The sequence below is a fragment of the Ranitomeya variabilis genome, chromosome 6 (assembly GCF_051348905.1).
Source record: "Ranitomeya variabilis isolate aRanVar5 chromosome 6, aRanVar5.hap1, whole genome shotgun sequence".
In the NCBI taxonomy this organism is placed as follows: domain Eukaryota; kingdom Metazoa; phylum Chordata; class Amphibia; order Anura; family Dendrobatidae; genus Ranitomeya; species Ranitomeya variabilis.
Window position 1 is genome coordinate 541,258,437 of NC_135237.1, and position 72,089 is coordinate 541,330,525.

At 45.2% G+C, this 72,089-nt stretch overlaps 2 protein-coding genes across 5 annotated transcripts in view; one reads left to right on the plus strand and one right to left on the minus strand.

Moving 5' to 3' along the window:
* The first annotated feature begins 23,736 nt into the window (after positions 1 to 23,736).
* FBXO32 (F-box protein 32) lies at positions 23,737 to 43,940 on the plus strand. 2 transcript variants are annotated; one of them, XM_077271171.1, is made up of 9 exons: positions 23,737 to 23,953; positions 28,752 to 28,873; positions 29,030 to 29,079; positions 30,315 to 30,407; positions 34,761 to 34,854; positions 35,123 to 35,307; positions 36,329 to 36,511; positions 38,999 to 39,142; positions 40,023 to 43,940. In XM_077271171.1, the coding sequence occupies exons 1-9, from the start codon at positions 23,841 to 23,843 to the stop codon at positions 40,110 to 40,112; spliced, it is 1,074 nt and encodes a 357-aa protein (XP_077127286.1). In that variant the 5' UTR covers positions 23,737 to 23,840; the 3' UTR covers positions 40,113 to 43,940. The 2 variants fall into 2 exon arrangements, with proteins under 2 accessions (XP_077127286.1, XP_077127287.1); XM_077271172.1 differs by lacking the exon at positions 23,737 to 23,953 and adding an exon at positions 26,786 to 26,971 and having other exon boundaries at positions 40,023 to 42,436.
* Positions 43,941 to 70,511: 26,571 nt separating this feature from the next.
* NTAQ1 (N-terminal glutamine amidase 1) overlaps positions 70,512 to 72,089 on the minus strand; it is a 42,078-nt gene continuing 40,500 nt past the window's right edge. For 2 of the 3 annotated variants that reach the window (XM_077271176.1, XM_077271175.1), the window contains one exon: positions 70,512 to 70,885. In XM_077271176.1, the coding sequence (XP_077127291.1) occupies positions 70,779 to 70,885 (107 nt within the window). In that variant the 3' untranslated portion in view covers positions 70,512 to 70,778. Of the gene's footprint in view, positions 70,886 to 71,527; positions 71,628 to 72,089 lie in introns of those variants that run through there. The other variant, XM_077271177.1, reaches the window with a different exon arrangement.

Sequence of the window (72,089 nt, forward strand, 5' to 3'; positions counted from 1 at the left end):
TACCGTTACACTATACGATTTACCAACGATCATGACCAGTGATACGACCTGGCCGTGATCGTTGGTAAGTCGTTGTGTGGTCGCTGGGAAGCTGTCACACAGACCGCTCTCCAGTGACCAACGATGCCGAGGTCCCCGGGTAACCAGGGTAAACATCGGGTTACTAAGCGCAGGGCCGCGCTTAGTAACCCGATGTTTACCCTGGTTACCATCGTAATGTAAAAAAACCCAAACAGTACATACTCACATTCCGGTGTCACGTCCCTCGCCTTCAGCTTCCCGCACTGACTGTGAGTGCCGGCCGTAAAGTAAAAGCAGAGCGCAGCGGTGACGTCACCGCTCTGCTTTTACTTTCCGGCCGGCACTCAGTCAGTGTGGGAAGCTGAAGGCGAGGGACGTGACACCGGAATGTGAGTATGTACTGTTTGGGTTTTTTTACATTACGATGGTAACCAGGGTAAACATCGGGTTACTAAGCGCGGCCCTGCGCTTAGTAACCCGATGTTTACCCTGGTTACAAGCAAACACATCGCTGGATCGGTGTCACACACACCGATCCAACGATGACAGCGGGAGATCCAGCGACGAAATAAAGTTCCAAACGATCTGCTACGACGTACGATTCTCAGCGGGGTCCCTGATCGCTGCTGCGTGTCAGACACAGCGATATCGTATGGATATCGCTGGAACGTCACGGATCGTACCGTCGTAGCGATCAAAGTGCCACTGTGAGACGGTACCCTTAGGTGATTTAGGTGAGACAGCCAGCCTAAAATCAACTGTCCTGCCTCTGTTTGAAGTATTGCTTGGAGCCTAATACTTCCTCGGCGTTCTGGCCACCGGCTGCGCGCCTCAATAGGATGTTGCCTCGGTCTTACAGCACGACTCCTATTAGTGTTATCTCCTTATTGCTGCGATCTCATTTCTCACTGCTTCACAATAAACCTCGCTTCTTGTCCTTTCTTGAGATACTGCCGCGATGTAGTGCAGGCGCGGTTCCTTAACGTTCTTTTCTGTTCGCTAGGCCTCTGTCAGGATCCCACCCCTGACAGAGACCCCCTGAATCTCCCCCTGCAACACCCTCTGCCACAGGATGTTGCTTGGTTCCAACCCAGTCAGCTTCTCCCTAACTTTCTATCCAACCCCCAGTTTTGCCAGATTGTGAGGAGTGGCCTAATACATAGCGCCCTTAGCTCCCCCTGGAGGCCAGACTGTGAAGTGTATTGGTGCCTGTGATACCTGGTCAGGTGAACTCCTTAAGTGCCATCAGACGTACCATCACTCCCCTTAGTGGCAGAGCGATGTTACTGCAACGACCAGGACTCTGGGGCTCTGCACTTACCTCTGTGGCATGTATGCCATGGTCGTGTGCCCTGATGCTGTGAGGAGGCAATTTTCTTGTATTGATGGTGCAATGCAACTCTATACGGCTCATAGATGCATTATGTCATGTGCTAAATAGGTGTGAGACCACATTACTTCTGCCATGGGGTAAAGTGGCTGTCAAGTCAGTATGAGGGGATACTGCCACCAACAGCTATAGGGCACTGTGGCTAACTCTGTAATGGGTTTGTCATGGTTGGCCCTTTGACAGCCCACCGTGAGCCCCATTTCTGTTGTAAGGACACTCTGACTAGCCCTGTTATGTGGGCACTGCGGCAGGCTCTGTAATTGGGGGATTGTGACTAGCTGCTATTGGGGCATTGTGGTGGCTCTGTTATAGGGGGATTGAGATTAGCTGTTATGTAGACAAGGTGACTGACTCTGTTATGGGATCTTGCGGCTGTCTCAGTTATGGGGGTCTTGGTGGCTGGCTCTGTTATAGGGGGATTGTGACTATGTGGGCAATATGACTGACTCTGTTATGGGGCATCATGTCTGGCTCTTATCGGGGCACTGTGGCTTGCTCTGTTATAGGAGCACTGTGGCTGACTCTGCTAGGGGTTTGTGGCTGTCTGCAATGTGGGTAATGTGACTGACTCTGTTATGGGGGCATACTGGTCAACTCGTTTATGAGAGCACTGTAGCCAGATCTGTTATGGGATCACTGTGGCTGGCTCTGTTATAGGGGCACTATGGCTATTTTTGTTATACTGGCACTGTGGTTGGCCTTGTTATAGTGGCACTGCAGCTGGTTTAGTTATGAGGTCACTGTGACTGGCACTATTATGGTGGCACTGAGGCTGGCTTTGCTATTGGAGTTCTTTTGCTGGCTTTGATATGGGGGCACTGTGGCTGGCTTTGTTATGTGGTCATTGTGACTGGCTCTATTATAGTGGCACTGTGACTGGCTCTATTATAGTGGCACTGTGACTGGCTTTGTTATGGGGGCACTGTGACTGGCTTTGATATGTGGTCACTCTGGCTGGCTCTGTTATGGGGGCACTGTGACCAGCCCCTTTGTTGGTGTCTGTGTTGTGAGTCAATAAAGATATTTAGAATAAAACAGACAAGGCCGTGGTTTTGTTTTGTATGACTGGACGGTCGATCTTTTCATGCTGATTTGCTGAAAATGGATAGAACTCAGAAATAGTACAGACTAGAGGACTTGAAGATAATTTAGACATATCTTATATTTTTGTGAAATTATGGAGCAGATTTATCAAAACTGACGAAAAGAAAAACTTCCTTTGTTGCCCATAGCGACCAATCTGAGTGCAGCTTTCAGTTCACCAGAGCTGTTTCAGAAATGAAAGCTGATCTCTGATTGGTTGCTATGGGTAACAAAGAAAGCCTTCCATGTAAACAGTGTTGATCATTAATGTCAATTAATGCCCAATGTTGCTGACTACAGCCTGTCACCAGGCGTGTGTCCAGAAGACATGTGCCCCATTATTGGCCAATAGTTCTGACTAGATGTATTTGTGGAAAGCTGGTCTATGACTACGGCACAGTTTGTAACCTTGGACCCATGAATAGACTGTGCAGCTGACTGAACAGCTGAATTATTAAAGCCACAATCCTTGGAAACTCAATCCTGCAGCAAAACATTGAAAATGGAATTACCCCGACCTCGTCAATGATTGAAAGAGTCCAAAATACACAAAGAAAATCCATTTTCTCACAATAAGTCGTGTACTTGTCCTCCTATCTACGATAAATCTACTGATCTGACGATTATGTTACACCACAAAACAAAAGGGAATTTCCCTCTTAAAGGGATAATATGGATATCTTTAACATTAGGCCTTTTAGAGATCATTTCATCTTCAACTTGCTTAACTATTCACAATAACAGTAATTTTCGACCAGCGGTGCCCAAACATTTATATGCCACTGTACCTATATCGGTGGAAAAATAAAAAAAAGTTGCGGCTCTTGGAAGACGTGGAGGAAATAAATTAAAGTGCAAAAATGGAAATTGCCACCAGCCGGAAGGGGTTAAATTACAAAATCATCAGTAGCTATTGATGAATCTTTTTTAATTTATTAAAAATTCCATGCCGTCATTATTATGTTTGGCCCTGGGAAGCTTCCAAAACACTTGAATTGCTAGTTTGAAGCTATATAGAGCCGCTGGGTATATTATGGCATGTATAAGCACTGACATTCAGGGGCCTGGGAAAGCGGAATGACTCGGACACCTAATAAATTGGGGTCTCTATAAGCTACTGACCAAATACATTCGCACCATTACGTTGTATTTATTTCTGCAAGAAATGGGCCGATTTTCCACAGTGTGCTGGATCAGATTTTTTCTCAGTGTTTGGTCAATGGATCAGTTTTTTACTATCAGTGTTTCATTAGCTTTTATCCAATGCAAAACCAATGATGGCACACTGATGACACCGGTACTGTTTTTTTACGGACGTGTGAAGGGGGCCAAAGACAGAATATAAGTGGAGTTGGTTGTCCAAGATGTAGGCAGAATGGACGAGATAACATGTAGATGCTCTTCTGGGTCCCTTTCTAAGCACTGTGCTCCTCTGAACTGAAGAAGTTATGAGACAGCCATCGCTGACCTTGGAATTTTTGTGACTGTTGTGCACTGAGAACCAGAATAAAACTTGTAATGTATGGTCAAAGAAAATAAGTACTCTCTCTTTTCTGCAAAGATGATTCATGCATTGGATAGACAAAAGATTAAGAAAAACACTGTGGCCGGAGACGTCTAAGGTGCCGTAGCCTCAAATATGTTCGTCTCACATTCTAGACTGTATGACATCTCACTATGTCGGCTATGAGCCAAGGTGGAGGTCTCTTTCTTGGCTTATCATGAAGCGCAAGTCAAGAGAAAAGTACCAGATGTTCCTGTAAACCAAGTTCCCAGACCACCCATTCATCTTCGGGGTGAAGACCACATAGTAACAATACAGAAGAATATCAAAAAAGTTATCTTGTGAAAATATATCTTTCACCCAGTCCATCTTACCCATAACTGGTTGACAAATGTACAGTGTTCCTATAAGGGATGAGCAGATAAATTCAGAGGACCTAGTCCAGTGTCCACGTCAGTAGAGACAGCTCTGTTGTTCGCTTCCTACCTGTCAGCCATGTTTCTTCCCCACTCTCAGGAGCACTGCAATCTGTTCCTCAACCTATGAACCTGAGCCTTCTAGAAGTCTAGGCTAGCAGAGGATTCTGATTAATGTCCTCAGTGAGCGCTCTATGTTCAAGCCTGAATGCTGTCATTTGCTCAGACTTCTAATCTTAATATTTTTGTGTCTTTTTTTTCTGTGAGTGCAGAGATTCTGAACAGTTATAGACAATATAGTAGCTAAAACTATAGGTAAAGAGGTGTTATAAAAAATAAGATCTTAATTCAAAGTCTTTCCTTTCATACACCATTGACTTATGGGCTGAATGTCAGGTATTCTGTTAGGTGGCTGTTAGACACATAGTGTATGGGAGATAAACGTGGAGTAATGCTTTAGTACATATAGGACGAAAAGGGGTTAATCGGCCATGACAGGTTGATTATGACCAGCTATAGAGTTGGGAGAGACGGCTGCTCACCATATCTCCACCCTGAGTGTGTTTCACTTTGTAAATTGAGACCTGTTTGTCTCAGGGCTGTCCCACACGTCCAGATAATTCCGGTACCGGAATAAATCGGTACCGGAGTTATCCGTGTCCGTGTGCCTGGGAACTCACGGAGGCCATACGTGCGGCACACGTGTGCCGCCCGTATGGCGAGTGGGTACCACACGGAGCGTGTGGTACCCACTCTGCATCATGCTGAAGCCGCGATTCATATGTTCCCTGCAGCAGCGTTTGCTGCAGAGAAAATATGAATAATAGTGTTTAAAATAAAGATCTATGTGTCCACCGCCCCCCCCACCCCCTGTGCGCCCCCCCGCTGGTCAGAAAATACTTACCCGGGTCCCCCGTCGGCTGTCACTCCTTCCTGGTCTGGCCGCGGCTTCTAGTGTATGCGGTCACGTGGGCCCGATCATTTACAGTCATGAATATGTGGCTCCACCTCCCATAGGGGCGGAGCCGACTATTCATGATTGTAAATGATCGGCCCCACGTGACCGCATACAGTAAGCCGCGGCCAGACCAGGAAGGAGTGACAGCCGACTGGGGACCCGGGTAAGTATTTTCTGACCAGCGGGGGGGCGCACAGGGGGTGGGGGGGGCGGCGGACACATAGATCTTTATTTTAAACACTATTATTCATATTTTCTCTGCAGCAAACGCTGCTGCAGGGAACATATGAATCGCAGCTTCAGCACCATGTGGGGGGGACAGCGCTTACTGTAGCGCTGTCTCCTGCACGCACACGGACCCCAGACGGAGAATGTCCGTGTGAGGTCCGTGTTTTACACGGACCCATTGACTCTATTGGGTCCGTGTAATACGTGCGCTCCCACGAACACTGACATGTCTCCGTGTTTGGCACACGGAGACACGGTCCGCAAAAAATCAATGACATCTGAACAGATGCATTGATTTTTATGGGTCTACGTGTGTCAGTGTCTCCGGTACGTGAGGAAACTGTCACCTCACGTACCGGAGCCACTGACGTGTGAAACCGGCCTCACAGATTGCTGTGTGTATGGAGGTGTGCAGATCTCCTGGATTGAGTGCCTTTGCTAAAGGACAAAGAAGCTGGGCTCTTAAGTCAGGTGGGCTAACCAGCACTGTTTCAATTTGTGCCAGACAAGGGCTGTATTTGAGTTTCCTGCGATGTGGATTATGAGGACTGAAAAAAACAACCAGACTTTAAACAGAAACTGTCCCTATGATACCTCATATCGCTCCCAAGTGAGTAGCATTGCTGCAATGCTTTAAGGCTTACTAACCCATATAGGGTCCAACATTGCATCATCTCGTAGGACTTGATTTTGACAGTAAATTTTCTTCTGAATCTGACTTTGGAACATAATACTGGTCATTAGACATAAGTAAACAGTTGGTCTTAAAGGGTTATTTCCAATTGAGAAAAGTATGGCAAATCCAAGATTGGGACCCACCATAAGTTGCTGGGAATTGCTCAAACTCATATACAAATGAATGGAGAGAGCCTTTCATGCGTGGACACCTCTAGTTTTCCAGATGCAAGCGACAGGGATTACTGTGATAGATTTTGGTCCCAGTAGTGGTACCTTCAACTACTGGACATACTCTGTGGATATGTCATATATGTCCCAGATGGTACAACTCCTATAATTCACAATATGACTTGTAAAGTGGACATAAACTTGGCAGCTGGAAAATGGGCTCTAAAAAAACATTTCTTATGGTGACACCAAGCACGCCCAGCCCAAGCTGTCAAGTCCAGAAACCACCTACTGAAGCATTGTGGTAATGTGGAGAATTATATATAGACGTTTTGTTCCCAAGATGAATCTCTGATGGGTGTCAAGAGCCATGATGAAAATATTAACATGCATTAGCCGCAGTATGGAATGCCTGGAGTCAAAGGTGATGGGATGAACGAGGTGTGAAGTTCTGCCAGCCTAGGCGTCCTTGCTGTGTTCACAAGTGTGAACATGAAGTTAAGTGCTACAATATGAGACTGGCACGTGGCACGTAAGAAACACTGGTGGACGCCCTGTAATTACAAGACTGATTGAGACTAACCTATTCCAACACTCAGAAAATAATCCTTCCTAAAGGTCTTATTTTGTGATCCTAACTGGAGTCCCAACTAAGGACTATGATGTAAGTCAACCGAGTGGCAAAATAAAACATTTCTTTGTCCATTTGGGTTACGTATGAAATAATACCTCCGCCAAAGGTTGACCAGATCTTTCGGTGACCAAGGTAAACATTGCAAAATTCCAAATTCAGATGCTACAATTGTACTAGCCTGCTGGTCCCCACTGGCTAAAACAGTTGTGTCTTCCTTTGTTATGGTTTCTTTAGCTGGTCACTGCAAAATTAACCCCAAATATTACCAATGGTTTACTGACATTGTGGGCAGGCACTCAACAGCTATGAGTCCCATAAGTTTGGGGAAGAGAGTGTTAGAAGAGGAAAGTTCCCGCCTCGTGCCTGGCATAACCATCTTCTCCAAACTACCTTACACCCTTATAGTATACTAGATGGTGGCCCGATTCTAACGCATCGGGTATTCTAGAATATGCATGTCCACGTAGTATATTGCCCAGTTATGTAGTATATTGCCCAGTGACGTAGTATATTGCCCAGTGACGTAGTATATTGCCCAGCCACGTAGTATGCAGCAAAGAGCCACGTAGTATATTGCACAGCGACGTAGTATACAGCACAGAGACACATAGTATATTGCCCAGCCACGTAGTATATTGGCCAGTCACATAGTATATTGCCCAGTCACGTAGTATATTGCCCAGTTACATAGAATATTGCCCAGTGACGTAGTAGATTGCACAGTGACGTAGTATACAGCACAGAGCCACGTAGTATATTAGCCAGTCACGTAGTATATTGCCCTGCCACGTTTGTCACAGGTTAAAAAATAAAAAATAAACATGTACTCACCTTTCCGAGGGCCCCTTGTAGTCCACGGCAGCTTCTGGTCCCAGGGTTGGTCTGAGCGCAGGTCCTGTGATGACGTCACGGTCACATGACCGTGTAGCGGTCACATGACCGTGATGTCACGTCAGGTCCTTGCCGCGCAGGACTTGTGATGACGTCGCGGTCACATGACCGTGACGTCATGGCAGGTCCTTCTGCCATACCATCTTTGCCACCGCAAGCTGCAACGGAAGATGGCGGGCGGCGCGAGCGGCTCAGCGGACTACAGAGGGTGAGTATAGCAGGGTTTGTTTTTTTTAATTATTTTTAACATTACATTTTGTACTATTGATGCCGCATAGGCAGCGTCAATAGTACAAAGTTGGGGACACACAGGGTTAATAGCGGCGGTAACGGAGTGCGTTACCCGCGGCATAACACGGTCCGTTACCGCCAGCATTAACCCTGTGTGAGCGGTGTTTGCGGGCGCCGGGCAGTGAGTGCGGGGAGTAAGGAGTGGCCATTTTTTTCTGGACTGTGCGCGTCGCTGATTGGTCGCGGCAGCCATGACAGGCAGCTGCCGAGACCAATCAGCGAACGAATAACCGTGACAGAAGGACAGAAAGACGGAAGTGCCCTTAGGCAATTATATAGTAGATGTACAGCACATGTCAGGAGGATTTTGTATGGCATAGATTCAAGTGCTGAGCCTGCCCTATAACTTGATGGTACCCGCTGTTCTACACATCAGACACCCACCAGTAACTTCTGAGATTGTAGCTAGCTTTGAAATCTGCATTTTAGAAAATTAAATGCCTTGAAGAACATCAATTATTACATCTAATTTTGAGTAAAATATAAATTGTTCTTTTAATCTATAAACTTCTGACAACATGTCTCCAAATACATTTTGTATTTATTTTCTGAAAATGGGAAATGGGCAAAATAACAAAAAAAAAACCCCAGTGCTTTCAAACCTCAAATAATGCAAAGAAAACAAGTTCATAATCATTTGGAACCAACAATACTAATGTTTTAACTCAGGAAGAGTTCAGAAATCAATATTTTGTGGAATAACCATTATTTTTAATCACAGCTTTCATGCATCTTGTCAGCTTTCCACCTGTCTTTCACACTGCTCCTGGCCGCAAAAATGTAAGCAGTTCTTCTTTGTTTGATGTCCTGTGACTATCCATCTTCCTCTTGATTACATTCCAGAGGTTTTCGATGGGGGTCAGGTCTGGAGATTGGGCTGGCCATGAAAGGGATTTGATGTGGTGGTCTCTTAGTTTTTGCCAGAACTGTAGCTGTATTGCTGTACATCTGAATTATTTTTGAAGAAAAGTTAAATTTGAAGGTCATGTTTTCTGACACAGCATCCTAAACATTTTGCCTCAATATATATTTAAACATCTTATTTTGATGGCCTGCAGACACCACCAGGGGGAGCTAAATGTATACAGTTTTATTATTTATTTTACAGTAGGCAGCTCTCGAGTTCCCTCTACTGGTGACTGTAGGCATGAAAAATATTATATAAAATTAGAAAGGATTTTTTTAACTTTTAGAAAAAAAAAAACAATCGTTTAGACTTGTGGACATTCACAATAATGTAAGTTGATTGCTTTATGAAGGTCTGCAGGGACAGTAGCATATGTGATGTGCTTGGATGCACCGGCTCAGCAGCAAAGTGTCCCTGGAAACTATTTTCAGCGTTGGCATCTACTCCCACATATTTCCATTTCGTTGATTTGCATCCCGCTGTGTTACTCCTCAGCAGTGCCCCAGTGACTGTGCAGAACTTATTTTGGCTGCCCTAATGTGATTGTAAGAAGAGCGCTCTCATGTGACCCTGTGGCTGAGTACAAGGTGCATAACTTCTATTCAAGCTGCTTTTAGCTAAAACTGATTAATATGAGCCTGTAAAACTTTCCTGCCCGAACTTGGCACAATGACAGTATACCATCAGCAGCTTATCCGGTGATTAAAACTGTGTTTGTCATTCATGAATCTCCTCTGTATACATAGTTCTGTGAGCCGGGGACGGTGTCACTGGTAAGTAAATGCAACTGCACAGAGGGGAAGTAAATAATATTAATTAACAACGCTGGTTGTCCAGGATTTAAAAAAAACAAGAAAAAAAAAAACGCTTTTCTTCTCAAAATAGCGTCCCACCTATCTGCAGGTTTTGTCTGGTACTGCAGCCTCTTTTATGCTTTCGATTTCCCTCTATGTGTTTTAAGATAAAAAAGAAAATAGGGCTACAACTCAATGGAAGAAATAATTTAAAAAAAATCTCCAAAGTAAATGTATTCCCGATTTGCTGTTGTTTTTGGCTGAATATATGCCGAAAAAGCAAATATGACCAACCCCTTGTCCTAACCCTTTCTGAATGTGAGCAAAACCAGCCCCATAACTGAGAAAATACTGAGTCCGTGTAATAGTGATATCCACAGCGCCCCATTAACAGTAATATTATCTGTGTCCTCTGTTAAAAGTGATGTGCCACATAACGTAAATATCCACAGTGCCCCATAATAGTAATATCTACAGTGCCCATACTAGTAATATCCAAAGCACCCCATAATACTAATATCCACAGTGCCTCATAATATTAATATCCAGTGCCCCATAATAGTAATATCTACAGTGCCCCATAATAGTAATATCTACAGTGCCCTATAATAGTAATATAAACAGTGCCCCATAATAGTAATACGCACAGTGCCTCATAATAGTAATATCCACAGTGCCCCATAGTACTAATATCCACAGTGCCCCATAATAGTAATATCCACAGTGCCCCATAATAGTAATATCCAGTGCCTCATAATAGTAATATCCACAGTGCCCCATAATAGTAATATCCAGTGCCTCATAATAGTAATATCCACAGTGCCCCATAATAGTAATATCCACAGCGTCCCATAATAGTAATATTCACAGTGCCCCATAATAGTAATATCCAGTGCCTCATAATAGTAATACGCACAGTGCCTCATAATAGTAATATCCACAGTACCCCATAATAGTAATATCCATAGTGCCCCATAATAGTAATAACCACAGTGCCCAATAATAGTAATATCCACAGTGCCCCATAATAGTAATATCCACAGCACCCCATAATAGTAATAACCAGTGTCTCATAATAGTAATATCCACAGTGCCCCATAATAGTAATATCCACAGTGCCCCATAATAGTAATAACAACAGTGCCCCATAATAGTAATATCCACAGTGCCCCATAATAGTAATATCCACAGTGCCCCATAATAGTAATGTCCACAGTGCCCCATAATAGTAATATCCACAGTGCCCCATAATAGTAATAACCACAGTGCCCCATAATAGTATTATCCACAGTGCCCCCATAATAGTATTATCCACAGTGCCCCCATAATAGTATTATCCACAGTGCCCCCATAATAGTATTATCCACAGTGCCCCATAATAGTAATATCCACAGTGCCCCATAATAGTAATATCCACAGTGCCCCATAATAGTAATATACACAGTGCTACATAACCTAGTGCAGTTAAGGTCCTGAAGACCCTCATCTAAAGGGACCACCTCTGCTCCATTCATTCTTTACCATGTGTGCAGTGCTCAGCAGTCCCATACAAAATGAACGGAGTGGAAGTGCTCCTCCAGGATCAAAGGAACAGTGAGAGTTCCAGCGGTCGGACCTCTATCACTTAATACGTTATCCCCTATATTCTATCAATAAGAGGTAATTTAGTAACATGGTAGAACCCCATCAAGGAGGACCTGTCACTCCCTATTAATATATATATATATATATATATATATATATATATATATATATATATATATATATATTTGTATCTGGTGTAAATGCCGCTGTTCTCCTGAATCCGACAATGGTTTTATTTAGTTCCTGCTCCTCTCCATTCCTGGGATTGGACACCTTCTCCCCTGTATGCATGTCAAGTCATTTTATCCAAATGGGTGCGGTCCTCATGGAAGGAGACACCCACAGAGATAACAAGATGACGCCCTCTTGGCTAACAAGAAGAGATTTATATGCAGGGAAGAGAGGAGCATATCTCCAGAACGGAGAGGTGCAGAAAACAAACAAAAATGGAGCCAGATTCCAGAGAACGGCGGCATTTACACCAGCAGGAAAAACAAACACATATTCCTGGCATGTGATCGGCCTTCTTTAACATCAGCTTCCATGGCGTTCAATCATAGTATTACATTAATGTGAGACTCCCTGTAGTTCTAGGGCAGTAATGGGTTCATGTAAAATTCCTGCAGGAGACAGATCAGACAGAGGATGACCCCTCGGCAAGGGCCACAAGTCCAATAATGGCTCCTTTTATGACTCTGTAACAGAAGCTGCTTGCTGCCCTAGAGGTGGAAGTGGCTCCTGTATCTCATGGGGCCCCTGAGCGGCTGCACAGGCTGCACCAGTGGGAAGTCTAGTCCAATGATAGGATTAAGGCTACTTTCACACTAGCGTCGGGAAAGACCCGTCGCTGTGCGTCGGGTCGACGTACCCGACGCTAGCGTGGTCTCCGCCGCACAACGGGGGCAGCGGATGTATTTTTCCAACGCATCCGCTGCCCCATTGTGAGGTGCGGGGAAGTGCGGGGAGGTGGGGGCGGAGTTCCGGCCGCGCATGCGCGGTCGGAAAAAGCGGACCGTCGTGAGCAAAAAACGTTACATGTAACGTTTTTTTCTCCCGACGGTCCGCTACCACACGCCCAAGCGTCGCAAAACGGACGCGACGTTTGGCAATGCGTCGCAAATGCGTCGCTAATGTTAGTCTATGACGAAAAAACGTATCCAGCAAGAACTTTTGCTGGATGCGTATTTTCGGCAAAACGACGCATTTGCGACGTATTGCAGTTAACGCTAGTGTGAAAGTAGCCTAACACCTTTCGTTTTTTAAGATCTCAGTTTGCTGTCAGTGAATGAGAACACTAAACCTGTTCCTAGCTAGCCTTGCCCTCCCCTGAGAAGCAGATACACTTGTATCTAGTTCACAATGCTCAGCAGCAGCTGCTCAGGTCTCAGCAGCACCTTATACAATGTATCACTCTGAAGATCTGGTTGTTTAGCTCACAATTGTAACTAACCTCAAGGACAGCAGGACTAGCCATGTACAGGTTTATTTCCTCTAGATGTATACACAGGGGTGGACATATCATTGGTGCAACCTTTGTATTGGAACAGGGGCCAATGAGCTAAGGGGGTCATTTCTACCTCCAAAGTTGGTGGAATTGTGCATTATGATGAGCTACTGGGCTGCAGAAGGCTCATATATTGTTCTTGTACAGCGGCCTCTCCTGTCTGCCAATGTGTATAAAAAAGTGTTCTCATTCACTGACAGCAAGCAGACATCTTGAAAATTATAAGGAAAAGAAATGTAATATTTATTAGAACGTTGTAGAACGCTTCATTTATACACTGATGATACAATATACAGTACTATCCTGTGTTACTCAGCCCTTAATCCTGACCAAATCCTCAACCTCATTTTCTGAAATGTAGCCACAACCTTGCTGGACCGTCCACCGAGCGTCACTGTTCCTGCAGACCCTCATTATTGTGCCGCTCTCCAGCCCATTGGCGAACAGTCTGCTTCTATTACAGCCAAATATTTCACACTAGATGGTGGCCCGATTCTAACGCATCGGGTATTCTAGAATATGTATGCGTAGTGTATAGCACAGCCCACGCAGTACATTGCGCAGCCCACGCAGTACATTGCGCAGCCCACGCAGTACATTGCGCAGCCCACGCAGTACATTGCGCAGCCCACGCAGTACATTGCGCAGCCCACGTAGTATATTGCGCAGCCCACGTAGTATATTGCGCAGCCCACGTAGTACATTACGCAGCCCACATTGTACATTGCGCAGCCCACGTTGTATATTGCGCAGCCCACGTAGTATATTGCGCAGCCCACGTAGTATATTGCGCAGCCCACGTAGTATATTGCGCAGCCCACGTTGTATATTGCGCAGCCCACGTAGTATATTGCGCAGCCCACGTAGTATATTGTGCAGTCCACGTAGTATATTGCCCAGCCACGTAGTATATTGCCCAGCCACGTAGTATATTGCCCAGCCACGTAGTATATTGCGCAGCCCACGTTGTATAGTCACGTAGTATATTGCCCAGCCACGTAGTATATAGCACAGCCCATGTAGTATATTGCCCAGCCACGTGGTATATAGCACAGCCCATGTAGTATATTGCACAGCCCATGCAGTATATAGCAATGTGGGCATGATATCCCTGTTAAAAAAAGAAATAAAATAAAATAGTTATATACTCACCTTCCGGAGCGAAGCGGTTACCGACGCTGCTTGTGTTCTCCGGTCTCAAGAGTGCATTGTGGTCTCGCGAGATGATGACGTAGCGGTCTCGCGAGACCGCTACGTCATCATCTCGCGAGATCGCAGCATGGACCGGTTACCGGAGCTGTCATGAATCCCCAATGGCTAGGGATAGCACAGGACAAACAAAGTACAAATAAATAACGGACGAGCTCTAGGGTGATGGAACCTGGGCTGACCGCTGCCCTACGCCTGACAAACGCAACTAGAGATAGCCAGGGAGCGTGCCTACGTTGGTTCTAGACGCCACGCACCAGCCTAAGAGCTAACTAGTACTGCAGAGAAAATAAGACCTCACTTGCCTCCAGAGGAATGAACCCCAAAAGATATAGTTGCCCCCTCACATGTATTGACGGTGAAATGAGAGGAAGGCACACACATAGAGATGATATATATAGGTTTAGCAAATAGAGGCCCGCTGTAAACTAGAAAGCAGAACGATACAAAAGGGGTCTGAGCGGTCAGCAAAAAACCCTAATCAAAAATACCATCCTGAGATTACAAGAACCCATGTGCCAACTCATGGCACATGGGGAGAACCTCAGTCCACTAGAGCTACCAGCTAGCATAGAGACATAACAAGCAAGCTGGACAAAAAAACCAAACAACTGAAAATCAGCACTTAGCTTATCCTGAAAGATCTGGGAGCAGGTAGGCAGGAACCAAACAGAGCACATCTGAATACATTGATAGCCGGCAAGGGAATGACAGAAAGGCCAGGTAAAATAGGAAACACCCAGCCTCCGATGGACAGGTGGAAACCAAAGGCCGCAACCCACCAAAGTCACCCAGTACCAGCAGCAACCACCAGAGGGAGCCCACCAACAGAATCCACAACAGTACCCCCCCCTTGAGGAGGGGTCACCGAACCCTCACGAGAACCCCCAGGGCGATCAGGGTGAGCTCTATGGAAGGCGCGGACCAAATCAGTCGCATGAACATCGGAGGCGACCACCCAGGAATTATCCTCCTGACCATAACCCTTCCACTTAACCAAATACTGGAGTTTGCGTCTGGAAACACGAGAATCCAAGATCTTCTCAACAACATACTCCAATTCTCCCTCCACCAGCACCGGAGCAGGAGGCTCAACCGAAGGAACAACGGGTACCTCATACCTCCGCAACAACGACCGATGGAACACATTATGAATAGCAAACGATGCTGGGAGATCCAAACGAAAAGATACAGGGTTAAGAATCTCCGAGATCCTATAAGGACCGATGAACCGAGGCTTGAACTTAGGAGAAGAGACCTTCATAGGGACAAAACGAGAAGACAACCACACCAAATCCCCAACAAGAAGTCGGGGACCCACGCGGCGACGGCGATTAGCAAACTGCTGAGTCTTCTCCTGAGATAACTTCAAATTGTCCACCACCTGATTCCAAATCTGATGTAGCCTGTCCACCACCTCGTCCACTCCAGGACAATCTGAAGACTCCACCTGACCAGAGGAAAAACGAGGATGAAACCCCGAATTACAAAAAAAAGGAGAGACCAACGTGGCAGAACTAGCCCGATTATTAAGAGCAAATTCGGCCAGTGGCAAAAAAGCAACCCAGTCATCTTGATCAGCAGAAACAAAACACCTCAAATAAGTTTCCAAGGTCTGATTAGTTCGCTCCGTCTGGCCATTCGTCTGAGGATGGAATGCAGACGAAAAAGACAAATCAATGCCCATCTTGGCACAAAACGTCCGCCAAAATCTAGACACAAACTGGGATCCCCTGTCAGAAACGATATTCTCCGGAATCCCATGCAAACGAACCACGTTCTGAAAAAATAACGGGACCAACTCAGAGGAGGAGGGCAACTTAGGCAAGGGCACCAAATGAACCATCTTAGAAAAGCGGTCACACACAACCCAGATAACGGACATTTTCTGTGAAACCGGGAGATCAGAAATAAAATCCATGGAAATGTGCGTCCAAGGCCTCTTCGGGATGGGCAAGGATAACAACAACCCACTGGCCCGAGAACAGCAAGGCTTAGCTCGAGCACACACTTCACAAGACTGCACAAAGGTACGCACATCCCTAGACAAGGAAGGCCACCAAAAAGACCTGGCCACCAAGTCTCTAGTACCAAATATTCCAGGATGACCAGCCAACACAGAAGAATGGACCTCGGAGATGACTCTACTGGTCCAATCATCCGGGACAAACAGTCTTTCTGGTGGACAACGATCCGGTTTATCCACCTGAAACTCCTGCAATTCACGTCGCAAGTCTGGGGATACGGCGGACAATATTACCCCATCCCTAAGGATACCCGTAGGCCCAGAGTCTCCAGGAGAGTCAGGCACAAAACTCCTGGAAAGAGCATCTGCCTTTACATTCTTTGAACCTGGCAGGTATGAAACCACGAAATTGAAACGAGAAAAACATAATGACCAACGAGCCTGTCTAGGATTCAAACGCCTGGCAGACTCAAGGTAAATCAGATTTTTGTGATCAGTCAAGACCACCACACGATGTTTAGCACTCTCAAGCCAATGACGCCACTCCTCAAATGCCCACTTCATGGCCAAAAGCTCCCGATTACCCACATCATAATTGCGCTCGGCGGGCGAGAATTTTCTAGAGAAGAATGCACATGGCTTCATCACCGAGCCATTAGAACTTCTCTGCGACAAAACCGCCCCCGCTCCAATCTCGGAAGCATCAACCTCAACCTGAAAAGGAAGTGAAACATCTGGTTGACACAACACAGGAGCAGAAGAAAACCGGCGCTTAAGTTCCTGAAAGGCCTCCACAGCCGCAGGCAGGGGCGTAACTACCGCGGTCGCAGCGGTCGCCATTGCGACCGGGCCCCGCAGGTCAGGGGCCCCGGGCCGGCAGGTCTGAGCAGGGCCAGGCTGGCCATCGGGCACTTCTGGCAAATGCCAGAAGAGCCGATGCCAGTAGTGGGCCGCTGCACTGTTCCTCCCCCGGAACCCCCCCAGTGCCGCCGCCGCATTTAACTATACCGGCATCTATGACACCGGTATAGTTCAATGCAATGATGGGAGGAGAGAGCGTCACCTGACGCCCCCTCTCCCATCATTCCCCGCTCTGCCTCTGACAGTACACTGCGGGTGCGCGATGACGTCATATCATCGCGCACCTGCAGTGTCCTGGGCAGACTTCAGCCGCCAGGAGCAGCGCGGGCAAAAGGAAAGGTGAGGAGAGTTTTTTTTTTTTTTTTCTTTTTAACCGGACTGTGGGGCCATTATCGGGGGGGGGGGGATGAGATGAGATGTGGGCTGTGCTCTATATATCCCTGTGCGGGCTCTGCTGTATATACCCCTGTGGGGACTCTGCTGTATATATCCCTGTGCGGGCTCTGCTGTATATATCCCTGTGCGGGCTCTGCTGTATATACCACTGTGCGGGCTCTGCTGTATATACCACTGTGCGGGCTCTGCTGTATATAACACTGTGCGGGCTGTGCTCTATATACCACTGTGCGGGCTGTGCTGTATATACCACTGTGCGGGCTGTGCTGTATATACCACTGTGCGGGCTCTGCTGTATATAACACTGTGCGGGCTGTGCTGTATATACCACTGTGCGGGCTCTGCTGTATATAACACTGTGCGGGCTGTGCTCTATATACCACTGTGCGGGCTCTGCTGTATATAACACTGTGCGGGCTGTGCTGTATATACCACTGTGCGGTCTGTGCTGGATATACCACTGTGAGGGCTGTGCTGGATATACCACTGTGCGGGCTCTGCTGTATATAACACTGTGCGGGCTGTGCTCTATATACCACTGTGCGGGCTCTGCTGTATATAACACTGTGCGGGCTGTGCTCTATATATCCCTGTGCGGGCTCTGCTGTATATACCACTGTGCGGGCTGTGCTCTATATACCACTGTGCAGGCTCTGCTGTATATATCCCTGTGCGGGCTCTGCTGTATATACCACTGTGCGGGCTGTGCTCTATATACCACTGTGCGGGCTGTGCTCTATATACCACTGTGCGGGCTGTGCTCTATATACCACTGTGCGGGCTGTGCTCTATATACCACTGTGCGGGCTGTGCTGTATATACCACTGTGCGGGCTCTGCTGTATATACCACTGTGCGGGCTGTGCTGTATATACTACTGTGCGGGCTCTGCTGTATATATCCCTGTGCGGGCTCTGCTGTATATACCCCTGTGCGGGCTGTGCTCTATATACCACTGTGCGGGCTGTGCTCTATATACCACTGTGCGGGCTGTGCTCTATATACCACTGTGCGGGCTGTGCTCTATATACCACTGTGCGGGCTGTGCTGTATATACCACTGTGCGGGCTCTGCTGTATATACCACTGTGCGGGCTGTGCTGGATATACCACTGTGCGGGCTGTGCTGGATATACCACTGTGCGGTCTGTGCTGGATATACCACTGTGCGGTCTGTGCTGGATATACCACTGTGCGGTCTGTGCTGGATATACCACTGTGCGGGCTGTGCTGGATATACCACTGTGCGGGCTGTGCTGGATATACCACTGTGTGGGCTGTGCTGGCACCCAACACCATGTTGCAGTGCAGGAGATTCCTGCAACAGTCCGAGGCGTATCTAGGGGAAGCGGGGGAAGGTGGGGGGGTTGTGGGGGCGGGGGAAGGTGGGGGGGGGGTAGGGGGGGTAGGGGGTGGGGTAGGGGGGGGGTAGGGGGTGGGGTGGGGGGGTAGGGGGGGGTAGGGGGTGGGGTGGGGGGGGGTAGGGGGGGTAGGGGGTGGGGTAGGGGGGGGCCCCATTTGGAAGTTCGCACCGGGGCCCATAACTTTGTAGTTACGCCACTGGCCGCAGGAGACCAATCAGCAACATCAGCACCCTCTTTAGTCAAATCAGTCAAAGGTTTAACAATACTGGAAAAATTAGCAATGAACCGACGATAAAAATTAGCAAAACCCAAGAACTTCTGAAGACTCTTAACAGATGTAGGCTGTGTCCAGTCACAAATAGCCTGAACCTTGACGGGATCCATCTCAATAGTAGAAGGAGAAAAAATGTACCCCAAAAAAGAAATCTTCTGGACTCGAAGAGACACTTTGAGCCCTTCACAAACAGAGAATTGGCCCGCAGAACCTGAAACACCTTCCTGACCTGTAGAACATGAGACTCCCAGTCATCAGAAAACACCAAAATATCATCCAAATACACAATCATAAACCTATCCAGATATTCACGGAAAATATTGTGCATAAAGGACTGAAAGACTGAAGGAGCATTAGAAAGTCCAAAAGGCATTACCAAATACTCAAAATGGCCCTCAGGCGTATTAAATGCGGTTTTCCACTCATCACCCTGTTTTATCCGCACCAGATTATACGCACCGCGAAGATCTATCTTAGTGAACCACCTAGCCCCCTTAATGCGAGCAAACAAATCAGTTAATAATGGCAATGGATACTGATATTTGACTGTAATCTTATTCAAAAGGCGATAATCTATACAAGGCCTCAGGGAACCATCTTTTTTTGCCACGAAAAAAAAAACCTGCTCCCAGAGGGGACGAAGATGGACGAATATGTCCCTTTTCCAAGGACTCCTTAATATAATTCCACATAGCAGTATGCTCTGGCAGTGACAGATTAAATAAACGACCCTTAGGGAACTTACTGCCAGGAATCAATTCTATAGCACAGTCACAATCCCTATGAGGAGGGAGCGAATTGAGCTTAGGCTCCTCAAAAACATCCCTATAGTCAGACAAAAACGCAGGGATCTCAGAAGGAGTAGATGAAGCAATTGAAATTGGAGGTGCATCACCATGAACCCCCTGACATCCCCAGCTTAACACAGACATTGTTTTCCAGTCCAGGACAGGATTATGAGTTTGTAACCATGGCAGACCAAGCACTAGTACATCATGTAAATTATACAGTACAAGGAAGCGAATCACCTCCTGATGAACGGGAGTCATGCGCATGGTCACTTGTGTCCAGTACTGCGGTTTATTCATAGCCAATGGTGTAGAGTCAATTCCCTTCAGAGGAATAGGAACTTCCAGAGGCTCCAGACTAAAACCGCAGCGTTTAGCAAATGACCAATCCATAAGACTCAGGGCAGCGCCCGAATCCACATAGGCATCGACGGAAATGGAAGACAGTGAAAAAATCAGAGTCACAGACAAAATGAACTTAGGCTGCAGAGTACCAATGGCAAAAGATTTATCAACCCTTTTTGTGCGTTTAGAGCATGCTGATATAACATGAGCTGAATCACCACAATAAAAACACAATCCATTTTTCCGCCTATAATTTTGCCGTTCACTTCTGGACTGAATTCTATCACATTGCATAGTCTCAGGTGCCTGTTCAGAAGACACCGCCAACTGGTGCACGGGTTTGCGCTCCCGTAAACGCCGATCAATCTGAATGGCCATAGCCATAGACTCATTCAGACCTGTAGGCGTAGGGAACCCCACCATAATATCCTTAATGGCCTCAGAAAGACCATTTCTGAAGTTTGCAGCCAGGGCGCACTCATTCCACTGAGTAAGCACCGACCATTTCCGAAATTTTTGACAATATATTTCCGCTTCATCATGCCCCTGAGAGAGGGCTAATAAAGCCTTTTCAGCCTGAATCTCCAGGTTAGGTTCCTCATAGAGCAATCCCAATGCCAGAAAAAACGCATCCACACTGAGCAATGCAGGATCCCCTGGTGCCAATGCAAATGCCCAATTCTGAGGGTCGCCCCGCAGGAAAGATATTACAATCTTGACCTGTTGAGCAGGGTCTCCAGAGGAGCGAGATTTTAAAGAAAGAAACAATTTACAATTGTTCCTGAAATTCAGGAAGGTAGATCTATCTCCAGAAAAGAACTCTGGAATAGGAATTCTAGGTTCAGACATGGGAGTGTGAACAACAAAATCCTGTATGTTTTGAACTTTTGCCGCGAGATTACTCAGGCTGGAAGCCAAACTCTGGACATCCATGTTAAACAGCTAAGATCAGAGCCATTCAAGGGTTAAGAGGAGGTAAGAAGCAGCTAGACAGCAATTAAGGGCTAGGCAGCAAAACTCTGAAGGGAGAAAAAAAAAAAAAAAAAAAAAATTTCCCTTAAACACTTCTATTTCTCCTGCTTCAGCCCAAAATATTAACACTTTGTGGGCCGGCTATACTGTCATGAATCCCCAATGGCTAGGGATAGCACAGGACAAACAAAGTACAAATAAATAACGGACGAGCTCTAGGGTGATGGAACCTGGGCTGACCGCTGCCCTACGCCTGACAAACGCAACTAGAGATAGCCAGGGAGCGTGCCTACGTTGGTTCTAGACGCCACGCACCAGCCTAAGAGCTAACTAGTACTGCAGAGAAAATAAGACCTCACTTGCCTCCAGAGGAATGAACCCCAAAAGATATAGTTGCCCCCTCACATGTATTGACGGTGAAATGAGAGGAAGGCACACACATAGAGATGATATATATAGCTTTAGCAAATTGAGGCCCGCTGTAAACTAGAAAGCAGAAAGATACAAAAGGGGACTGAGCGGTCAGCAAAAAAACCTAATCAAAAATACCATCCTGAGATTACAAGAACCCATGTGCCAACTCATGGCACATGGGGAGAACCTCAGTCCACTAGAGCTACCAGCTAGCATAGAGACATAATAAGCAAGCTGGACAAAAAAAACAAACAACTGAAAATCAGCACTTAGCTTATCCTGAAAGATCTGGGAGCAGGTAGGCAGGAACCAAACAGAGCACATCTGAATACATTGATAGCCGGCAAGGGAAATGACAGAAAGGCCAGGTAAAATAGGAAACACCCAGCCACTGATGGACAGGTGGAAACCAAAGGCCGCAACCCACCAAAGTCACCCAGTACCAGCAGCAACCACCAGAGGGAGCCCACCAACAGAATCCACAACACGGAGCGTCGCGAGCAGGAAAGGCCTGTTGTCGATCCGGGGGCCGACGGACGGTGAGTATATAACGATTTTTTTTATTATTATTATTTTTAACATTAGATCGTTTTACTATTGATGCTGCATAGGCAGCATGAATAGTAAAAAGTTGGTCACACAGGGTTAATAGCAGCGGTAACGGAGTGCATTACACCGCGGCATAAGCGGTCCGTTACCGCTGCCATTAGCCCTGTGTGAGCGCTGACTGGAGGGGATTATGGACGGGACACTGACTGCGGGGAGGAAGGAGCAGCCATTTTTCCGCCGGACTGTGCCCGTCGCTGATTGGTCGTGGCTGTTTTGCCACGACCAATCAGCGACTTGGATTCCATGACAGACAGAGGCCGCGACCAATGAATATCCGTGAAAGACATACAGAAGGACAGACTGACAGAAGGACAGAAAGACGGAAGTGACCCTTAGGCAATTATATAGTAGATTATGACCCCTCAGTCCAGAGCTCCTGCTCACATTTTTCTGCACTTTTAGAGCATAATTGATTCGTTTGGCCTTATTTCCATGTTGAAGGTCTGGCTTTTGGACACAACTCTTCCATGAAGACCACTTGTGGCCAGACTTCTCCACACAGTAGACACGTTTAGCTGAGTCTCACTGGTTGCTGCCAGCTCTGTGCTGATGGCACTGCTGGACATCTGCTGATTTTGAAGGGAAGTAACTATGATGCGTCCTTCATCTGCTGCACTGTTTTCTTGGCTGACCACTGCGTCTACGGACCTCAATGTTGTCCATTTCTTGGAGTCCTGAAGACCGATAAATACAGGCAGACACTTATCCATCATGTAATACCATCAGGGAAGCGTCTGATTGGCTCTAAATTAATTCTGCAATGACATTAAGAACGAGGAGTCTTGAAGTGATGATCCGACCCCACAGATCCCTGATCTCACATCATCCTGGGATCTCATGAAGAGACAGAAGGATTTGCACAAGCGGCGTCCACAGAAGATCTGGGGTCAGTTCTCCATGATGTTTGGAACAATCTCCTGCAAACATGCTCCAAAAACTTTGTGCAAGTCACCGAGAAGAAGTGAAAAAGGGAAAGAGCGGCCACCAAATATTGATGGGATTTAGATTTCTCTTTTGTTCATTCACTTTGCATTTTGTTAACTGATAGAAATAAACTATTAACCCTTCTGTTCTGGAAAGCTTCTTACTTGCCTACAATGTCTACATTACATTCTTCTGACCGTTCTTATCCTATAATGACCTCCTTGTTGCAATCCGTCCTCCAAACGACCCTCCTCGCAGCAATCCGAGCGCCGACACATGTGACACCGCGATTATGTTCCTGTTTACGAGGCGAGGCAGCTGTGCAAGGGTTAATGTTTCAGTTCCATGAATTTCCAGAATTAGGGGACAATACGGGAGCGGTGGTGGTGGTGGGCTTCACCTGAGGAAGATGTGGGAAGGGGAGATGTTGGTGCGACGGGGGGCTGCAGCTGTTGCTCTCAGGACTTGAGTTTCCAATTTTGCAATAACAAAGCTGAGGTATAAACAAAGCCACATGTCAGCGATGGAGGCCGGGCCTGGGACTTCCGGCAACAAAGCCTCCACTATAAATAGCCAAGAACAAGCTGGGAACAGCAGAGAGAGAACACCGCAGACAGAGGCGCCACGAAACGGCCGATACCCAGGACAATAGCTCTGTCACAAAGGACCATGCCTTTCCTAGGACAGGACTGGAGGTCTCCTGGCCAGAACTGGGTGAAGACTGAGGACGGATGGAAAAGGTTCCTGGAGGAACACAGTAACTTCGTCGGTGACATTAACAGGTCAGTACAATCCGTCCTACGCAGAAAAATCCGTACGAGGATGTAGCAGAGCTGGATTCGTTATTGAGACCTTCAGAAATCATAGAACCATAGAATGGTAGAATCATAGAATGCTAGAATCCTAGAATGGTAGAATCATAGAATCATAGAATGGTAGAATCATAGAATGGTAGAATCATAGAATGGTAGAGTTGGAAGGGACCTCCTGGGTCATCTGGTCCAAGCATTGTTTCTGCTCTGCTACGTCCCAGCATTTGTTTCTTCATATTTAGTAATTCTACATCACACAAGGGATCGCTCTCCGCTTTGTGTTCCTAAGAGCTTGCAATCCAAAAATAAAAGGGATGTATCGACTGTAAAGGATGGATACAACCCCTAACATGCTGTCGGGACGCGCTGGGAGTTGTAGTTTTGCAACAGCTGGAGAGCCACAGGTTGGAAAAAGGAGATTACGACGTATCAATTTGGTGCAATGCAGCTACATCGTATCATTGCGGGTAGAATAGCCACAGACTACAAGTCTCAGCATGCCCGGCCCTGTGTTGGCGCAGCTTCCTGATCTATATTAAGGCAGTGTAAACAGTGACTTGGCTGGATGGCGCTTTCTTCCCAGTGATCTCTCGGCCATGCGCCGCCTAGGTTGTTTTTGTTTGCCTTCAGAAAAGCATGTGACCTGCAATGTCCTCATCTGCCCTGTAGGGGGCGGTAGAGGAATCATCAACAGAATTCCTGGCACATCACTATCAGGGTGACATTGCCCAGAAGGGTTGGCAGCCGTCGTCACCCTGTGTACCCTGCATATGCGGTGACGGCCTCCGGATCTTATAATGACATTGCGCCAATGTGAATATACGTTCAATAGGATGATGTACCCAGAGATAGGACCCTGCGTAATATATACCCTAATAATGACAATTGTACAAAAACATTAACACTTTCCCCCTGGAGACGTCGCAATATCCAAAAAAATTCATTATTATCCCTAATAAGTAAAGGGGTTGTCCAGAATTAGAAAAGAATGTCTGCTTTCCTTTTAAAAATAGCGCCCTCTCTAGTAGTAGGTTGTGTCCGGTATTGCAGTTCAGGACATTGAAGCCAATGGAGTCCACCTGCAATACCGCGTACAGCCCATAGTCAGGGGTGGCGCTGTTTTTGGAAACAAACAAAAAAGCTGCCTTGTTTTTCTTGTTCCGGACAACCCCTTTAAATGCATTTAGACTGTAAGCTCTTGAGATCAGGGAATTACTTGGGTTTACACATTCTAATATATTCAGAATAAAGGAAAATGCAGATGAACAGTCGAGTGATTGTTTATAAGAACATTTGAAGAACAAGTCCGTCTCCTGTCCTGACTGTTTGTTACAATGTATCAGCGCAGGTCTGGCGGAGGCCAGGCTGTAGAGCTCGCAGAGCATTGTCTGGACTGGATACAAATGTGACAAGACCTCACTGTACAGCTTATTGGACAGAAATGTTTCTATTCACTGGCATTAAGCAGAGATCTAGAAAATAGGAATAAAATGTATGTACTGGTAGAAAAACACAGAAATGTTCAATATGGAATAAAGGGTCTAGAAGGTGATAAAGGACGTCTTATCAATCTGTCTCCATAACACGCAATCACAGAGCAAGGATAGTTTATAGGAAATCAAAACACAAGAAGATGAACTACTAGTCCCAGAATGGAGCATTTTGTGCAGTGGTGCATATGATTTCATATATTTATAGACTTTTGTGTCTCCGATTGTTACTTCCGTCTCTTTTGTGCCTCGAGCTCCTCCGTTTGTGTAAGACGTGACATGTGTCAATCGCAATCTCTCCACTTCCACTTTCTGGTAAAGAGCAAATGCCAACTGTGCTGGATTTCCTGGTCCGAAAGATGGAGGGGTTTATCAAAACCTTGGGATAGGGTTGGGGTATGTCCAGGAATCGCAGGGTAGCTCCCTAGACAGGCGAGGGAGGTCCTTGGATAAGCAGGGGAGGTGCTGGGATAGGCAAGGGATGTCCTAGGATGAGCAGGGGAGGTCCTTGGATGGGCAGGGGATGTCCTAGGATAAGCAGGGGAGGTTCTGGGATAGGCAACGGATGTCCTAGGATAAGCAGGGAAGGTTCTGGGATAGGCAAGGGATGTCCTAGGATGGGCAGGGAATGTCCTAGGATAAGCAGGGGAGGTCCTTGGATAGGCAGGGGATGTCCTAGGATAAGCAGGGGAGGTCCTGGGATGGGAAGAGGAGGTCCTAGGATAAGCAGGGGAGGTCCTGGAATGGTCAGAGATGTGGTTGGAATAGGACTTAAGCATCCCGAGTTGTTGGCAACTATGAAAAAGGAGAACGACTACCACTATGGCTGTCATTAAATCTCCCTTTTGGGGTCTTCATCTATCTCTCCAGTTACCTTAATTATATATATATATATATACCGTACAGATACATCATTGGATGACAACCTTTTTGTAACTGTAATGGTGGTCATAATGGTGGACATTGCTGGTTTTCGAACAGGGGGTGTCTGTATATGAAAAACATCTTATTCCAGAAACAGCGCCTCTTTTACTCATAGGCTGAGCCTGGTATTGCAGTTAGACCCATTTCCATGAGGAACCTGTTTCTCTGATATAACAACCTTCCGTGACATTTTATGTACAGTTCTGTTTTTCTCTTTCGGTATTTGTTGGAATGAAAATGAACTCCCTTCCCCCGTCTTTTGTGGTGTGATGGATCTGCCTCACAAGTGCTTTTGGCAGTGTTACAAGGGAAGGAATAAACCAACTGAAAAGTAGGGGTGTCCGGCAGGCACCACAACCTTACGCACGCTTTACCCTACAGAGGCGGCATTATACGAGGGACGTGTAATCCTTTCAGAAATGCATCTGGCTCCGACCTCTCGCTGCTCATTTTCCCTCTTGTGTAACCTATTGTTGGGCAATGCTTGGAATAACAGAACGATTCATCTGCGATTGTTGGCCCCCAATCCGATGTCAAGAAATGATCCTTTTTAGGACTGTAGGATCCATTCCAGGTAATGAGAGGGATCACACATATCCATTACATTATACCCACGCCATAATAATGCCCACCTTCTCCTCCCCCTCAGTTGGCAATTGTGGGGTCATCAGGCGTGGCGTGCATTGGGGGCCGGGGCTAGTAGTGGGTCATATAGAGCTGCAAGTGCACATTTAAAGGGGCAGTCTCTTCTGATAATACAATATGCCATTGCCGTGGCTCGCTGGCGCTCAGTCGCTTTAAGCTAGTGACTAGTGTGTAGCAGCAATCTGCGTGTCGCCATCTCGGCTCTGCTACATCTGCATGTTGAGGCTTGTCTGTATACAGCTATGCATTGTTTTGCCCGAACCGAGAGTCACTGTGCACTAAACAGGTTCCTGAGCCCGCGCCTGGCACCGATCCTGCCCCCCCCAGTACCCATATCATACCAGGAGACTTAAAGGCGTCCGGCACGTTAACACTATATGTGCTCTCTTACTTTATAATATAAGTCTGAAGTCTACTAAGGAGCGAATCCATAACTGTGAGGTCTTAAAATCCTGTCCGTGACCATACAAAAAACATGACTGTTTCCATTCACTGACAACAAGCAGAAATGTCTATAAAAAAGATTGCAGAACTCTCATAATGTAGTGATTACGTAGATTTCTAATATGTTCCGCAATTTTTTTAATATTCCCTGCATCAACTACTTAGCAGTTTCAAGATGTCTGCTAGCTGTCAGTGAATGGGAACATTCTTGCTTACATTAAAGGGGTTGTCTGGGACTTTAACATTGATGGCCTATCCTTAGGATCAATGTCTGATTTGTGGGGGTGTAACACCCGGTACCTCCGCGGATCAGCGGTTCCCGGTTTTAGCGGCACCCTGTACCGCTCAGTTGCAGCGCCCTTGACGGATGGTGGCCACAAGTGGGTACTGCACATCCACTCTCTATTGATTTGAATAGGTGGCGGATGTGCAGTACCCACCCGTGGCCACTATACAGTAGACGGCGCTGTGCAGCTCCACAACTGAGCCGACTGGGGGAACAACTGATCGGCGGGGGTGTTGGGTGTCGGACCCCCACCATTCAGACATCGATGACCTATTCTAAGGATAGGCCATCAATGTTAAAGTTCTGGACAACCCCTTTTACCCACACAAGGAATTATGCTCTAAGCCTGCTTTCACAAATTGTGCTCAGGATACGCTTGCTTCCAAGATTTTCCAAAAACGCTGTAAAAAAATCAGCGATTTTATTGCTCTTTTGGAAAATTGGGGCAAAATAACAACAATAATAATTGGGAACAGCACTGTGTGAACACGAGCTATTTGTATCCAGGACAGACAATCCGCCACGTTAAAACCCGGATAACACATTTTTACCTTCACTGATACATTGTAGCAAGTCATCAGGACAAACATGCTGCGGCCGGGTTTAGCTCACAGAGCATGGTCTACACTGGATGCAGGTATAGCACGGTACAGGGGATTTTTTTTGCCTCTAGGTATAAGCAAAGTATTTTGACAGCAAGCAGAGATCCTAAAGACTGAGAGGTATACAGGTAGAAAATATATTAGAAATTTGTGTAAGTTTTCATTATATGTAATGAAGTGGCGCCACAACTGTTCACAGGTAGAATGTGGTATTGCAGCTCAGCTCCATTCACTTCCATGGGGCTGAGCTGCAATACCACATTCAGCCTTAAAAAAAAAAAAAAAAAAAAAAAAAAAAAATGGCGCTATTTCTAGAAGAAAACAGCTTTTTCTTTCTAATCCTGGAGGATAGCTGATAGATTCCTGTGTCTTTCCAGTTATTGCCAGGAGGAGAACAACAAGGAGAACAATAAGGAGAACCTCGTTACTAACCTGAACTACGACATCGCTGCCAAGAAGAGAAAGAAGGACTTTCTCAACAACAATACAAAGACACAATGTAAGTGGCAGTGACCGCGTCACATCTCTGCACGACCGTCCACACAGAGGTCCATCATCATGCCGGAAGAACGGCCTTTAGATGGGAAACATCAAAGAATTTGAGTTTCATTTTTTCCCCCACCAATTTCTGACTCCTATTTTCTTTCCCAAACAGATTTTTACCCAGAGAAGTGGATCTATGTGCACAAAGGGAGCACCAAAGAGGTACGAACATGGTCGGGGGATTTTGGGTAGCATTATTGTGTTCATTATTTAAAGCTCCATTTACATAGTCTACAGGTTGTGCACAATCAGATCATAGGAAGAATGATAGCAGCGAGAGAGGAGTGTGTTGAGCTTGTGGGAGGCAGTGACCTGTTCACTTCTGATTTTTTGTTTTTTTGTGAGGATACTGTAGAACTGGGATCACGATACAGGAAGGGATATAACAACTCCGATCTAATGAGATCCTGAGACTGTTAAAAGCAGCAGAAGAAGAGTGTATTGATCTTGTAGGAAGCAGTGACCAATATATGATTATTTTATATTGCAGTGTCATTTCATTTTCAGCCAAGCAATTTTGCTAGAATTTTGGCTGAAATAGCTTTGAAAAAGTAGCAAATTATTACGCAATGTAGAGTTGCGCCAAAAAATTGTGACTTTTGACATTTTCATGCCAATTTTACCCACCTCTGCCAAAATAGGTGGAGCAAGGTTTAGCCATAGGCCCGGCGGGGGCATGATGCCACAGCTCATCTAATTCCTGACAAGCGGTGGCATTCCTTACGACAGTAATCTTACTCCAGTCGCCACTCGTCAGACGCTCCTCATTGATTAAGAAGCAGGAGCCTCATAATGAATCAGGAACGTCTGGCTCTAGCAGAAGACCGGCATGAAATTCTTCATGAATTGAGGCCCTCATGCTCAAAGGAATGATTATTTTGACTGAAAAGGAGTGTGTTGATTTTGCAGCAGGCAGTGACCCCTTCAATCACGTGATTAATGCAGGGAGGCAGGAGATAAGTCAAGTATCCCAAATGGGAGGTTAACAAATGTAGCAGTTTATTGGATCGTAAGAATGATGATGTGAACAGGAGAAGGGTATGTTGATTTTGTAAGTCAGTGACCTGTCTAATGATGTGATCGAGGACAAGGCTGCTTATAAAAGGAGCATAGTCATAAAGCAGATGGGGTGCAAGACTTTGAAGCTAATAATTTAACGGGAATGACGACATCAACAGGAGAGAAGCGTGTTGATTTTGTGGAAGGCAGTGACCTGTCCCAATATTGTGGCTGCATGTGACAGGGTCAGTGTATGAAGCGTACAGGAACAGCACACAATGCAAGGAACCTGGAAATGATGAGGTCAAGAGGATTTTGGGCAGAAATAAAATTTCCTAGCAGGTGTTTTCAACAATTAGCCTCCATCAAAAACTCTGAAACCTCCTTTGTTCCTACAGCGTCATGGATATTGTACTCTGGGCGAGGCCTTCAACCACTTGGACTTCTCCACTGCCATCTTGGACTCTCGAAAGTTTAATTACGTTGTACGCGTAAGTATCGGAAAAATCTGTTGAGGACATTTTTCTGTCTAGATACATTATTTTCTTCCATTTCACAGGAAACTGTGAAAAGTCTGTAAAAGGTCCACTCATCATTCACGTGCCATATTGGTGTCTATTTATGTGGCCCAGGGGACCTTTGGGCACCATGGACCTGGGTGCTGCTATGAAGCAGGGGGGCACGGAGTAGCCTGGCCTTTGGTTACTAACTTTGAAGTATCGACCTTTGTGTTGGCCAAATCACAGGAACATTTGTTGACTATTTTAATGTGTTGTGTAAAATGCCTCGAATATAGGTCAGGGGCAAATATTATTCTTGCCCCGGCATTTTCCATAATAATATTTACTTTCGTCTTGGCAGGCCCAAATAAAATGTAATTTACAGAGATGTCTGTGTGCCAACGTAGGCGCATCTGTGTAATCGCACAGCGTAACCAGACGCTTTGTGTATTCTTTACAAAAACAAGAATACCACGTGTCTTGGCAGTGGGACCAGACGGGTTATAAATCACAGAGACTCGTCATATAAGCTGTGCCGTGAGCAGGAGAAGGCTTACTTTTACTTCCTTCGCCTACTTAGTTGCCCCTTTTTACTTCTGTAGTCTTAATGGAAACTTATCTTTTTATAAAAACTCTCAAAAAGTTTCAAAATCTAACTCACACGCTGTCGTAAATTACATTGACCCACCCAATCGCAGGGAGAACGTATTCTATGTAGATGTTGGCCCCGGTGAGAATCGGACCCAGGTACAGTATAGGTACCATAGGAAAGTTTTGTTTTATGGGAAGAAACTTGTTGTTACAAACGTCATTTGCTTATATGAATTCACCAATTTCTGTGTTTTCTATGAAGAAGGAATAGCTGCCGGTTGACTGCAGCTCTGTTCTGTAAAACTTTAAAGAAAACGTATCACCTCCTGGGAAACTTTATGAGACCAAAATATATCAATTTCTCAAAGATTTATAGATAAAAAAAAAAGTAAAATATATCTTCACTAATTTAGTAATAAAAACTTGGTCCCTTTAATAAAGGGAAGATAAAGTTGGGTTCTCCACTGTCTCACTTACTTGACAGCTTTAGGAGACTTCCTGTCTCTGAGCTGGGAGGGGGAAAACTAGGTTTAAAAAGAGGTGAGATCTGTGCTGCTGTCCTTCTGCTGACTTGATGTAATGATATATTAAGAATGTAAGCTGGATTCCTGTGTATTATGCAGCAGGAGGGAAGAAACAAAACAGTTACAAGGGTAAATGTCTGCTGTGAGATTCATGTGTACATAGCGGAGACTGATAAGTCCTTTAGCACAGGGATGATTCTTTAGAGTTTCTCCATAGTAGATTAATCCTTGACTGGTAGCTATTTCCTCTTCTACTAGATTAATCCTTTAGAAGCAGTTATGTCCTCCTCTTACAAATTAACCATTTAGAAGCAGCTGTAGCCTCTTCCTTTATCTAGGCTGCAGAATAGACAGGGACGTCTTAATATATGGCCAATAAAGAACAATATTCTGTATAAAGTTAAGTTCTGGCTCGTGGGGGTGGGAATGAATACATTTTCACCTGACATTTACACCTGAAAGCATGACCTTTTACCACTTTTAGAGAGTAAGTTCCATTGTTACCAATGGGTACTACCCTGTTGTAAGGAACCCCTTTGTACAAAGTTATGTGGAGATTGAACAAGTGAGTAACAAGAATAGATCCACTGGATAGCCATGTATAATAATTCTCCGAGGCTACGAAAATGTAATAAAGATGCGGTCAATCATGGGCAATGCTTACTAAATTAGATACATAAATCTGTTATATGTAAAGGCTAAGGACTGAAGAAGGGTAAGTAACTGGCACAGGGTAGAGAAGGAGAATCTCTTGTGGCAGATGACATCACTTATGGAGATATCATCTAGACATGACATCATCTGTTTTTCCATATAACCGGGAGCAAGGATGATCTCAGGCTTTAGAATACCCAATTTATGTTTGTTTTTCTAAGGTAAACAATAAAATAATCGACTAAAACTAATAATCTGACATAAGACTGTCATACAAAATGCCCACGTTTCACTACATCATCGTTTGCGCATTTGTGACCACAAATAACATTATTTTACATCTGGAAATGAATGCGGTTGTCACAAACCCATCACTTTTTTATGGTTAAGGAATAACTCCAACCAGAAGATTTCTCCACGTTCATCCATGGAGGAATGAGACGTGTAACTGGCTGTCGGCGTCTTCACGTCTTGACTTCCCATATTCTGTGCAAAAATGTTAGAAATGGTTGAAGAAATAGGATTTTTTCTAGATGACAGAGTCCATGCCACTTCCCCTCTGCATGTATTTCTACGGCACTTGGGGAAAACATCTGTGCGCAAAAAATGTTAAAACTAAAAACAACAAGTTCTTGTTTTGTTGGCTGATAGAGCCGAGATGATAAATCGCAATTGAGCCGATCGACACGAACCGGCACATAATCCGCGTCATTAAGAGAAAAAGCCAAAAGCGAATCCATCAATATTTCATCACGTTCTGGAATATACTAATATAATAAAACGATCTTTGCTCCATCGAAGAGTCGGGCTTGATAAATCTTTGTATTCCACATTATTGCACCAGGTTTCCTTACTGCTTTGCTTTATGCCGTCCCTCCATTATTCCTCCTGTGATTGACAGCTGGGCGATACCGCTGTTGATAAGAAGAGGAATGGTAGCGCTCAGTCGCCTATTTATACGTGATTTCCTTGGAGGAAGAACAGAAAAGTGAATATATCACAATGTTCCAAGGCAGATATGGAAAAGCCCCCCTAATATAAAGGGGAATACCCTGAAGCTTTTAGTGCTAAATCTATAACAGGGGCTCTACTAAGTATGTGTCCTTATCTTATGTATCAGAAGGGCCTTTAGATCCTCTTGGGCACCCGAGCCTTGGTGCAACTTCCATTTCTACACCTCCTATACCTAAATCATTGTTAAAGGGAATCTGTCAGCAAGTTATGTTGAGCTGCATGATGTAGGGGCTAATACCCTGATTCCATTGATGTATCACTTAGTTTACTAGGTGTAGCAGTTTTGATAGAATCAGTTTTCTCTGCAGTAGCAGTGCTCGGAATGCTGAGCTGTGTATAGCCCCGCCCACACCACTGATTGGCAGCTTCTTGTGTACACTGTGCAATCAGTGGTGGGGGGCGTGGTTGGAGTAGGAGGCACCTAGTCCTGAAGTGATAATCTGCTGCTGACAAAACACTGATTGTATTGAAACAGCAAAACACAGGCCAGTAAGTGACACATCATTGGAATCGGGGTCTCTGCCTCTACATCATGCTGGTCTCAGATTACAAGGAAAAACCTTCTCACAAATTACCTTTAAGGTGGATAGCGTTCTAACGCTGGTAGTCTCATAGCTATGCTGTTTTTCTTTGTGTGGTTATTGATGATACAAATAGTATAATATTAGTATTAATATAGAAGGAAGTAAGATTTTGAGTTTGGGGTGAGGTGCAATCTTTGAGGTTAAGGTCTCGCCACTGCTGGTGTCCTTAGACTGTGTGACCCCATAGCAGTACCGTGTGATCAGTAATGTAATATTTATCTGAGCTTGGACTGATCGATAGATTCTGCAGGTTACACACAAGGTTCTAGTCACTGACAATATACGAGATATGTTACTTCTTCTTTAGTCACCCCAGTAAATAAGTTAATAATAAAAAAAGATAAACAAATCTTCCCCATCCTCACGCTGGTGTGTTGCAGGGGTGATGGGCAGCTGGTAATACTTGTATTGGCTTGTGTGATGGAAACAGAACCTGATCCTGCACTGAGTCATGATGCCGGCGTCCCGGTGACAGTCACATGCCGGTGACAGTCACATGCCGGTGACTGTGCAGAGTGACGGCTGCAGGTGGATGACACTTGGTGATGGCGGCTGCCAGGTGGAAACAGGAGCTCGTAAAGTGACTATTTTCCATATGACATCAGGCCGTGCCGGTCGCCCATCTCAGTAGTAAATAAATAAGGACTGGCACTACTGCAGCGTGTACAGCCCTGGTGCCATCTGTCAGTGCCGCGCCGTTCTGTGCGGTAATGGAGGCCATATTGGTTGTCAGATTACTTTCCCAAAACCAACTGGAACTTATAACAATTAGACATCAGCAATTTGATCGGTCCGGTCCTCCATGGTAGCTGATCTTCACTTCTGTGCCCCTGGCACCAAGGTGCCCAAGATGCCTGCTGTAGAGTCTGGACCAGGGCAGGGAAAATCAAATTGTTCACCTCTCTTTGTGTTTATTATCCGGTAATTCATTTTTTGATCTCTTCTTAATATTATCACATGTTCTTCTTTCCCCTCAGCTCTTAGAACTGATTGCTAAGTCCCAGCTGACGTCCCTGAGCGGCATCGCCCAGAAGAACTACATGAACATCCTGGAGAAGGTTGTACAGAAAGGTAAGGGCACCGTAGCTGCCAGGAATCCCATGACTAGGAGGATAGTATGGACCGCCCCTTTAAGATGTCAGTGGTTGATGGTAACGATAATTGGTGGGGGGTGTGATGGCTGTTTTGCACACGGATGCCCCTCGGTACCATACACAGTCAACATTTAGGAGAAATCTGGTGCTGAGAACACGACCAATCGGGGGAATTATCTGGAATTAAGTTAATTCACGTGAAGCTTTCTAGATGGCTCCTCATCTATTGCCCCTTCTCCTGGCAGTTCTTGGAGATCAGCAGAATATTCGTCTGATCAAGGAATTACTGCAAACACTGTACACGTCCCTGTGCAACCTGGTGCAAGGAGTGGGCAAGTCTGTGCTGGTGGGGAACATTAACTTCTGGGTCCCCCGAATGGAGACCATCCTGGACTGGCAGCAGCAGCTCAACAACATCCAGATCACCAGGGTAAGAAAGAAAACCAAACTACGTCCAAATGGAACGTATCAGCTTCATTATCATGGCGATTAGATAGATAGAAGGATGTAACTAAGGAAAGAAACAAAGAAGGAAATAAACAAGGAAATAAACAAAGAAAAGAAAGAAGGAAAGTAGGAAAGAGAGAAAAAGTAGGAAAGAAAGGAAAGAAAGTAGGAAAAAAATAAATGAAAGAAAAAAGTAGGAAAGAAAGAAAGAAAGAAAGAAAGAAAGAAAGAAAGAAAGAAAGAAAGAAAGAAAAAGCAGGAATGAAAAAAGTAGGAAAGAAAGTAGGAAAGAAAGAAACTAGGAAAAAAGAAATGAAAGAAAAAAGTAGGAAAGAAAGTAGGAAAGAAAGAAAGAGAAAGAAAGTAGGAAAAAAGAAATGAAAGAAAAAAGTAGGAAAGAAAGAGAAAAAGTAGGAAAGAGAGAAAGCACTCTTCTGACCTCTTCTGGTGTCCTGTTGGGATAGAGCAGTGCATTGTGGGACCTAAAATGACAATGGCACGGTTTGGCCTGTTTCACACGTCCGTATTTTTCATCAGTGTCTGTTTGCCAAAACCAGGAGTGGAACTTACAGAGAAAAGCTAAAATGTAAAGTCTGACGCCTGTTCTGTGTGTTGGAGCCTCTCCTGCTGTGTGAATGAGGCCTTAGGCGGAGAGCTGCCATTGGCGGCCGTAGGTGGGCGGAGTTTTGGCTGTGTGATCTCCCCTCAGAGCTGGCTTACGTCATGTGTCTAATTGTGGGTGGAGCTTACACTGTTTCCTTGGCAACCAGCAGAATATAGAAAATACCTCTAAATGGTAATGGAAACAATTATATAAAATAACCCAGAATCCCTACGAAAACCACCCAGCAAAGTATTTACAAAGTTACTCAACTTTTTAGGAAGAATTTTATTGGTGAAATGTTAATAAAAGCAGAATTTTACTTTAAAATCTGAAAACTGAGAGCGTTGTCATCCTCCTGCTCATTGCCCGCAGATTATCGCATTGTCTCTTCTATCTTTAGCCTGCGGGGAAAGGAATGACCTTACCAGATCTGCCCTTGTGTCTGCAACTCAACATCCTGCAGAGGCTGACAGATGGCCGGGATATCGTGTGCCTGGGCCAAGTGTCCTCAGATCTGCAGGTTCTCAGCGAGGACCGTCTGTTGTGGAAAAAGCTCTGCCAGTATCACTTTACGGAGCGGCAGGTAACTGTATCCTCAGGGACAAAACCACGATCTGTCCGCGTCCGACAGGGGCCCTTCATTCATTACAATACTCATACCCGGGGTGCACTGCAAACCCTCTCCAGGCCCCGCGGACTCATCACTGCTCCATTAGGCTTTTTTTTTTACACTTGCCGTGTTTTTTCAGCCCGTTTTTGCGGCTCCAATGCATTTCTATGGGGCCGCAATAATTGCACGGTGCGCCGTACGCCGTATGGCCGTGAGGCCCATATTTACGGCTGTGAAAAAATATGGAGCTTGCTCGATCTTTTTCACGGCTTGTGGACACGGCCCCCATTGTAAATCAATGGGGCCGCACAAACAACGGAAGGTTGTTTTTGCGGTGCGCCGTCACTTCCGGTTTTGCGGACCGACGTTTTTTTTTCCACTACTTTTGCTATTGTATTGGGAAACTGGAAAACGGCGACCCGCAAGTTTTTTGCGGTCCAATATTGCAGCAGACCTTGAAAATTGCCGCGATGCGGCCCGCAAAAAAAGACCGGCAATAGCGGGCCGCAAAAAACATGGCATCTGTAAAAAAAGCCTTAATGACTCTCATGGGGTGTACAGGGCATGCTGGGTAGAGTGCGGCGCCTCTTACACACAGTATAATGCCCCATACAGCGCCCACTTACACACAGTATAATGCTCCATACAGCGCCCTCTTACACACACAGTATAATGCCCCATACAGCGCCCTCTTACACACAGTATAATGCCCCATACAGCGCCCTCTTACACACAGTATAATGCCCCATACAGCGCCCACTTACACACAGTATAATGCTCCATACAGCGCCCTCTTACACACACAGTATAATGCCCCATACAGCGCCCTCTTACACACAGTATAATGCTCCATACAGCGCCCTATTACACACAGTATAATGCCACATACAGCGCCCTCTTATACACAGTATAATGCCCCATACAGCACCTCTTACACACAGTATAATGCCCCATACAGCGGCCTCTTACACACAGTATAATGCCCCATACAGCGCCCTCTTACACACAGTATAATGCCCCATACAGCACCTCTTACACACAGTATAATGCCCCATACAGCGCCATCTTACACACACAGTATAATGCCCCATACAGCGCCCTCTTACACACAGTATAATGCCCCATACAGCGCCATCTTACACACACAGTATAATGCCCCATACAGCGCCCTCTTACACACAGTATAATGCCCCATACAGCGCCCTCTTACACACAGTATAATGCCCCATACAGCGCCCTCTTACACACAGCATAATGCCACATACAGCGCCCTCTTACACACAGTATAATGCCCCATACAGCGCCCTCTTACACACAGTATAATGCCCCATACAGTGTCCTCTTACACACACAGTATAATGCCCCATACAGCGCCCTCTTACACACAGTATAATGCCCCATACAGCGCCCTCTTACACACAGTATAATGCCCCATACAGCGCCCTCTTACACACAGTATAATGCCCCATACAGCGCCCTCTTACACACAGTATAATGCCCCATACAGCGCCCTCTTACACACAGTATAATGCCCCATACAGCGCCCTCTTACACACAGTATAATGCCCCATACAGCGCCATCTTACACACACAGTATAATGCCCCATGCAGCACCTCTTACACAGTATAATGCCACATACAGCACCTCTTACACACAGTATAATGCCCCACACAGCACCTCTTACACATAGCATAATGCCCCATACAGCGCCCTCTTACACACAGTATAATGCCCCATACAGCACCTCTTACACACAGTATAACGCCCCATACAGCACCTCTTACACACAGTATAATGCCCCATACAACGCATCTTACACAGTATAATGCCCCATACAGCGCCCTCTTTCACACACTGTATGATGTATGATGCCCTTACTGTACCCTTATACACACAGTGTGATTCTCCTTATGCCCTCTTGAATAAACCCAGTATGATGTCCCCTCCAGTGCCCTCTTACTTACAGAGTATGATACCCCTTACAGTTTTATGCCCCCTACAGTGTCCTCTTACACATATACAGTATGATGTCCAAAACAGTGCCCCCTTACACACAGTATGATGCCCCCTACAGTACCCTCTTATACACACACAGTATTATGCACAGTACAGTAGCCTCTTACATTTGTCCCCTATAATACCCTCTTACATACAGTATGATGCCCCCTACAGTACCCTATCACACACGATAACAGGAGACATTCTACTCCAGACTAATAATGTTAATAGCTAAGTTTTTTTCCACCATATTACTTCTCATAAGGTTGATTTTTCTTTTGTCCTCTTCCCTTCCTACTTCAGCTCACAAAGTAAGAAAAACCTAAGATCTATGAGCTGTTATCAGTGATCACATGTGCATCTATCCACACATATATATAACTATAATAAATTAATATCATATACATTTCATAATAGTAATGATCATATCTACATTTGATACATTTTTCCTATATCTTTAGATTCGTAAGAGACTTATCATGTCAGATAAGGGGCACCTGGATTGGAAGAAAATGTACTTTAAGCTGGTGCGGTGTTACCCCAGAAGAGAGCAGTATGGGGACACGTTACAGTTCTGCCGCCATTGTCACATCTTGTCCTGGAAGGTAAGAAGAAAGGATGACTGAAAGCCGATACAGAGCTGGACCCATCGACTAAAATCTAATAGCATCGGGCACACTTTATTATGTCACGCCATATGGGGTTTTAACAGGATAGCGGCCACATGCTTCCGGGGAGAATGCGGAGTTTCATTGCTGGATAAATACAGAATATGTTCTGGTAATGACAGGCAGCGTTCCCAAAAAAAGAGTCAGCATGTTCCCATAATAGGGCCACTGTGTACACATAATAGAGCCAGTGTGCCCAGATGACAGAGCTAGAGTGCCCAAATAACAAGACCAGTGTGCCCAGATAACAGAGCTAGCGTGTTGATCCAACAGAGGCAGCGTGCCCACAATATGGAGGCATTGTGCCCACATAACAGGGCCATTGTGCCCACATAACAGAGCCAGCGTGCCCACAATATGGAGGCATTGTGCCCACATAACAGAGCCTGCGTGCCCACATAACAGGACCGGAAGGCCACCATATTAAATTAAAAATGTCCCCATATCAGAACTGGAGTGCCCTCATAACTGCCAGCCAGACTGCTAAAATAACAGTCAGAGTACCCACATAACAAAACTAAATTGTTCCCATAGAAGAATCAGAGTGCCACAATAATAGTGCCATCCACAGAGATATGGTGCGTCGATAACGATGCCAACCAGAGAACTGACATGGCTGAATCAGAACGTCGCGGTGGTCCCGGTTGTCACCCTCTTGCTGTGCCCAGGACAACCCCACTAGGACCAATGAGCGATAGTAAATACAATATGGCCCCTATCAATACAATGCAGACAGGTGACAGCAAGACTGCCGCCTGCTGGCCAAGCTGCGGTATCACATCCATTCTGCCACTAACGTCCATATTTCCCCCCTTAGGGAACGGAGCACCCCTGCACAGCCAACAACCCGGAGAGCTGCCTGGTTTCTCTGTCCCCACAGGATTTTATCAACTTGTTCCGATTCTGAACTTTACAGACTGAACCCCTGGACGGCCGAGCCGAAGCTGTACATATTGTAAATATCATATATAGACATTGAGCGCTGCCTCTGGAAATGGCGACGGTCACCGTGAGTACGAGTCTGAAGAAAAGACAAAGAAATAATGGGAAACTAGGGGGATCTAGATCCAAGAAGCTGAAACCGAGGGGGTACGGTTTATAGAAAGTCCTTCCAGCGATGCGAATGGATGGGGGCCCACGAGTGATGTCATAACTGAACCATTTTAAAGAGATTACTGGGATAATGTCCCACCTTACTGTACTCCGAGAACTCACAAACTACGTGTACTTCTACCTCTTCTTCTCCCTAAACTGATAGTAGTCACCCATCTCTTGGAGCAAGCGGTCAGGTGCGATAGCGTGAATTTTGATATTAAAGGGATTGTCCACCTTTTGGGACTTTTTTTCCTTTAAATGCATGTATTTAGGGCTGAAAATAATTTTTGTAATAGGGTTTTGTTACAAATTTTGCTCCGTTTAGCTTTTACAGGCTCTTTATATTCCTGCTTATTCAACTTTGATGTGGTCAGTAACCATAAATCAGCTGAGAGGAGCTCAGAAAAAGACAGATAAAAGAGTTTCAAACTCCCTACCATAGCGAGCTCACTGACTGATTCTCAGTTAACTCATTTTTCAGCTGGCAATAGACAAGGTAACACAAAAGCTATAGGGCCGAAATTGTGCAAAATTTTTAATTAAACCCAAATGTTATTTTTTTTTTTAGCCCTAATTAAATGCATAAAAACATTGCCCCCAAAAGGTAGACAACACTTTTACAGAACGGTCAGGATTCAAAGAAACGTTGTCGGAGAGTAAATTGGAATTTGCTCCATCTATTGTACCTTTGTGTGGTCGCTCTCACACTATGTCCTAGTTTGGACTATTTTATAGCTATTTTATTGCGTTGTAGTGGTAAATATTTCCTCGGTGTCTTAACCTATTTAAAGGGAAAGCTTTCATTTCCATAAAGGCGAGTTACACAGCATTTTTTTTTTTTTACCACAAATTTTACATATATGTTCACACAAGATGCACTTTTTTACTTTTTATATTTGTTTGATTGTAAGCATGGTACAGCTGGCTTATGTATATATTTGCAATATGTGAAGGGTTAAATTATCTAAAATGATCACGACGTGATCATCTGCTATCAATAAGGCTGGGGGCTGAATGGGGCAAAAGGTCGGTAGGAATCGACCTATGAGTGGATTGTCTATTAGTGCAATGATATATTATGGAAGTGCAATAATGGATTACTACAGTATGTACAGTGAAATGCCCTGTAGTGTTTGGGTTGTCAATCCAGGTATAGCCCTTGTCCACCCAATCTGTAATTTTGTATTCAGTCATGAGTATGGTATGACTTAAAGGGGATTTGTCACTTGCCATAAATATGTAATATTTGTACCTGGTGTAAATGCAGCTGTTCTCCTGAATCCGGCGCTGTTCTTCTTTTGTTCCTGCTCCTCTCCGTTCCTTAGATATGGCCTTTCTTCCCCTGCATATAAATCTAGTCATATAGTAAAGTGGGCGTGGTCGAGCACAAGACGCCCACAGAGCAGCGCTGATGACCACACCCACTTCCAAAAAGAGACTAGATTCACAGGTAAGCGGGGCTATATATCAGGAACTGAAAGGAGCAGGAACAAAAGAAAAACATCGCCGGATTCAGGAGAACAGCGACATTCAAACTGGGTAAAAATAATTACATGTTTATGGTCATTGATAGGTCCACTTTAAGTTGTCTTCTTCATTTAGGAAGTCATTGTAAATGTGGTTACAGTCCTAAGGACTCTAGACAGGATGTTTGCCTGCCTCCAAGGTTATAATATTGTACTGCCTACAAGATTTCAACCTGGATGATCCGCTTTTCTCTTGACACACTGACCTCAGAATCTATCATTAAAGGGGTTCTTCATGGCTGCTTTCTTCCATAAACAGTGCTACTGTAACAGAGGTGAGCTGTAACAGCAGACGCATCCTCTATATGGGTATGGAGATAAACCAGAATAGTTTTTTCTAATCCTGTACAATGATTGATCCTGGGTTCTACAATTCGGAGAAGAGTGAATCATCCATGCCAAACGTTTTGGGGACATTTTTCATTTACTGTACTGTACAAATGAAGTCGTATCTTCAGTGATTTCATTCTGGAGCACATTTTTTGGATGTAAGGCACCATAAACCACAGTGGTACGAAGACTGATATTTCCATCAAAAAATAATGTTAAATCGGATATGATGAATGCTCCATGGTGAGTCTTTAGTCTCTGAGAACCTGTCTCCCCCAAGGTATGATCGTAGTAGGTTCCTTTACCCCCGTAAAATTATCATGGCGCCTATAGTGGCGTGAGCTCTGAGACATGAGGCACAAAGTTCTGTCTTTTTAGTCGCTAGCATGTCTGCATTCGTAGGACTGAAACGGAAGAACCTGATTGTGGCAGATCAGTGGTCCTCATCATTAATTCTAGGGCCAGAGAAAAGTTGGAGTCTTCCCGTGCCCTCCAGACTTCTTCTGACCCACATTATAAGAAAAGTGGACTTCATGAATCACGTCATCAAGGCCACCAAACAGTGAGCAGAATAGTGATTGGTGGAGGCCCGTTGACGTGGTGGAAACCTTGGCCACTCATCAAGGCCACCAAACAGTGAGCAGAATAGTGATTGGTGGAGGCCCGTTGACGTGGTGGAAACCTTGGCCACTCATCAAGGCCACCAAACAGTGAGCAGAATAGTGAATGGTGGAGGCCCGTTGGGTGGCCAAGGTTTCCACCACTTTGGGCACCAGATTAGTCTGACTCAACGGCTGTAATGATGAAGGCTTGGACAACCTACCAATCTTTTACTCACTAGCCTTGTTGCCTAGGATGTCTCCTCGACTTTGCTGATGGGCCCAAGATTTGGCCAAGTCCTCACCTGCTGATTTGTAGAATATAAATCTGAAGTGCAGTCTATTGTACGGGAGGAACATGTGTATATGTATATAGATGTATGAGATTTTACTTTGCATGTGGGACAGATGTGTAGTGTATAAACCACAGACTTGTTTTACGCAGTGTTCTTTTTTTGGCATGCCACAGCTCTACTATTCCTACGGTACATTCATTACAGACCAGGTATAATGGAGTATTCTTCTACAGAAAGGTCTACAAAAATATATATTTTTTCTGTATCCTGTTCAGACAGTGGCATCAATAACGGCTCCACCATAGACTGCTATGAGCTATCCGCAGAACCACTCAGTCCGAGCTGTCGGAGACCAGAGATAGGAGGGTGTCACCCTACATGAGGCCATAATCCGATGTCCATCCGGACTGGCCATGGGTCTTCCTTCCCGAGAGTGACAGCTTCATATTTTTTCATGGAGCCATCGCACTTGGGTCGGGAGAACCGTAGCCAGTCCGTAATCGGACCGATTTGCATGAGCCACGTGGCCTTACCCTCCTCTATATGTCAATGTCGCCTTCTATCCCTTACTGTCTGGATGGGGTTGTTTTTTTTTTGCAACTTTCATGCAAATTTCACTGCATGATTTGTCCAGTTTGGAGACCTATAATGTACCGTATATATTTATTGGATCTTTGCCGATTTTGCTTACGGCATCATTATATTTACCGCCCACCATATTTCTGTGTGATATAGCTGCTGCACCACAGAGCTGTTATACGGGGACTGCTGGTTTACTGCTGTGAGAGTATTACAATGAGACGGACCATAACGCTGTTCACCCGCCGTGACCTGTGAAATTTTTACTGTATGAACTCATACACTGCAATAAAACATGACATGTTTACAAGCATTCCTCCCATTCTCTGCCTTCTTTAAACATTCAAGGGTTGAATGAGATAAGGAAAAAAAGGCCTTGCTTTTTATTTTCCCAGAAGTGGCGCCACTCTTCTCCGGAGGCTGTGACCGATATTGCAGCTTAGTCCTGTTAAATTAAAGCAAAATTTTCCTTTCACAGAAATCCTGTAGAAAAGCAGGGTCCGGCTTTTGGTGCATGTAGAGTTGCTCACGATTCTCATGCTCTGTAACTTGCCACTCACTTTTTTAAGTGGGCGATTCCTCCCCAGCTGCATTCTACCAGTGTTATAGGCGCTGGAATATTCTTTCCCTAACTTCCCAGCATGTATTGCTCCTGCCCTTGTCCAATGGCCTGCCTGTCCTGATCTAAAACCCCCACATTTCTAACTTGACAGACGAGAGACCGATTAGAGAGACACTTCCTGCAGAGAGACAATGACCCCCTCCACTTCCTGTAGAAAGACCCGACCCTACTTCCTGTAAAGAGCCAATGACCCCCTCCACTTCCTGTAGAGAGAAAGACCCGACTCTACTTCCTGTAAAGAGACCATGACCCCCCTCCACTTCCTGTAGAGAGAAAGACCCGACCCTACTTCCTGTAAAGAGACCATGACCCCCCTCCACTTCCTGTAGAGAGAAGCCCCGACCCTATTTCCTGTAAAGAGACAATGACCCTCCTCCGCTTCCTATAGTGAGACAATGACCCTTCTCCACTTCCTATAGTGAGACAATGACCCTTCTCCACTTCCTGTAGAGAATGACCCGACCCTACTGCCTGTAAAGAGACAATGATCCTCCTCCACTTTCTACAGTGAGACAATGACCCTCCTCCACTTCCTGTAAAAAGACAGTGACCAGCCTCTATTTCCTGTGAAGAGGCAATGACCCTCCTTCACTTCCTGTAGAGACAATTCCCCTTCACCACTTCCTGTAGCAAGACAATGACCCACCCCTGCTTTCTGTAAAGAGACAATGACCCTCCTCCACTCTTTGGAGATAATGAACCGCTCCTACAAGAACTAATACTGTCTAATTTACTTTTTATAAAAATGTACATGTCATATTCACATGATTTCCAGGACCGTATAAAAAAAAGCTGTAACATCAAAAATGCCAAGAATTCCTGCTATACACTGATGAACTGTACTGTGTTCAGGTAAGATTACTATATCAATATTTCCTGCTCCTCAGGGGCGGTCCTTCCTAAGTCAATAAACCTGCTGTAGCTGTACAATTCATATAATTTAAAGACAGGGAAGTAACCACTGGATTACCAGTGTCTAAGCGACCTCCGGCAAGGTGACCTAGTCAACAATAAAGCCATTTGCATGGACCCGGCGTAGCGCACCCACTGATCAGCAGGACATTCATTGGTTATCTAGCACAGTAGCACATCAGTACACGCGCCTGCCCCTGGTACTGGAGCTCATCTCCTTCAATAGAATAGCAGACAATTAACTGTGCCTGAGTGAACGGTAACGAGGCTACGACGTACCAGGGAGAGCAGGAAGATTATTTTTCTCACACCCATCTAATCACACATTAATGATTAAGGATACACTATCCAGGGGGATAACTATAGAGGGTACAGGAGATGCGGTAGCACCCAGGTCTTAAAGCCTCAGTGAGACATAAGTACCATTTGGCCCATATGAAAAGACTAATATTATTAAAGACCCGTGATAGTTGTGGACAATATAGGGATTTTACATTAAACTGGTAGTCCAGTCTTGGGGTTCAAGTCTGCAGTGACTTTATGTGACTTTAAACTTGTGAATCCTCACAGTGCGCATTGTCGCCATTCTCCACCAGCTTCAGGGGCGGGTGGGCACGTGACCATAATTATGGCATTTGCATACATGCGGTCACATGCCAACTAGACATGCACAGCCTCGGTCAATACAAGTGAATTGAGTGAGTCCGGACACGTCTAGTTGGAATGTGGCTGTAATTATGCAAATTGAATACTTGCAATTGCACGACCGTCGGATCACAGCACCGCCATTGTAGAATCCCGACAGCTCGCGCTGTGCACAGTGAGGATTTACAAGTCTGCTGTCACATAGAGTGACGGCAGACTTGAAACCCAAGCCTGGAAAAACCCTTTAAGGCCCTTCTCAGGCAGCACAGACTTTTTCAAAGTCTCAGCTTTACTCATAATATGAGGCACAAAAACCTGAACCATTCTTCAACAACTTACCTACAGTCTCTCACTCTTGTACCTAGGCTGCTCTAGACCTTAGGGAGGATAGCTGAGACTTCTCTCTTCGGTTCTCCAGACTGGACAACTTTGCCTTCATCCGCATCACCCTATCACACTCACTCCATGCACCGCAAGCCTTTGTTTCTGTAATGGCACAGTCCCTCCTGGGTCTCACCCAGGTCGATTGGTCTTCGTGCTCACTTCACACTGCTACCCTCAATTCACTCACTAATGGTAAATTCTCCTCTACCTCACTAATGGCTCCATACATCTGCCACCAAGACACTGTGGTAGGCGTCTTCCCTTTCCCCATCTTTTATCTTGGGAACACGCACTTTTTACTAGAGCAGTAATTTTCCTCTTAGGGACAGTCCAGATTTCTCCACCCGGAACTGCCAGAGTGATTGGCTGCAGCGGTCAACTGACACAAAATGGTCATGTCACCTGCTGGGTTCCCCTTCACAGAAATGAGACTGCTGAGAGAAGTGAATATAGTTTGTTTTTATTTTCTATAGGTCCCTGAATTGATTAAATTGGGTTAATCCAGAACTGGACACTCGGGACATTCTTACTTTTTAGGGGCACGCAGGACAATATTCATTAAATGGTCACTTAAGTGGCATTATTACATTATGGGGCACTCAGGGTATTATACCCAACACAACACACCTTATTATTGTATAAGGAGCAAAAAGAGGGAGCTGTTCGTTACAAGGGTGCTCACAAAGGGCACTAATATTTTTAGGGGCAGTTTTACTATCTAGAGGACACAAAGGGGCCACTGATGTTATGTAGGGGCGCTGAGAGGAGAACCGTTTCTGTGCCATACAGCCGATTTAGTAAAAGGGACAAATAGGGGAGAAACGGGGTCAGTGTTGGGGTATCATGATGAGGCATTCGGGCAGGTTGGCACAGATGGGGACGGTGCTGGAAATGTGAGAAGTCAGATGTGTCTGTTGTCATCTGTGCAGACTAGTCGTGGCTGGGAGAAGTTGTCATGGCGGTCTGGGCCAGATGGAAGACATGAAAAGTGAACGACTCCATCAGACAGAGCATCAGCTGTAAGTCACTCTCTGTATTATCGTATATGTTCCTCATGGCTGCTACCTCCACTATATGGCCACTGTATGGCGGTAATATCAGTCTTGGTATAGTGATTCTGGTTCAGTAACAGTGCGGTCCTCTGCGGAGATTCCTCTATACCCACTATGATTAGGGTGCGCATCGGTAGTTCTATACATGGCTACCTAGTTTAGGAGCCCACTGAGATGCGTTCAGCCCCCACTGCGCTGAACCCCGAGCTGACATAGTATAGGTAACCCCCACTGATTGTTTGGCTGGTTCCTGAGCCGTTATTATTCCTTCCTCTCATACAGTGACTGTAAGTAAAACTTGGCAACCGAACACGGTCTTAATGTGCACAGCTATAACTGTAGTCCGGCTCGCAGCGGCAGCTTCTAATATAATCGTATACATTTCCTGTTTTTACCACCGTCTAGACACAATCCTATCATCGAAGCGAAGCGCTGGGTGAAGCAAAGAGAAGCGTGAGACATCGGAGAATAATACCGCAATGCCAGTGAATCACCTGCGTAGAAAGGGTTTCTCCAGAACCAAATTGATCATGGCGACCTCACGGCTGGGATCTCCCGAGATCAGCAGATATTGGGAGAAAACAGTCGTGTCTGCGTCACTAAGCGGCATCCATTGCTTTTATGAGGGTATGTTCTCCAAAGGCCGATACCCCGTGGAATCACCGCAACGTAAAATTTACTGAATATTTTTTGCAGTAAATATTTGTGAAGAATTAGCAGTGTAAAAAAAAAATTAAATAATTGGAAAAAAATGCGAAATAAAACGATTCATCAAGACTGGCGTTATTGAACATTTCTAGGAATTCTCGTTTCGCAATAATCGTGCCATCCAAACAGGTTGAGGAATGAACAAAATGCCCGTTCGTGGGGTGAAATAATCTTTCGTGCTGCACAAAAGATCATCACTCGGCAGCACATTCCTGCCTAAATAGAACCAGTGCTGCCGAGAATGAAAGCACTGTCCGATCTATTTATTGCGCATCTGAAGTCAGAACAGCCTTAGCCTTAGGCTAGTAAATGATGGCAGACCGGCGACAGGCATCGCGCAGTGTTAACCATCCCTTAGCTCCGATCGCTGCTGTTTAGCCATTTAAATGCCACTGTAAATCTCTTGACGGCTGCATTGAAATGGCTCAAATCTTCTGATGCCCACCGTTCTAGATGTGATTGTAGGGAGCCCATGGATTGCTGAAGGCCCCTGATTGCAGAATCAAGTTCCTGCTATGTATATACAGTATATGTACAAAGGATTATCGTGACGTCTTCCTTGTGTATCGTTTTCGGGTAAGACTATACCATAATAAATATAAACATAACATATATATTTACCAAATCCTTATGAGCCGTATATATGGGCATGTAGGTAATAGGAAGATGAATAAAATTATACCTTGATATCTGCGAACTGTTGTCTTATTCCAGAGAAATCCACATTTTTCTTAATATGTAAGTGAGCTGTTAAGATCTATGGACCAGACATAGATCTCCCCAAGAGTCTCCCACAAGCGGATATTTTAAATGAAAGGGGGGCATTACCAGTGTGAGAGAGGTCGTGACTGACAGTCTGCTCTCCTTATTTCACTGTAGAGGTGTAATTACTACTAACAGTACAGCAGAGCTGAGATCTGTCTCACTACTAACAGCTATGCAGTTGTCCTTTCATTGTGCTGTCAGCTCTGCTGTTGAACTGTGCCCTGATTATAATTAATACTTCGCCAGCTTCCATCTCACAGGCAGTATAGAGGAAGATGGAGTACAGACAGCTTTATGAATGGAGAGCTGCAGCTGTGTTTGCATTTAGACAAAATTCAGCTCTGCTGTACTGTGTTTGTTATACTCACACACAGCTCGGCAGTGAGATAAGGTGATCCAACGGCCAGTAATTACATGTCTTAGGCCATGTGCACACGTTCAGTATTTTTCGCGTTTTTTTCGCTATAAAAACGTGATAAAAACGCGAAAAAAACGCTAACATATGCCTCCCATTATTTTCAGTGTATTCCGCATTTTTTGTGCAAATGTAGCCTTTTTTCCGCTAAAAAATCGCATCGCAGAAAAAAAAGCAACATGTTCATTAAAATGCGGAATTGCAGGGGATTCCGCACACCTAGGAGTGCATTGATCTGCTTACATCCCGCACGGGGCTGTGCACACCATGCGGGAAGTAAGCAGATTATGTGCGGTTGGTACCCAGGGTGGAGGAGAGGAGACTCTCCTCCACGCACTGGGCACCATATAATTGGTCAAAAAAAAAAGAATTAAAATAAAAAATAGTCCTATACTCACCTTCGATGTCTTCCCGCCTCTCAGCTGCATGCTGCCGCTTCGGTTTCTATTGCTGGTGTGCGGTGAAGGACCTGCGATGACGTCACGGTCTTGTGATTGGTCGAGACCGGTCATGTGACCGCTCACGTGACCGCGACGTCATGGAAGGTCCTGAACCACACCGGCATTTATAGGAACGGAAGCCTGCAGGTGAGTATAACCATTTTTTTTATTATTTTTAAACATTCTATCTTTTACTATAGATGCTGCATAGGCAGCATCTATAGTAAAAAGTTGGTCACACTTGTCAAACGCTATGTTTGACAAGTGTGACCAACCTGTCAGTCAGTTTTCCAAGCGATGCTACAGATCGCTTGGAAAACTTTAGCATTCTAAACAAAAAAAACACCAGAAAACAGGCAGAGATGCTTACCTGTTCAGGGCCTCCAACAACTGCACTAACCAGGGTGCACCAGGCCCAAGTAGAGATAGCAAATACACAGGTGCAAATAATACTAATGCAGCCAACCTACAATCAGGAATTGGCCGCTTGGAGCACCCGTGCAACAAATAGTCTGTATGTGGGCCCTAGATGGCTCTGTACACTGTGGCCTCTGTTCACACAGGATGCATCATGGTTAGCCCGCTATACATATGGCGTCATTAATAGGCTTTGTACCATATACTTTGCATTCCTGTGTGAACATGCCACATACAGACTATTTGTTGCACGGGTGCTCCAAGCGGCCAATTCCTGATTGTAGGTTGGCTGCATCGGTATTATTTGCACCTGTGTATTTGCTATCTCTACTTGGGCCTGGTGCACCCTGGTTAGTGCAATTGTTGGAGGCCCTGAACAGGTAAGCATCTCTGCCTGTTTTCTGGTGTTTTTTTTGTTTAGTATAGTGGAGGTTTTTCCTCTAATGGTGTTTTTTTAAAACTTTAGCATTCTGCAAGCTAATTACGCTTGCAGAATGCTAAAAAAACGCGAAAAAAAACGCAAAAAAAATATGCGGATTTCTTGCAGAAAATTTCCGGTTTTCTTCAGGAACTTTCTGCAAGAAATCCGGACGTGTGCACATACCCTTACACTGGTAACTTCCCCTTAAAATAATCTCTGGAGGCAGATTCTCAGAGATATCCATGTCTGGCCATAGCTCTTAACAGTTCATTCTCATACGAAGAAAACTTGGATTTCTCTGGAATAAAACATCAGATTACAGACATCAAGGTATCATTTTATTCAGCTTCCTATGACCTATATGCCCATATAAACAACTTAGGAGGGTTTACCCTACCGACAGATTCACTAGATACATAAAAAAAATATTCCCAATTCAAAAACAAAAATGTAAACAATATTGTGTCAGTAAAAGTCTGATCTATTAAAATATAAAAGAAATTAACCCATAAAGCTAAACAAAGTAAATAAAAATCAACAGCTCAACACACCAAAAAAAAAATTAGCTCTGAAATAGCTCCAAAAATGGAAAAATAAAAAAAAATATGGATCTCAGAGGATGGTAACACTAAGGCCGGCATCACACGTAACGTATATAAAAATACGGTCCGTTTTTTACGGCCGAGATAAGCAGAAATATTCATGAACAGTGATCCGTATTCAGTGCGAGGATGCAATTTTTTCTCCAAAAAGTATCCGTGTGACATCTGTATGGCAAGATTTTCTCGCCGGCTTGCAAAATGGACATATAATGGATCCATGGCCTCAAATATCTATCTCCATATCAGTGAGACACATATAGGGCCAACAAGTGCTAAGCATCTCTGGGAACTCCTTCAAGATTGTTGGAAGACCATTCCCGGTAACTACCTCTTGAAGCTCATCAAGAGAATGTCAAGAGTGTGCAAAGCAGTCATCAAAGTAAAATGTGGCTACTTTGAAGAACCTAGAAAATAAGACATAATTTCAGTCGTTTCACACTTTTTTGTTAAGTATATAATTCCACATGTGTTAATTCATAGTTTTGATGCCTTCAGGGTGAATGTACAATTTTCAAAGTCATGAAAATACAGAAATATCTTTAAATGAGGTGTGTCCAAACTTTTGGTCTGTACTATATATCTATCTATCTATATATCTATCTATATCATTGACACACACACATATATATTTCATACAGAGTTAGATTGCAGAAAAGCCGGTAATTCAATTGTCAGCTTTTTTTAAATCATTACCGATCCCGACAGGATATGAGACATGGTTACATACAGTAAACCATTTCATATCCATTAGATTTTTACATATTCCTCACTAATAATGTTAGAAGTGTTTGTGTGTAAAATTTGGGAACTCTAGGTGTTAAATTAAAGCGTTAATTCATGGAAAAAACTGGCGTGGGCTCCCGCGCAATTTTCTCTACCAGAGTGGGAAAGCCAGTGACTGAGGGCAGATATTAATAGCCTAGTGAGGGTCCATGGTTATTGCCCCCCCCGGCTTAAAACATCTGCCCCCAGCCACCCCAGAAGAGGCACATCTGTAAGATGGGCCTATTCCGGCACCTATCCTCTCTCTTTCCACTGCCCTGTGGCAGTGGCATATGGGGTAATAAGGGGTTAATGTCACCTTGCTATTGTAAGGTGACATTAAGCCTGGTTAATAATGGAGAGGTTTCAATAAGACGCCTATCCATTATTAATCCTATAGTAGGAAAGGGTTAAAAATACACACACATTAAGAATAAAGTATTTTATTGAAAGAAAGAAAGACACAGGTTTTTAATATCTTTATAAAAGAAAAAAGTATGACGGCACCAGGATAGATGGTTTTAGATGGTCTTCAAGTGAGCAATTTACTGCAACAATCTGAGTCTCTCATGGCAAACGGACCAGCGGTGGAAAACAATCGCGCTGTGGTGCTCTACCAAACAGTACTTCGTATTAAAGGGAACCTGTCAGCTGAATTTGGCGGGACCAGTTTTGGGTCATATGGGCGGGGTTTTCGGGTGTTTGATTCACCCTTTCCTTACCCTCTGGCTGCATGCTGGCCGCAATATTAGATTGAAGTCCATTCTCTGTCCTCCGGAGTACACGCCTGCGCAAGGCAACATTACCTTGCGCAGGCGTGTACCCCGGAGGACAGAGAATGAACTTCAATCTAATATTGCGGCCAGCATGCAGCCAGCGGGTAAGGAAAGGGTGAATCAAACACCCGAAAACCCCGCCCATATGACCCAAAACTGGTCCCGCTAAATTCAGGTGACAGGTTCCCTTTAAATATCCAAAAAGAAGAAAAGGTGGCACTCACCAAGCGATGTATTAAAAATCCTTTATTCTTCCATGTATCGGAGTAAGGACATGCCTTTCGGGCTGCAGGTAAAACGAGAGGGTGCGGGGAGTGAACTGGACGACGGCCGTTTCGCGCACGATGCGCTTCAACGGGTCCAGGTATGTGATTGGGAAACAAAACCATTCCTTTATAGTGAATACCAAAACAGCTGTGTGACATTGCTAATTAAAGGGAACCTGTCACCTGAATTTGGCAGGAGCAGTTTTGGGTCATATGGGCTGGGTTTTCGGGTGTTTGATTCACCCTTTCCTTACCCGCTGGCTGCATGCTGGCCGCAATATTGGATTGAAGTTCATTCTCTGTCCTCCGGAGTACACGCCTGCGCAAGGAGGCTAGGAGGTTTGTTGTAATTTCCTCCTCGAGGGGTGTTTAACTATTTCCAGTCCTGCAAAGTTCAGTAATCTGGGATTAGCATTATGTTTTTCCCGCATATGGTTAATCAACCGTAAGGAACCTTTCCCTGAACTAATGGAACTAAAATGTTCCCTAAATCTTGTGCACATTGGACGGATAGTTTTGCCTATGTAATAAAAATGGCAAGGACAGAAAAGAATATATACAACATTTTTACTCCTGCAGGAAATAAAATCCTTGGTAAATAAAATCTTGGAAATGAAATGCAGGGAACGGAGCTTTGGTGACGTCACAGATGCTGCGCCCCTTGGCGGCATGAACTCATATGAACTGTAGCGTGGGAAAATATTCAGAAACTTTCCCATGCTGCAGAGATCATGCCGCCAGGGGGCGCAGCTTCGGTGAGGTCACCGCTAGTTACCAAAGCTCCGCCCCCTTGCATTTCATTCATTCCTCAGTCTTTTAACAGCCGGAAGCGGCAGCATTAGCAGCAGCTCTTGGTGACTGTACAGCGGATAGGTATGGAATATTGTTGCTTTTTTATTTTGGATTTTTTTTTTTACAGGAGAATGAGGGTCTTCGGTTGGATTGAGCATATAATAAACATAAAAAAAAAATCTGTTTCTTTCTTCCAATAAAATACTTTATTCTTAATGTGTGTATTTTTAACCCTTTCCTACTATTGGATTAATAATGGATAGGTGTCTTATTGACACCTCTCCATTATTAACCAGGTTAATGTCACCTTACAATAGCAAGGTGAGATTAACCCCTTATTACCCCATATGCCTTTTCTGGGGTGGCTGGAGTCAGATTTTTTTTAGCTGGGGTGGGGCCAATAACCATGGTCCCTCTCTAGGCTATTAATATCTATCCTCAGTCACTGGCTTTCCCTCTCTGGTGGAGAAAATTGCACGGGAGCCCACGCCAGTTTTTTCCGTTAATTAACCCTTTAATTTAACACCTAGAGCTCCCAAATTTTACACACAAACACTTCTAACATTATTATTAGTGAGGGATATGTAAAAATATAACGGATATGCAATGGTTTACTGTATGTAACCATGTCTCATATCCTGTCGGGTTCGGTAAGGATTTAGCAAAAGCCGGCAATTGAATCACCAGCTTTTCTGCTAACTCTGTATGAAATATAAATATATACATGTCTCACGGACATATATACAGTATATACACACTGATTATGTGTAGACATTTAGGGTATGTGTCCACGTTCAGGATTGCATCAGGATTTGGTCAGGATTTTTCATCAGTATTTGTAAACCAAAACCAGGAGTGGGTGATAAATGCAGAAGTGGTGCATATGTTTCTATTATACTTTTCCTCTAATTCCTGGTTTTGGCTTACAAATACTGATGAAAAATCCTGACCAAATCCTGATGCAATCCTGAACGTGGACACATACCCTTATTCTATTCTAACCTGTCAGTGTGATTTTACTGTACACTGCACTGAATTGCCAGCTTTTCTATAGAACACCGCTGCGTATTTCTCACAAGTCACACTGATGGTCCGTGCGGTGTGCGAGTTTTTCTCGCACCCATAGACTTGCATTGGCGGATTTTTGGAGGAATATGCTGACAATCGCAGCATGCTGTGATTTTCTCAGCCTGTAAAATACGGCCGAGAAATATACGGCTGATGGCAGCTGCCCCATAGATTAACATTGGTCCGAGTGCAATGCGTTGTTTTTGCGCCTCTCAGTCTTCCGCTTTTTTATGCTAATTTTCAGCTGCTTTTTACAGTACCAGCAAAGCCTATGAGATTTCAGAAATCTCATGCACACACATTTTTTTTTTTTTGTGTGATCAGTATTTTGTGCTTTGCTGCTTTTTTTGGACATAGAAAAACGCTGAAAGAAGTGACATGCTGTTTTTTTCAGCATTTTCCACCCATTAACTCGAATGGATGGTGAAAAAATGCTGCAAATACGCAGGTTGACTTTTCTTGCAGTGTATTTGCTGCAGAAATGTCAAGGAGAGCCAGATGTGACGTCACACCCGGCTCTGCTACATCTAGATGGCAGGCTGCACGATGCGTCCATACAGCCTGTCATCCAGCAGCGGACCCGATCCCCATTCACTTGAATGGGGGGTCTGACATTAGTGTTTGACACGCTGTCATATGCATGGCAGCGCCGCAAACACCGCTTCTGATCGTCGGGGGAATCCTCCCCGCCAGTGAGAGCCGCGGTTCCCACGCTGTCAGAAGACAACGGAAGCGCTCAGCTGTGATCGGAGGTGTAAACTTCACCTTCGATCACTGGTGTCAGGTGATGGGACTACTGCTCCCATCATCTGACACCTGCAGCCGCTAATTACAGTGAGAGCAGGAGCGGTGGATGGGAGTTTTAATCTGCCGCTCCTGCGCTATAAATAAAATTAATAAAAGAAACGGCATGGGTTCCTCCCTATTTTTGATAACCAGCCAGACAAAACTCACAGCTGGGGGCTGCAACCCTCAGCTGTCAGCAAGGCTAGTTATCAAGAATAGGGGGGTCCTCCTCACGCTTTTTTTAAAAATATTTAAATAATTAAATAAACCAGCGTGGCGTCCTCCCCATTTTTGACAACCAGCCTTGCTAAAGCTCACAGCTGGGGGCTGCTATTCTCAGGCTGGTAAGGAGCCATTGATATAGGCCCCCCCCAGCCTAAAAATAGCAGCCCGCAGCTGCCCAGTAAAGGCGCATCAGATCCGCCAATTCTGGCGCTTTGCCCAACTCTTCCCACTTGCCCTGTAGCGGTGGCAAGCGGGGTAATGAGGGGTTAATGTTATCTTCCTATTGGAAGGTGACATTAAGCCAGCTTAGTAATGGAGGGGCGTCAATAAGACACCTCTCCATTACTAATCCTACAGTAGTTAAAGGATTAAATAAACACAGTAAGAAAAAAGTAATTTAATGAAATAAAACACAACACAGTTTTGCAATCTTTTTTATTGCTCTGCCATTCCAAGCGAAGCCCTCGATCTTCTGAAACAAAATTTGCCTTTTTTGCCTCATGTAATTGACGCTGGTCTTCTGAATCCGGCGATGTTTTTCTTATTTTCCTGAGCCTCTCCGTTCTTGATATATGGCCTCCTTTTCAATACATTTAAATCTAGTTTGGTTAGCCAATGAGGTGTGGTCCTAAATAGAAAAGTTGAGAAACACGCCCAGTTGGCTATAAAGCCTTGATTTATATACAGTGAAGAGGAGGCCGTATCTCAGGAACGGAGAGGCGCAGGAACAAAAGAAAAACATCGCTGGATTCAGGAGAACGGTGGCGTTTAGACTGAGAATTACATACTTATGGCAATTGTCAGGTCATTTTAAAAAAACTACATTTGACATAAAAATCTGGTTTAACAAGTCATTTTCTAACAAGACATTCACTTTTAAAAACTTTTGAGGATAGATATAATTACACGTAAGCGCGCTGGTGTTCACATTCAGGCCAGAAAACGGTTATTCTAAGGCCCATGTGTTGGTGTAAATCATGTGTCCCAGGATGGAGACACCGCAGGCCATGGAAGCGGCGCTTATATTTATACCACAGCCAGGAAACTCCAATTACTGGAAACTAGAAGCATCCAACAGGCTCGGTCAACCAAAGGGAAGGGCTAACAAACAGGCTGTGGAACAGCCGCGAGACATGCAGCCATGGGGACTCGAACATATTTTTCGAGCACGCCGAGGACACTCGGTTAGCACCCGAGCATGCTCAGATAACACTTTATCGTTTGCTCATCACTAGTATCTATCCTCCATTATTCAGACATTTCCTCGACACTGACAAAAAAAAAATCTTTCACACCTTAAATTGTTTTCAGCTCCGTAGCGGTCGTGTCTTGCCTGTAAAGGACGAGGCGGACCCAATATGCCCCCTGGTTCCAGTAAAGAATTTTGGCAAGTCGGCGGACTCCACGAAAGACTGTCCGCTTCTTACAAATCAGGATTTTACAACACGCTTTAGTCTCTCTGAGGATCAATTTTTCCAACTAAAATAAATCGGATTCCCAACTATTATCCCCCCAAAAAAACCATCAGAATCATTTTTTGTTCACATTATCGGATTATCAATCATATTTCTTTACAGATTTATCAAAACTACAAAACAGAAAAAAATTCCTTTTTGGAGCAATCCAGAAAAATTACTGTTCCGTGGAATTGCACAATATCCAGAAGACCCCTGAATAGATGATATTCGTCTTCTTTACGGGACAACCGCTATTTTGCCTTCCTGCGGAGCGACTTTCAACAGTCTCAGGTACAAAGTGGTCTCATTTTTCCACTTCCCTGTCCAAAAAAAAAAAAATCTGTCATTTGCATTTTCCACCTCCGGCACCCAGCGTTTGGAAAAATACGTTCAGTTGGGTCGAATGACACGCTGAGCTCTGCTACATCCCATTCTCTGAATCCGTTCACACTGTATTTCCATCATTTTGGTGATGAAACAGGTTTGGCTCATGAAGGACATTTGCTTCGGTCGTCTCCCCGAGTCCCCAGCAGATTAGCTTTTTATCATGGGGTGGGAACGTTCCCACGATCGCAGCTTCGTCCTTGCACCACTATGGAAGGTCCAAGTTTCTGTGGACTGGGCGACATTAATGTGTTTTATTAGTGATATTTATCATCTCCTTATTTCGCAATCTCGATATTTCATGAAGCTGCTGCACTACAGGGATCATCACTGCAGATTTAATGAAATATCTTTGAGTATTTTCTCTAAAATCGGGCCACATTTAGCCAGACACCAACTACCTGCCAGACTCCACATCACGAGGGTCACAAAGCTGCCAAACACTGATCTGCACAGCTCAGCCGATCACCGCGTCCTCCCCGGGGCTGATCAGGTGCCGCTCTGCACATTGTATAGTGGTTGCAACTTGTGTTACCGCTCACAGAAAAAGTACAATTCGAGCCATTATTAAAATCAGGAAGAATGGCGCTAAGCGGGAATAGTAAACAACTGTCCACTTCCAGCGCCATGTACTGCCCTGTCCGGCTTTCTCTTCTGTGCATCAGCTTATTGTGCAACATGAAATGATCCTATAATATGGCGCCACTCGGTCTTTTTACCCAGAATGCCCCCAGAGTATTCAGGGAATTGACATCCTGCCAGTACTCCGTGCTGTGATTTACCTCCTTTATCAGCCTTCGTTGCTCATGCACTGCTACTATAGCCATTGCTGTTCAGGCTTTGCTAAATCAGCCTTCGTAATTCCAGCTCTGCTACCTGTGCCTCTGCTGTTCCAGCTCTGCTACTTGTGCCTCTGCTGTTCTAGCTTTGTTTCCTGGGCCTCGGCTCTTCCTGCTCTGCTACTTGGGCCTGTGTTCCATCTCTGCTAATTGAGCCTCAGCTGTTCTAGCTCTGCTTCCTGGGCCTTTGCTGTTCTAACTCTGCTACTTGGGACTCTGCTGTCCACCTCTGCTACCTGGGCCTCTGCTGTTCTAGCTCTGCTTCTTGGGCCTCTGCTGTTCTAGCTCTGCTTCCTGGGCCTCTGCTGTTCCAGTTCTGCTACTTGGGCCTCTGCTGTTCTAGCTCTGCTTCCTGGGCCTCTGCTGCTCCAGCTCTGCTTCCTGGGCCTCTGCTGCTCCAGCTCTGCTCCCTGGGCCTCTGCTGCTCCAGCTCTGCTCCCTGGGACTCTGCTGTTCCAGCTCTGCAACCATGGCCATTGCTGTTCCAGCTCTGCAACCATGGCCATTGCTGTTCCAGCTCTGCTACATCAATCAGATGTACATCGGGCTACATCTTGTCTCCATCTCTACTACTTCATTGGTCAGTTATAGTACAATAGCTAAGCTCTTTACTTTTCACACTAACTCCTCTACTCCACTGTTCCAGTGCCACCCGATGGGGTTGCTTTAGATCTGTTAGTCTGTCTCAGAAGCTTCAAGGTTCCACCTCATCAGGTAAGACATAGCAGGAACAGTCTAGTCCATTCTTTGAATCTGAAGGATTGCAGGAAGGAAGTCAAACCCTCGCTTATTTGATATAGATGACAGACCATGAATTTATAGTCCGTTTCTTTTGATCTTCCTGCTTTCAGCCATAACGGTTTTCAAAGCTGTTTGACGATCTGACCTACCGCTATCATGCAAAATTAAGACAGGGATGTTTAGTATTGCCGTAATTGTACTGACCTGGGGTATCAAAATGACTGATCAATTTTACCATATAATGGAGGTCTTAAAAACAAAAAAATAACTGCTAAATAGTGGGGTTTTTTTTGCAATTTTGCTGAACTTGAGATTTTTTTTCCTGTTTTCCAGTCTACTGCATGGTATAGTGAAAGGTTTCATTCAAAAGCATAATTTAAACGTTAACGGCTTTTGGAAGATGGGAATGAAATATCTCTCAAAAGGCACCTGTAATCTACTCCAGTGAGCTGTCAGTCTTGTCATGACAACACTGATTTAGCCTTTTTTTTTTTTTTTTAAAGAGTGAATGGTTCAGGAGGCAAGGGAAGGAGAAGAGTCTCATAAGTGGAGAAAGGCTTATTTCCCTAATAATGTAGATTACAAAGTTTCTTATTAGGAGAAGTTTGCTGAAACAAGAGTGACCTTTTACAGTGACAATTCTTTTTTGCGAAGAGTAGAGGAAGTTCTGTTGCTGGAATCAGTAACAAGTGTTCCTTTTCCTTGCAGCGCCCCTGCAGGGGAAATAAAGCACTGCGGGTACACATTGAAAATCAATCATATGTCTGTACATTACTTGTCAAGCCAAAGGCCTCCAGTGCGATACATTCATAGGCAGTAGTGATAAGTGAGCATGCTCGGGTGCTAACCGAGTGTCTTCTACATTCTCGAAAAATATGTTTGTATCCCCGCAGCTGCATGTCCCGCGGCTGTTCGACAGACGCAACACATGCAGGGTTTGCCTAAGAGCCGCAAACATATTTTTGAAGCACGCCTAAGCCACGCCATAACACCTTATCCCAGCACGCTCACTCGTCACTAGTAGTCACCTCCAACTCTAACATCACATATTTAGAAGGCATTTTTTTTTTTAATGGTGGTCGGTGCCAGCCTCTTGCCCTTTTCATATACAATAAAGTGAGCGCACAATTGGCACAAAAACGAAAAACATCCTGCTGTCAAACTCCCATTGTTCTGGTCAATGATGAATGGCAAAATGGGGCACAAAAACTGACTGTATACAGTGCAGACAAAAATCAATGGAGCCATTCTTGTTCCTGTGAATAGTACAGAGCCGAGATGCGACCACAAAGTAAATATAGCTGTATGATCTACTAGGGATCTACTAAATCAGCCGCATATTATCACACAAGCCGTGCCTTTGTAGAAATTATTTACTGTCATTTTTCAGATAACCTCTCTACATTTCCAAAACGTAGATGGAGCTTAGAGGGAGGAGGTGAGGTCCCTGCAGCACAAGTAATCTGATTAATAGCTGCAGTAGAATTTGATTTGTGGCACACGGGCAGGCCAAGAGGAGACGAGTTTATTAAGAGGCGGTCGGCAATTTGCTTCCATTATATTTCACGGAGTTTTCAAGAGCATCGTATCAGTGCCGGCCGTAAGTGTAAGCTTTGTTTCCATGCAGTACAAGGCAATGATTAAATCTGAGAACCATGGATAAGCTTGAAGCTCCGCACAACAATACCAAAACCTTAACAGCCCCTCGCCCTGAAGCACTGGCGTAGCTAGAGCTTTTGCCGCCCGGGGCTGTTTCCGAGTTTGGCGCCCCCCCCCCCATTGCCGTCACTCAACGCCGGGCACCGCCCCCACAGCACTGTTTACCCATGAAATCCAGTGCCTGCGCTGTGTATCGGTGTTTGGTGCAGGCGCAGAGAGCTCTAGCCGTCTGACTTCACAGCCAGGCTTGCAGACTGCGCCTGTGCGGCCACCCACCTTGGTAATCCCAGCCCCGCAGTGTGTTATGCATTATGCAGAGTGCGGGGCTGGGATTCACAAGCAGGGCGGCCGCACAGGCGCAGTGTCCAGCATGTTGCCCCCAGTCTGTCTCCAGCATGTTGCCCCCAGTCTGTCTCCAGCATGTTGCCCCCAGTCTGTCTCCAGCATGTTGCCCCCAGTCTGTCTCCAGCATGTTGCCCCCAGTCTGTCTCCAGCATGTTGCCCCCAGTCTGTCTCCAGCATGTTGCCCCCAGTCTGTCTCCAGCATGTTGCCCCCAGTCTGTCTCCAGCATGTTGCCCCCAGTCTGTCTCCAGCATGTTGCCCCCAGTCTGTCTCCAGCATGTTGCCCCCAGTCTGTCTCCAGCATGTTGCCCCCAGTCTGTCTCCAGCATGTTGCCCCCAGTCTGTCTCCAGCATGTTGCCCCCAGTCTGTCTCCAGCATGTTGCCCCCAGTCTGTCTCCAGCATGTTGCCCCCAGTCTGTCTCCAGCATGTTGCCCCCAGTCTGTCTCCAGCATGTTGCCCCCAGTCTGTCTCCAGCATGTTGCCCCCAGTCTGTCTCCAGCATGTTGCCCCCAGTCTGTCTCCAGCATGTTGCCCCCAGTCTGTCTCCAGCATGTTGCCCCCAGTCTGTCTCCAGCATGTTGCCCCCAGTCTGTCTCCAGCATGTTGCCCCAGTCTGTCTCCAGCATGTTGCCCCCAGTCTGTCTCCAGCATGTTGCCCCCAGTCTGTCTCCAGCATGTTGCCCCCAGTCTGTCTCCAGCATGTTGCCCCCAGTCTGTCTCCAGCATGTTGCCCCCAGTCTGTCTCCAGCATGTTGCCCCCAGTCTGTCTCCAGCAATCTGCCCCCAGTCTGTCTCCAGCAATCTGCCCCCAGTCTGTCTCCAGCATGTTGCCCCCAGTCTGTCTCCAGCAATCTGCCCCCAGTCTGTCTCCAGCAATCTGCCCCCAGTCTGTCTCCAGCAATCTGCCCCCAGTCTGTCTCCAGCAATCTGCCCCCAGCCTGTCTCCAGCATATTGCCCCAAGTCTGTCTGAGTCAGACATAAAGGAAAAAAAAAAAAAAAAAAAAAAGTAAAATCCTCACCTCTCCCGTTCCCAGCACAGGTCCCGTGCACTCAGCGTCTCTCCGGCTCTGCAACGCTCAGGACAGAGAGGCTGAGCGCGCAGTGATGACGTCATCGCACCCTCTGCCCTGAGACGTCGCAGAGTCAGAGGGCGCCGAAGACGCTGCAGCTGCCGCAGGAACCAGGAGAGGTGAGTATTAGAAGGGGGGGGCCCAATGCCAACGCTCAGAGGCGTAGCTAGGGTTTCAGCTTAGGGGGGCAAAAAATCTGAGTGGGCCCCTAACCAGGTACCCCTGACTACAGCGACGTGGTGCACCCTAATTGTGAGCCTGGGGGAACATCAGCAGATGACCGCACTGTGACTGAAAATAAATCTATATACAAAACCGAACAATGATATTACTATATGAGGACCATATATTGGTAGATACCAGTCGTGCAGACCATATAAGAGATCGCAGCACAGTTATAGACAATAATTTACAGAGGACATTCTTTCTGATGGAGTCATTCATTTTTCTCATCTTTTCCATCTGGCCCAGACCGACATGACATCTTCTCCACCCAGGACTCGTCTGCAGATATTATGAGGACACATTAGACTTCTCACATTTCCAGCCCCGTCCCCATCTATCCCCAACCTGCACAAACTCCTCATTCTGCTGATACCCCAATACTGAGCCGCTGCTTCCATATGTGTCCTACAGCACCTGCAGTATGGTACAATAATGGTGCCGCCCCCCATAGTAATGCCACCACTGTGTCCCTTACATAGTAATAATGACTCCTTTGTGCTCTCTAGATGATAAAATTCACCCCTAGAAAACATTAATGCCCTGTGCTAGTGCCCTTCACATTTTGTCCCTAAAAAGTAATAATACCACATATGAAATTTTGATGGTCTCAGTACTCTGAGTGCCCCTATAGCAATGTTTAAGTGCCCACTTAACATTTAATTATGTCCCCTAAGTAGCCTCCATGAACAGCTTGACTATACACAGTATGGTGGGCCCACAGCTTTCCTATACACAGTACAATGCCCCCACAGCTCCCCAATACACAATATGATGATCCTACAGCTCCCCTATACACAGTATGATGTCCCCACTGCTCCCCTATACACAGTATGATGTCCCCACTGCTCCCCTATACACAGTATGATGTCCCCACTGCTCCCCTATACACAGTATGATGTCCCCACTGCTCCCCTATACACAGTATGATGTCCCCACTGCTCCCCTATACACAGTATGATATCAGCACTGCCCCCTATACACAGTATGATGAACCCACAGCTCCCTTATACACAGTATGATTGGCCCACAGCTCCCGTACATACAGTATGATGTCCAATAGAGCTCCCTTATACATAGAATGATGTTCCCATTGGTCCCTCAAAACACAGTATAATAGTTAATAGTGTCCTGACACTGTCGCCTGCACTGAAAGTCACACTGCCAGGAGGAAATTAACTTTATTCCTCACTGCAGCCAGGGGGGCGGTGCCGGCATGGTTTCAGTCACCGCTCTGTGTATAGAGCGCAGCAGCTGTAACTGCACCTCTTAGGCTATGTGCACACGTTGTGGATTCCATTGTGGATTTTTCCATGCAGATCCTGCAAGATCCGCAGGTAAAATGCCCTGTGTTTTACCTGCGGATTTACTGCGGATTTTGTGCAGTCTTTGTACGGATTTCACCTGTGGTTTTACACCTGCGGATTCCTATTAAGGAATAGGTGTAAAACATTGTGGAATCCGCACAGAGAATTGACATGCTGCGGAAAATATAACGCAGCATTTCCACGTGGAATTTTCCGCAGCATGTGCACTGCGGATTTGGTTTTCCATAGGTTTACATGGTACTGTACAACACATGGAAAACTGCTGCAGATCCGCAGCCAAATCCGCAATGCGTGCACATACCCTTACTTCGACTGACAGCCAGCTCAGCAGCCTCTACCACCCAGTAGTTGCGCACTGATGCCCCTATAAATAATAATGCTTCTTAAGTGCCCACTTGACATTTAATAATGTCCCCTGAGTCCCCCCATGTACAGTGATAGTGGCCCCAGCATCACAGAGGTTAGCAGGCGGTCAAGTGACGACTTTTTCGGCTTCTCTCAATTCTCTTCTATTGAAAGAAACCAAACCTTTCTAGTCGACACAAGCACATAGTAAACATGTGGTCGCATGACCGCCTGATGACGCCAGTGATATTGGGGCTCATGGCAGCAGGAGCTCCGTGTCATGATTTGGCAGTCTGCTTATTATTAAATTATTAAAGCACCACTCTATCAGGGTTTTTTTTTCACTGCTGGAGGTGCTTTAAGCACAAGTCCCCTGCCCCGGCCATATACTCATCTTCCGCCATATTGACCGCTTTTTGGCATCGCTCCAGTCCCGCAGCTCCATCTTGTAAGCACAGCTTCTGATTGGCCAGAAGTTAGAAGCTGCATCACAAGCGCTCAATGTAAGTCTATGAGGGCCAGGAAGAGGCAAGAAAGAGGCCAGAACGAGGCTCTCATAGACTCACATTGATACCGTACCGCTCCATGAAACGCTAGGGCAGAGGACAGGTCACAAACTGCAGGAGACGAACCCAAACGGTGCGGTGGCGAAAACTGATAAAAACGCCGGAAGGTGAGTATCAGACAGTTGGTCTTAGATTGAGACTATGTGCCCACGTTGCGGATTTGTGTGAGGATTTTTCCACGCAGATTTTGAAAAATCCGCATGTAAAACGCACTGCGTTTTACAAGCGGATTTCCAGCATTTTTTGTGCGGATTTCCCCTGCGGTGTTACACCTACGGATTCCTATTAAGTAACAGGTGTAAAACGCTGCGGAATCCGCACAAAGAACTGACATGCTGCGGAAAATACAGTGCAGCGTTTCCGTGTGGTATTTTCCACAGCATGTGCACTGTGAATTTTGTTTTCTATAGGTTTACATGGTAGAGTCAAATCCGCAACGTGTGCATACCCTTAAAGTGCCACTCCAGAGGTGAAATAAAAAAAATGCTGGAATGATGCTTTAAGGGTATGTGCACACGCTGTGGATTTCGCTGCGGAACTGCAACGCTTCCGCAGCTGCGGGTCTGCAGCGGTTTCCCATAAGTTTACAGTACAATGTAAACCTATGGGAAACGAAATCCGCAGGGCACATGCTGCGGAAAAAAACACGCGGAAACACAGCGGTTTATATTCCACAGCATGTCAATTCTTTGTGCGGATTCCGCTGCGGGTTTACACCTGCTCCAATAGAAAACTGCAGGTGTAAACCCGCAGCAGAAACCGCGATAAATCCGCAGTAAAAACCGCAGCGTGTGCACATGCCCTAAATGTGATGCAGCTCATGGCTTACCCAGCTGGTAAGTATAATAAGCCCCCTACCTCCCCATCCCAGAGAACAACTATTACATGTGATGGAGTGCATATAATCTCATAACAAAACCGTATAATAATCAGCCCCCCAGTGCCGTCGCCCTTCACCCACCTCAGCCCTCACAATACCCTTATCTTCTCACATTCACCTCCTCAGTGCCCTGTCCCCCTCCCCCACAACACCCCCCATCCTCACATTCACCCCCCAGCCCTGTCCCCCTCCCCCACCTAAGCCCCCACAACACCCCCATAATTTCAGATTCACCCCCCAGTGCCCTGTCCCCCTCCCCCACAACACCCCATCCTCTCACATTTACCCCCCAGTGACTATGACATGCATATCAATCTAATGTATCTTATCCCCACTTACCGATGAAGTTTGCAGCAGGACCAGGAAGTATCTGAGTGATATGAAGGTGGGCACTAGGACCCAGCGTGCCTGCCCTGGGCCAATTCCAGCACAGGGAGAGGGAGGGAACAAACCTGCAGCCTGGAGAAGCTCCTGAGGTCGGTCAGCACAATCATACAGTTCAGGAGGGACGAGCGTGCAGAATCGCCGTCTGACAGGGAAGCAGGCATTTTGCTGCGCTCCTCCTGTATTGTGCCTCATCACGGAAGTGGCAGTGCCGGCTCCCAGTCGGCCCCTTCATGTGGCAGGGCCCGGGGAGAAGGCCCCCTCTGCCCCCCCAGTAGCTAAGCTACTGCCAACGCCGGTATGGCGGCCCTGGTCCTGGCGGCGGCGTCAGCGCCGCCCGAAGATTTAAAGGGCCCGCGTCTCAAATTTTTTTTTTTTTTTCTTCCTCCTCTCTGGGTCGGAGCCGCCCCCGGCATTGTGCCGCCCGGGGCGGCCCGCCCCCCCCGCACCCCCCTTCCTACGCCACTGCCCTGAAGAGCATAGAGCAGAGAAGTCACCAACACTCTGCTGAGTCCATAACTGGAGTCCAGACCTCCACTGGTATAACATGGGAACACTGCCCCCCCGCTGGGAGCTTCAAGGCCAAGGAGCTGCATGCAGACGTACATCACTGAGTACAATGCCCAGGAACGTATGAAAGTGGTGTAAAGCTGCCACCACTGGACTCGAGGAGACGTGTTCTGTGCAGTGATGGATCCTGCTCTGGCATCTAATGACCCGATCTGGGGTTGGTAAATGTCAGGTAAACATTGATTCTCATATCTCCTGGTTACAGGGTTGAGCACGGTGTACAACTACTTCTATCAGGGGTATAAGTTCCTCAGTGCATCATTTTGCCATGCCAACTGAACACGCTCCTTTTGGCATCACACTTCCAGGTCTTCTAAACCAGCTCAGGTGGTAAGAGATCACCTGAGTATTCAGGTAGTTGAGATCCATACCGCTACCACGTGCTACTTCTTTGTTTCAGCTATGCATGTAACTCGTGATAAACTCAGCTCTGTTACATCACTAGATCGATAGATTATTCGGTAACTCTACTGTTCTGCCTTGAACAGTGAGAAATAAAGTTCTGTAGATCACAGAGCCAGCTCCGGCCTGTTCACTGACTCCTCATTGCCAAGTCTCCTCGGCTTCCCATAAACTCAACTCTGCTTCATTGGATAAGGTGATGGAGGAGTCTGCTTGGTGAATGCCAGGAGAACGTTACCCCCTGACTGCATTGTGCCCGCTGTACAGATGGTGGAGGATAATATTATGGCCCAGATATACAGAAGTCATCACCGCCCCCTTATTTCCAGTGAAATCTTAATTCTTCAACACAAGGCATTGTAGCTTCCACCTTTCTAGGATCAGTGTGGGGAAGACCCTTTTCTGTCCCCCACGACTCTGCCGATTGTACAAGGTCCATATAGACATGGAGGGGGAGACTGGTGTGGAAGATCGGACCCCCAATCCCATCCAACACTTGAGAAGAACTAAATCAGAAATTGTGAGTTCAACCTCCTCTCTGACATCTGTGTGAGACCTCACCCATGGTCTTCTGGATGAAGGAGCAAAAAAAAAATAAAAAAAAATCCCAGACACCTCCAGAATGTTCTAGAAAAGTGGAATCTATATCTATAGAGGGACCTTCTCCATATTAATGTCTACGGCTGTAGACTTGAGGGGTCAGAAAGCTCCTAAAAGTGTAATGTGGAGGGGGCACATACTTTTCTCCATATAGTGTATATTGCATTATCTATATAATAGGCCTATCCGGTAAATGACACCACCCATGATCCCTCTGTATAAATCCGCTCCTGCCAATAATGATTTACATATAAAGAGCATTTCCCACAATAATGTTTATATTATTATATATATTATATCACATGTAAAGCGCCATGGAATAAATGGCGCTATAACAATAAATAATATATACAACCATGGAATCCCAGACTGTAGTGGTTAGAAGAAAGGAGCTATATTGTAATGTCGAGTTTGTGGAAATTGTCCACTTATTTTATTTATTTTTTTGCTTTTTTTCAGTTGAGTTAATGCAAACCATAAGACCAATCAGTCGGCCTCAGGTTGTTGCTGCTGATTTTATGTATTACACGTACATACAGCGAGTGCATGGCTAACATCCAGGCCCTGCCCAATACTTATCAAAGTTTACTTTCTTCCAGTAATTTGCTTTAATTTCACCCACTTCCAAAATTTAAGGTAAACATATCATTTCAAAATGTTCCACAGTCAAACGCTTTAAACAAAAAAAAAAAAAAACAAACTAACAAAACCTTTTATCTGGCTCCTCATATACAGAAGTGACGATGGGGATTGGCGTGCACTTAGCGCTATGAGCATTGTGTCTTTGGCCAGTGATCCAACCTTAATAAAAGCTACAAATAGTCCATTCAGTCCCAGATGGAGGAATTACAGCCAGAACCTGGAGCGTCTACAGCCTTGGATCCATTACATCTCAAGAGCTCTTGTGAGTTCTGGCAGCGACACATCACCTGGGAAAGCTCAGAACTGGTGAACAACGTGTTACCAACAGAACGACAACATGACCCCCTCACAGATTACCCCAATAATGGCACATTTACTGAGCAATTCCAGGCACAACTGAGACTTTGCTCAAGGTAATGTTGTATGGGAAGTGTGTTTTTTTTTTTTTTTTCCTTAAAGAAAGAACTTATTACATTTTTTTTATTCATAATGCCCCTTTCATCAGCCATTTGGACTGAACAAATATTTCATACGGTTACTGAAATAAAGTTCCACACTATAATACTGCTCCTATGTACAAGAATATAACTACTATAATACTGCTCCTATGTACAAGAATATAACTACTATAATACTGCCCCTATGTACAAGAATATAACTACTATAATACTGACCCTATGTACAAGAATATAACTACTATAATACTGCTCCTATGTACAAGAATATAACTACTATAATACTGCTCCTATGTACAAGAATATAACTACTATAATACTGCCCCATATGTACAAGAATATAACTACTAGAATACTGCCCCATATGTACAAGAATATAACTACTATAATACTGCCCCTATGTACAAGAATATAACTACTATAATACTGCCCCTATGTACAAGAATATAACTACTATAATACTGCCCCGTATGTACAAGAATATAACTACTATAATACTGCTCCTATGTACAAGAATATAACTACTATAATACTGCTCCTATATACAAGAATATAACTACTATAATACTGCTCCTATGTACAAGAATATAACTACTATAATACTGCCCCGTATGTACAAGAATATAACTACTATAATACTGCTCCTATGTACAAGAATATAACTACTATAATACTGCCCCTATGTACAAGAATATAACTACTATAATACTGCTCCTATGTACAAGAATATAACTACTATAATACTGCCCCTGTGTACAAGAATTTAATACTATAATACTGCCCCTATGTACAAGAATATAACTACTATAATACTGCCCCATATGTACAAGAATATAACTACTAGAATACTGCCCCATATGTACAAGAATATAACTACTATAATACTGCCCCATATGTACAAGAATATAACTACTAGAATACTGCCCCATATGTACAAGAATATAACTACTATAATACTGCCCCTATGTACAAGAATATAACTACTATAATACTGCCCCTATGGACAAGAATATAACTACTATAATACTGCCCCTATGTACAAGAATATAACTACTATAATACTGCTCCTATGTACAAGAATATAACTACTATAATACTGCCCCTATGTACAAGAATATAACTACTATAATACTGCTCCTAAGTACAAGAATATAACTACTATAATACTGCTCCTATGTACAAGAATATAACTACTATAATACTGCCCCCTAAGATTAAAAGCTGCAAAAGCTTTATTATTAAAATAATAAAAAAGTACTGGTAACCATTTGCTGTCCTGAGTATTTCTAGGCCTTCATATGTAGACACCATTTACTAACCTCTAATTTGCCCATTGTCTTTTTGTTATAGTCATTGATGTTCAGTGTCCTGGCAGCACAGCACGGCTGCCCTCCTTTTTCTGCAAGAGGCGCTGACTGCTTCAAGTAGATCTGTCACCAAATTATACAATACAACCTGCAAACCTAAGAAAATAGATCTTACACCGGATGAGCCCGGTATACTTACTTCCTTAGTTGTAAACCCCCGTTACCGCGATCCTGATATGGGATTTCAGTGTAAGCACACTAGCCTTGTCAGATTTACTTTAAAGGGATAGTCCAGGACTAGAAGCACACGTCTGCTTTCTTCATACCGCCAGCCCTCACCCTGGCCAGTATCTGGCATGGCGTCTCAGTTCCATTCTCCTAAATGTGACTGAACTGCAATACCAAAACCAACCTGTGGTCAGGGGTGGCGTGGTTTGTGTAAGAAGTCAGACATGTTTTTCTAACTGTGGACATTGCAATTAATTCCGCCTACTCGTAACCATTATTGATTGTGCAATTGTATAACTTTAGAGCCAAAGCGCGGATTTTCCACAGCGGCAAAAAACCACAACGATTTTTAATAACTTTCTTTGCATTAATGCCACGGAAGTAAATGACAAAGAAACCAAAGAAAACGAAGCGTTTAATGAACGTCAGGAGTTGAAACTTCCCAAGTCTGCGCTGTACTATCCCCCCCATCATATCAAATAAACACCGCCTGATGGCCGCTGGTATTATGTCGTTCCCCCTGTAAATAATCCCTCCGTGACCTGGACTGGAGGAGTCGGCCGAGCGGCGCTCCGTCTACAATGTCTCCGATGAATTATGCATGGTGGAAACTTGTTCTTCACAAAGGCTTGTTACAATGGATTGTCCCCGTGAACCCGAACGTATCAGACGGGTGTACCGAAACGTTGTGCGAAAGCGTCCAGTGTGTACACCGTGCCGTAACCTACCCGGGGGTCCATGCTGATGAAGTCGTCCAGGTTCATAGAAGATTCTGCAGGAAAGGATTGAAGGTTTAGTCATTGCTACTCGTGTAATGGACAGATCCCTGTGTGCACATCTCCTGAAATGCTCTGTGCTGCTGGGTAGCTGTAATGAATCCATTTTAGCCGACCGCAGCAACTTGTTCAATCGCATGGTCACAAAAACAATCACAGCAGAAAACAGGTCACTGTCCCCACACGGAATCAGCACACTCACCTTCTGCTGCTAATTATTGTGACGTGATCAGACACAAAGATTTTTCATCTCCACCTACTTCATGATATCTGGGGCATAGTCTGCTCCCTGAATAATTACTTTTGTGGAAAGTCACTGCTGGCTCACATAATCAGTACACCCCTCACCTGCTGCAATCATTCTCATAGAGAATATAAAAACAAGCTTTATTTTCCCTGCCAGTGTTCACCACCATGTCAATACTGACATCCCGCCATGGGCTCTACCCGCACACGCCAGGATGTCGCTTACACCGCTGTGGGCATGCTCCTTTCACGCAAAGGCATTTATTGATGGCAGTCCCGGATTAGTCCAATGACCGCAGGCAGGAAGAGCAGGGACAACTAAACTTCTGTTTTACTTACCGTACATTTAATACAGTCTTCATTATAGATGGCACTAGGAGGCTGATAAGAAGGTATTGGGGGCACTTTAAGTTAAATCATGATGACAGGTTCCCATTAAAGAAAATTACATTTTGTTGAAAAGTTGTTCTTTTTTATTTTACATATCACAAGCTATAAAAAAAACACAAAAAACAACAAATAATTTTACAATTTTTGTATATTTTTTTGTTCAGTACAGAAGAGTTTTCATCATTCTCATTATCACCACAGACAGGATTAAAATGTCAGGTTACACTTATATACAGAAGATAACACAGGACCCACCATTCACAATATGTGATGTCACAGCTCACCTCCTCCTCCTGTACAATGACTGATAACCCCTCTATATACAGTAGATAACACAAGATCCACACAATAGGTGATGTCACAGCTCACCTTCTCCTCCTGTACAATGACTGATAACACCTCTATATACAGTAGATAACACAGGATCCACCATTCACAATAGGTGATGGCAAAGCTCACCTCCTCGACCCATTTCTGTCTGCCACTCTGTGGTAGGGCGGTACTGTCCATATGTGATAAAATACTTGCTTCTCCTAGGTGCTGCAGACCCTGCCCCTCTCTCCG

What these genes read in the sequence shown, in the direction of transcription:
- FBXO32 (XM_077271171.1), top strand. Translation starts at nt 23,841, where the DNA reads ATGCCTTTCCTAGGACAGGACTGGAGGTCTCCTGGCCAGAACTGGGTG. An exon ending in TTCGTCGGTGACATTAACAG is followed by an intron (nt 23,954 to 28,751) that starts GTCAGTACAATC and finishes GTGTCTTTCCAG; the next exon opens with TTATTGCCAGGAGGAGAACA. An exon ending in CAACAATACAAAGACACAAT is followed by an intron (nt 28,874 to 29,029) that starts GTAAGTGGCAGT and finishes TTTCCCAAACAG; the next exon opens with ATTTTTACCCAGAGAAGTGG.